Source organism: Tachyglossus aculeatus, chromosome 1 (assembly GCF_015852505.1).
Source record: "Tachyglossus aculeatus isolate mTacAcu1 chromosome 1, mTacAcu1.pri, whole genome shotgun sequence".
NCBI classification, from domain to species: domain Eukaryota; kingdom Metazoa; phylum Chordata; class Mammalia; order Monotremata; family Tachyglossidae; genus Tachyglossus; species Tachyglossus aculeatus.
The window spans coordinates 30,797,229-30,869,317 of NC_052066.1; positions in this window are offsets into that span (position 1 = coordinate 30,797,229).

The following is a 72,089-nucleotide window of genomic DNA, read 5'->3' on the forward strand; positions in this document are numbered from 1 at the left end:
TGCATCAAACAGAAACTCCTTGCCATTGGCTTTAAGGCACTTAGTGCCTTACCTCACTGATCGACTCCTCCTCCTCCTAATAATAATAATGATGGTATTTGTTAAGTGCTTACTATGTGCGAAGCACTGTTCTAAGCGCTGGAGGGATACAAGGTGATCAGGTTGCCCCGTGTGGGGCTCACAGTCTTCATCCCCATTTTGCAGATGAGGGAACTGAGGCACAGAGAAGTTAAGTGACTTCCCCGAGGTCACACAGCTGACAAGTGGTGGGGCTGGGATTCGAACCCATGACCTCTGACTCCCAAGCCCGGGCCCTTTCCACTGAGTCACACAGCTACTACAGCCCAGCTACTATGTACTGTGCTCCTGAAGCAACAGTTTTCTTACTATGCCTCATTCTCGTCTATCTCACTGCTGACCCTCTGACCAGTAACTCCCTCCTTCCATATCCATATCCATATCCATATCCATATCCATATCCATATCCAATAGAAGCAGCATGGCTTAGTGGATACAGCATGGGCCTGCAATAATAATAATGGCATTTATTAAGCGCTTACTATGTGCAAAGCATTTTTCTAAGTGCTGGGGAGGTTACAAGGTGATCAGGTTGTCCCACGGGGGCCTCACGGTCTTAATCCCTATTTTATAGATGAGGTAACTGAAGCACAGAGAAGTTAAGTGACTTGCCCAAAGTCACACAGCTGACAATTGGTGGAGCCAGGATTTGAACCCCTGACCTCTGACTCCAAAGCCTGGGCTCTTTCCACTGAGCCACGCTGCTTCTCTAAGGACCTAGGTTCTAATTCTGGCTCTGCCACTTATCTGCTGTGTGACCTTGGCGTGGCTCAGTGGAAAGAGCCTGGGCTTGGGAGTCAAAGGTCGTGGGTTCTAATCCCAGCTCCGCCGCTTGTCAGCTGTGTGACTGTGGGCAAGTCACTTAACTTCTCTCTGCCTCAGTTACCTCATCTGTCAAATGGGGATGAAGATGGTGAGCCCCACGTGGGACAACCTGATCACCTTCTATTCCCCCCAGCACTTAGAACAGTGCTTCACACATAGTAAGTGCTTAACAAATACCATTATTATTATTAGTATTATTTGTGAAAATGGGGATTTTCCATTCATTCATTCATTTATTCAATCATATTTATTGAGCACTTACTGTGTGCAGAGCACTGTACTAAGCACGTGGGAAGTACAAGTTGGCAACATAAAGAGACGGTCCCTACCCAACAACAGGCTCACAGTCTAGAAACGGGCTCACACCCGTTACCTTGTGTGACTCAGTGGAAAGAGCCCGGGCTTTTGGAGGCAGAGGTCATGGGTTCAAATCCTGGCTCCCCCAACTGTCAGCTGTGTGACTTTGGGCAAATCACTTAATTTCTCTGTGTCTCCGTTCCCTCATCTGTAAAATGGGGATTAAAGCTGTGAGCCCCCCATGGGACAACCTGATCACCTTGTAACCTCCCCAGCGCTTAGAACAGTACTTTGCACATAGTAAGCACTTAACAAAAACCATCTTTATTATTATTATTAACCCAACCCTTAGTACAATGCCCAGCACATGGCAAGCGCTTAACAAATACCACAATTATTATTAATTATTATATTTGACCAACCATGAGTCTCCCCATCTTCAAAGCCTTATTAAATTCACGTCTATAAGAGGACTTCCCTACTCCTTTTCCCTTGTGCGTCAACAATGCACTTGGATTTGTACCCCTGAAGCACTTGATATTCACTCCTCAGTTCCACAGCTCTTATGTACAAACCTATAATTGCTCATGGTATTTGTTAAGTGCTTACTATGTGCCAGGCACTGTACTAAGTGCTAGAGTAGATACAAGTTAATCGGATTGGACACATGTTCCACACTGGGCTCACAGTTTTAACGATCATTTTACAGATGAGGTAACTGAGGCCCAGAGAAGTAAAGTGACTTGCCCAGGGTCATGCAGCAGACAAGTGGCAGGGCCGGGATTAGAACCCAGGTCTTTCTGACTCCCAGGCATGTGCTCTATCCACTGGGCCATGCTGTCTGCCCGTCTGTCAGAAACACCAACTTGCCCCCACTTTTCCGGAGCCTGGTCAGGTTTGACTTTATCAATTGTCAGTGGTATTTACTGAGCGCTGGCCAGAGCACTGTATGAATCCTTTGGGAGAGGACAATATTATAAAGTTGGTAGATGGGATCCCTGCCCTCAAAGAGCTTACCGACTGGTGGGGGAAACTGACACAAAATTAGGGAAGGCGAAGCAGGCAGGTTTAAAGAATTGGATATAAAGGCATCTCCCATTCATCTTCCCATCCCTTCTGCATCCCCCTTACTTGCTCCCTTTCCTCTTCCCTCCTCCCGGCCCAACAGCACTTATGTACATATCTGTAATTTTATTTATTTGTATTGATATCTGGCTCCCCCACTCTAGACCGTAAACTTGCTGTGGGCAGGAAATGTCACTGTTCATTGTTGTGTTGTACTTTCCTAAACACTTGGTACAGTGTTCTGCGTACAGTAAGCACTCAATAAATACAATTGAATAATGAATGAAGGTAATAATAATAATTCATTCATTCAATCGTACTTATTGAGCGCTTACTGTGTGCAGAGCACTGTACTAAGCGCTTGGAAAGTCCAAGTTGGCAACATATAGAGACGGTCCCTACCCAACAGTGGGCTCACAGTCTAGAAGGGGGAGACAGACAACAAAACAAAACATATTAACGAAATAAAATAAATTGAATAATAATGATGATGGCATTTGTTAAGCACTTACTATGTGCAAAGCACTGTTCTAAGCGCTGGTGTGAGCCCACTGTTGGGTAGGGACTGTCTCTATATGTTGCCAATCTGTACTTCCCAAGCGCTTAGTACAGTGCTCTGCACACAGTAAGCGCTCAATAAATACGATTGAATGAATGAATGAATACAAGGAGATCAGGTTGTCCCACGTGGGGCTCACAGTCCTAATCTCCATTTTACAGATGAGGTAACCGAGACACATAGAAGTTAAGTGACTTGCCCAAATTCACACATCTGACAGGCGGCGGAGTCAGGATTAGAACCCATGACCTCTGACTCCCAAAGCCTGGTTCTTTCCACTGCTTCCCTAGAGAGCTTCCCTGCTTCCCTCCCCTGAGGTAGGGAGGGGGTGGAATAAGTCCGCAAACTCTTAGGGGATGTGGAAGTGCTGAAATGGCAGAAGGTGGGAAAATGAGGTGAGGAGATGAGGGATTAATCAGGGAAGGCTTCCTGGAGGAGAAGGAGATTTCAGATGGGCTTCAACATAATGGAAGGACTTTAGGCCAGTCCACTGGATCCTCCCTTCAAGGCCCTACTGAGAGCTCACCTCCTCCAGGAGGCCTTCCCAGACTGAGCCCCTTCCTCTATTCATTTATTTATTTATTTTACTTGTACATATCTATTCTATTTATTTTATTTTGTTAGTATGTTTGGTTTTGTCTCCCCCTTTTAGACTGTGAGCCCACTGTTGGGTAGGGACTGTCTCTATATGTTGCCAATTTGTATTTCCCAAGTGCTTAGTACAGTGCTCTGCACACAGTAAGCGCTCAATAAATACGATTGATTGATTGATTCCTTCCTCTCCCCCTCGCCACCCTCTCCATCTCCCCCATCTTACCTCCTTCCCTTCCCCACAGCACCTGTATATATGTATATATGTTTGTATATATTTATTACTCTATTTATCTTGTACATATCTATTCTATTTATTTTATTTTGTTAGTATGTTTGGTTTTGTTGTCTGTCTCCCCCTTCTAGACTGTGAGCCCGCTGTTGGGTAGGGACTGTCTCTATGTGTTGCCGACTTGTACTCCCCAAGTGCTTAGTACAGTGCTATGCACACAGTAAGCGCTCAATAAATACGATTGATTAATTGATTGATTGGACCCCAGTGTCTTGGGATCCGCAGGCCAGGGCCAGCGCCCAAAGGGCAGGGATTTGGGCCTGGAGGAGACGGCGTAAGAGGAAAGACACAGGCCTGGGAGACGTGAGATCATGGAAGAAAACTGAAATCCTGACTGGGCGATTCACTAAATCGGCAAATGCCTAAGGAGAACTCTGGGACCTGCCCAACTAAATGCCCACGCTTGCTGCCCATTTGCCTGGCCACCGGGCAGCAAGCCCTGCCTCCCTTCAGCAACCCAGCGTGGCTCAGTGGAAAGAGCACGGGCTTTGGAGTCAGAGGTCATGGGTTCAAATCATGACTCCGCCACTTGTCAGCTGTGTGACCTTGGGCAAGTCACTTCACTTCTCTTTTAGACTGTGAGCCCACTGTTGGGTAGGGACTGTCTCTATATGTTGCCAATTTGTACTTCCCAAGCGCTTAGTACAGTGCTCTGCACACAGTATGTGCCCAATAAATACAATTGATTGATTGATTGATTCTCTGGGCCTCAGTTACCTCATCATCATCATCATCATCATCATCATCAATCGTATTTATTGAGCACTTACTTTGTGCAGAGCACTGTACTAAGAGCTTGGGAAGTACAAATTGGCAACATATAGAGACAGTCCCTACCCAACAGCGGGCTCGCAGTCTAAAAGTTACCTCCTCTGTAAAATGGAGATGAAGACTGTGAGCCCCCCCATGGGACAACCTGATCACCTTGTAACCTCCCCAGCGCTTAGAACAGTGCTTTGCACATAGTAAGTGCTTAATAAATGTCATTATTATTATTGTTATTGTAACCTCCGAAGCGCTTAGAACAGTGCTTTGCACAAAGTAAGCGCTTAATAAATGCCATTACTATTATTATTATTGTTGTAACCTCCCCAGCGCTTAGAACAATGCTTTGCACATAGTAAACGCTTAATAAATGCCATTATTATCATTACTATTGTAACCTCCCCAGCGCTTAGAACAGTGCTTTGCACATAGTAAGCGCTTAATAAATGCCATTAAAAAAAAAACCCGACTAAATGCTCACCCTTGCTAATTGTTTGCCTGGCCACCGGACAACACTGCCACCCTGCAGAGACCCCCAACTAAACGTCCACACTCGTCTCCTGGGCCGGACAGTGCCTGGCAAAAATAACAGCGGTAACAACACCTGGATTTCTCCAGGGTTCTTCCTCAGTGGGGCTCACAGCTCGCCCACATCCCAACAGTACTTTGCACATAGTAAGTGTTTAACAAATACCGTTATTATTATTATCCCAGCCCAATGACACTATTTGTTCTGTGGACTTGACACCTGTCCACATGTTTTGTTTTATTGTCTGTCTCCCCCTTCTATTCATTCATTCATTCATTCAATTGTATTTATTGAGCGCTTACTGTGTGCAGAGCACTGTACTAAGTGCTTGGGAAGTACAAGTTGGCAACATAGACAGACGGTCCCTACCCAACAGTGGGCTCACAGTCTGGAAGGGGGAAACAGTCAACAAAACAAAACATGTGGACAGGTGTCAAGTCATCACAACAAATAAAGCTAGGTGCACATCATTAACAAAATAATAGAATAGTAAATATGTACAAGTAAAATAAGTTAATACTTCACTCTGCAGGATGTGTCCATCCTGCTTTGCTTCTAGACTGTGAGCCCGTTGTTGGGTAGGGACCGTCTCTATATGTTGCCAACTTGGACTTCCCAAGCGCTTAGTCCAGTGCTCTGCACACAGTAAGCGCTCAATAAATACGATTGAATGAATGAATGAATGACACACAGAGAGGCTTTTGGGCTTGTCCCTACCACTCTCAGAGCGAGACTCCCATTCTTTCTCTCTCTCTCTTCCCCCTTCCCATTATTTTTGTCCCTTAGGTCCCACCCTTTGGAAACCCCATCCCTTGTTCTAAGTTCCAGAAAATTAGGTGCCCTCGGCTTGAGGATTCCTGAGCTGTGACGTGCCTGCATTTCTTAGCTTTCCCAGGGCTTCTCCACCTTCCCCCACCCTTTCTAATCATTTTCAGTTTCTCAGCACCCAGGCGCTAGTCCCTCTGGGCATCTAGCCTGTAGCCACCTCAGCCCCACCTCTTGTTTGGCCCCGAGACTACCCAGGCCTGTCTGAGCTGTGAAAACAGAAGGAGAGCCTGCAATTTGCTGGGCGAGGTCAAAAGAAATGCAGGTGGCTCAGTGTCAGGCCAGATAGATGATACAGAACTTTCTGGTTTAGGATGGGTGTTCTTGGTTTAAGATGTTCCTGGTTTAAGGGCAGCCGGATGTAGAGAAGCAGTGTGGCTCAGTGGAAAGAGCCCGGGCTTGGGAGTCAGAGGTCATGGGTTCTAATCCCGGCTCCGCCGCTTGTCAGCTGTGTGACCTTGGCCAAGTCACTTAACTTCTCTGAGCCTCCGTTACCTCATCTGCAAAATGGGGATTAAGACTGTGAGCCCCACGTGGGACAACCTGATCACCCTGTGTCCCCCTCCAGCACTTAGAACAGTGCTTTGCGTATAGTAAGCGCTTAACAAATGCCATCATCATTATTATTAGAGGGAGGCGTCAGCCATGTTTTGGGGGTGAATATCATCAATCCATTTAAGGGGGGAAAGGCGTCCTGGAGGAAACGGGCAGGGAGGTAAATTCTGAAAGAAGAAAAGGCAACTTTTGGGCAACTTTATGTTGCCAACTTGTACTTCCGAAGCACTTAGTACAGTGCTCTGCACTCAGTAAGCGCTCAATAAATACGATTGATTGATTGATTGATTTTGGGCTGGGCAGAGGGGATAAAGAAAGGGAAGACATAACCAAGGAGCAGTTTGCCAAGCTCGAGAGGAAAGAGGGGCTGCGGGTAGGGGCAGGATCTCCCAAGCACTTAGTAAAGTGCCTTGCAGTGTCAATAAATACGGCTGAATGAATAAATGAATGAATGAATGAATGAGTGACGGCCAAAGAAGTGAGGAAGGGAACTTGCTAGGAATTTTCTAGTTGGGGATTCAGAGGCTTGTGAGAAGCGGGCAGGGAGGAGAGGAAGACAAGGAGGGAGGAGAGATGAGGACTTTAGATTCATTCAAGACTGTAAGCTCACTGTGATCAAGGAATGCGTCTATTATATTGTTATATTGTACTCTCTCATCATCATCATCATCATCAATCGTATTTATTGAGCGCTTACTGTGTGCAGAGCACTGTACTAAGCGCTTGGGAAGTACAAGTTGGCAACTTAGTACAGTACTCTGCCCTTAGTAAGCAGCGTGGCTCAGTGGAAAGAGCCCAGGCTCGGGAGTCAGAGGTCATGGGTTCAAATCCCAGCTCCGCCGCTTGTTAGCTGTGTGACTTTGGGCAAGTCACTTCACTTCTCTGTGCCTCAGTTCTCTCACCTGTAAAATGAGGATGAAGACTGAGCCCCATGTGGGACAACCTGATCACCTTGTATCCTCCCCAGCGCTTAGAACAGTGCTTTGCACATAGTAAACGCTCAGCAAATGCCATTATTATTATTATAGTAAACACTCAATAAATATGATTGATGGATTGATTGGAGAAAGATGGGAGGGACAAGGGGGGAGGGACAGGAGCGGTGGCGAAGGAAGAGGAAGGAAGAAGGAGGGAGGAGAGGAGAAGAGATCGTGCCTATAGAGAGGGAAGAATGCCACTGCCCCAGTCCCAGACCCAGCCTCAACTCCACACATAGATGCAAGTTGGGGCTTCTAGAATGATTGACCCAAGCACAGTGAGAGCACAATAAATGGCGGGAACCTTCCCTTACACTGGCACCTCCCACCTGCCCCTGCAAACAGGCCCTGAATGCAAAAACCTAATACAGAGGGGCAAGTGGAATGACCTAGTTGAAAGAACACAGGGCTGTGATTTGAGAGAACTGGGTTTTAATCCCTACTTTGCCATTTGCCCTCTAGGTGACCTTGGAAGATCGCTTACCTTCTCTGTGCCTCAGTTTCCTCATTTGTAAAATGGGGAATTAACTACCTAGTCTCCCTTCCCCTTAGAAGGTGAGCCCCATGTGGGACAGTGATTGTGCCCAGTTGGCTTGTCATGTATCTACAGCAGAGAGCTTGGAACATAAACTGTAAACTCATTAAAGGCAGGTAACATGTCCCCTAATTCTATTGTATTGTACTCTTCTAAATGCTTGGTATAGTGCTTTGCACATAGTAAGTGCTCAATAAATAATAATAATTATTATGTTATGTGTTAAGCACTTACTAGGTGCCAGGCACTGTACTAAACATGGGGGAGGGGGATACAAGCAAATCGGGTTGGACACAGTCCTGTTCATTCATTCATTCAATCATATTTATTGAGCACTGACTGTGTGCAGAGCACTGTACTAAGCACTTGGGAAGTACAAGTTGGCAACATATAGAGATGGTCCCTACCCAACGGTGGGCTCACAGTCTAGAAGGGAGAGATAGAGAACAAAACAAAACATGTTAACAAAATAAAATGAATAGAATAAATATGTACAAATAAAATAAATAAATAAATAGAGTAATAAATACATGCAAACATATATACATATATACAGGTACTGTGGGGAGGGGAAGGAGGTAAGATGGGGGGGATGGGGAGGGAGAGGAGGGGGAGAGGAAGGAGGGGGCTCAGTCTGGGAAGGCCTCCTGGAGGAGGTGAGCTCTCAGTAGGGCTTTGAAGGGAGGAAGAGAGCTAGATTGGCGGATGTGTGGAGGGAGGGCATTCCAGGCCAAGGGGATGACATGGGCCGGGGGTCGACGGCAGGACGGGCGAGAACGAGGCACAGTGAGGAGGTTAGCAGCAGAAGAGCAGAGGGTGTAGGCTGGGCTGTAGAAGGAGAGAAGGGAGGTGAGGTAGGAGGGGGCGAGGGGATGGACAGCCTTGAAGCCGAGGGTGAGGAGTTTTTGCCTGATGCGTAGGTTGATTGGTAGCCACTGGAGATTTTTGAGGAGGGGAGTAACATGCCCAGAGCGTTTCTGGACAAAGACGATCCGGGCAGCAGCGTGAAGCATGGATTGAAGTGGGGAGAGGCAGAAGGATGGGAGATCAGAGAGGAGGCTGATACAGTAGTCCAGACGGGATAGGATGAGAGCTTGAACGAGCTGGGTAGCAGTTTGGATGGAGAGGAAAGGGCGGATCTTGGCAATGTTGCGAAGCTGAGACCGGCAGGTTTTGGTGACAGATTGGATGTGAGGGGTGAACGAGAGAGTGGAGTCGAGGATGACACCAAGTTTGCGGGCTTGTGACGGGAAGGATGGTAGTGCCGTCAACAGAGATGGGAAAGTCAGGGAGAGGGCAAGGTTTGGGAGGGAAGACAAGGAGTTCAGTCTTCGACATGTTGAGCTTTAGGTGGCGGGCAGACATCCAGATGGAGATGTCCTGAAGGCAGGAGGAGATACGAGCCTGGAGGGAGGGAGAGAGAGCAGGGGCAGAGATGTAGATCTGGGTGTCATCAGCATAGAGATGATAGTTGAAGCCGTGGGAGCGAATGAGGTCACCAAGGGAGTGAGTGTAGATCGAGAACAGAAGGGGACCAAGAACTGAACCTTGAGGAACCCCATACAGTAAGGGGATGGGACAGGGAGAAGGAGCCCACAAAAGAGACTGAGAATGAATGGCCAGAGAGATAAGAGGAGAACCAGGAGAGGACAGAGTCTATGAAGCCAAGGTCGGATAGCGTGTTGAGGAGAAGGGGGTGGTCTGCAGTGTCGAAGGTAGCTGAGAGGTCGAGGAGGATTAGGATAGAGTATGAGCGGTTGGATTTGGCAAGCAGGAGGTCATCGGTGACCTTTGAGAGGGCAGTTTCCATGGAATGTAGGGGACGGAAGCCAGACTGGAGGGGATCGAGGAGAGAGGGTGCTCACAGTCTTAATCCCCACTTTACAGATGAGGTAACTGAGGCCCAGAGAAGTGAACTGAGTTGCCCAAAGTCACACAGCTGACAATTGGCAGAGCTGGGATTTGAACCCATGACCTTTGACTCCAAAGCCCGGGCTCTTTCCACTGAACCATGCTGCCTCCCATGTCCCTGAACAGGAAGCAGGTCTCTTCCCTGTCCCACGTGGGGTTCACAGTCTCAATCCCCATTTTATAGATGAGGTAACTGAGGCCCAGAGAAGTGAAGCGACTTACCCAAGGCCACACGGCAGGCAATAATAATAATAATAATAATAATTGTGGCATTTGTTAAGTGCTTACTGTGTGCCAAGCACTGTTCTAAGCACTGGGGGAGATACAAGGTAATCAGTTTGGACACAGTCCACACATGACATGTCAAGAAGATGACCTAGCTGGGGCTAGGGACAGGTGTGTATGATGAGATGATATGACATGAACTCTGATCCGGGGGCTGCTTGGGTGGAGAGGAAGAGCTGGCTCCGGGAAACATTCAGGAAGAACCAGCTGGATTTAGCAGTTGACCAAATGAGTGAGCTGAAAGACAAGGAGGAATGAAGGAAGACAGCAAAGTCGTGGCCTTCCGCATCAGGGAGGATGGTGATACTTTCGACAGAAATATACTATTGTCCTTTTTTTTTTCCGAAGATGCCCCTGATGGTGAAATTCACTTATGAGGATGTTTGCAGTGAATGGGAGACCCCCCCACCGCCAAATCCCACCATCCCAGACACACTAGGCATACAGAAAAGCAGCAGCATGGCTTAGTGGAAAGAGCACAGGCTTGGGGGTCAGAGGTTGTGGGTTCTAATCCCGGCTCTGCCACTTGTCAGCTGTGTGACTTTGGGCAAGTCACTTAAGTTCTCTGGGCCTCAGTTACCTCATCTGTAAAATGGGAATTAAGACTGTTAACCCCATGTGGGACAACCTGATTACCTTGTATCTCCCCCCGCCCCACCCAGCGCTTAGAACAGTGCTTGGCAAATCTTAATTGCTTAACAAATACCATCATTATTATGAAGCAGTGTGGCTCAGTGGAAATAGCACTGGCTTGGGAGTCGGAGGTCATGGGTTCTAATCCTGGCTCTGCCACTTGTCAGCTGTGTGACTTTGGGCAATTCACTTAACTTCTCTGTGCCTCAGTTCCCTCATCTGTAAAATGGGGATTAAGACTGTGAGCCCCACGTGGGACAACCTTGATTACCTTGTATCCCCTCCAGTGCTTAGAACAGTGCTTAGTACATAGTAAGTGCTTAACAAATACCATCATCATTATTATTATTCCTAGAAAAGTTGTCCCTTGGTTTTTTTTCATGGCATTTTTAAGCACTTGCTAAGTGTCAAACACTGTTCTAAACTCTGGGGAAGGTGCAGGGCAATTACGTTAGACACAGTCCCTGTCCCGCATGGGGCTCACCATCTAAGTAGGAGGGAGAACAGGTATTCGATCCCCATTTTATTGGTTGAGGAAACTGAGGCACAGGGAAGTCAAGTGATTTGCCCAAGGTCACACGGCAAGCAATTGACAGAGCTGGGATTCGAACCCAGGTCCCCTGACTCCAAGGCCCGTGCTCTTTCCACTAGTCCAGCCTGCGTGTCCTTGTTGTGTTGGTCACCTTTGTTTTCAAACCATATTTACCTTCCTCTCTGCATCAACGGGGCACTTGAGTACGTGTAATTTATTTTAAAGTCTGTCTAGACTGTAAGCTCCTTGAGGTCAGAGATCATGTCTTACGTCTTTGTTTGTCAGGCCTCATTTCCACTTTTCTTCCTCCCCTGTTTTGCCGCAGCTTTAAATTGATGGTGTTGATGCCTGTATACTTGTTTCGTTTTGTTGTATGTCTCCCTGCTTCTACATTTTGAGCCCGTTGTTGTTGGATATGGATCGTCTCTATTTGTTTCCAAATTGTACTTTCCAAGCACTTAGTACAGTGCTCTGCCCCCAGTAAGCACTCAATCAATATGATTGAATAAATGAATGTTTAATGTTGGCAGCACTTGGTGCTGTTTTCTCTGTTTCCTCGTTGTCTCTTGTTCCTCATGAACTTTTTCTCTGAGAGCCACCCCGTTCCTGATAGCAGGAACCATGCATTTCCTCTGCCCTGATTTATTTCAGTGTCCCAAATTCAGCTCTCCATTCAACAATTGTTTATGTATCTTGCTGTCACTTATTCCCTTCACATGACCCATCCAGCAGAGCTGTGGTAAAGTCAGTCTGGCTTTGATGCTAGGAAATTGACTAGGTTCCAAGGTACTTGCTCTCCTTCTTCTTAGATTGTGAGCACCATGAGAGATGGGAATTGTGTCAGATCTGACTATCCTGTATCTACCCCAGCACTTAGTGCAGTGCTTAGCTCCTAAAAATGGCTGACTAAACCAATCTATGGTATTTTTTGAGTGCTTATTAGGTGCAGAACACTGTACTAAGTGCTTGGGAGAGTTAACAGACATGTTCCCTGCCCACGATGAGCTAAATTCCATCATTATTAGATTATTAGGATCAGGGAGCCCACCACTTTGCCATTTGTCTGCTGTGTGACCTTGGGTAAGCCACTTAACTTCTCTGTGCCTCAGTTACCTCACCTGTAAAATGGGGATTAAGACTGTGAGCCCCACGTAGGACAACCTGATTACCTTGTACTCCCCCCACCCCAGCGCTTAGAACAGTGCTTGGCACAAAGTAAGCACTTAACAAATACCATAATAATAATTATTATCATTTCAGAATTTTATTGTTCTGTCAGCCAGTCAATCAGTCAGTCAATGGTATTAATGGTATTATTGGAGAAGCAGCGTGGCTTGGTGGAAAGAGCCCGGGCTTTGGAGTCAGAGGTCGTGGGTTCGAATCCCACCTCCACTACTTGTCAGCTGTGGGACCTTGGGTGAGCCACTTCACTTCTCTGTGCCTCAGTTCCCTCATCTGTAAAATGGGATTAAGACTGTGAGCCCCACGTGGGACAACCTGATCACCTTGTATCTCCCCAGCACTTAGAACAGTGCTTTGCACATATTAAGTGCTTAATAAATGCTATTATTATTATTATTATTATTATTATTGAGCGCTTAATGTGTGCAGAGCACAGTACTAAGAGCTTGGGAGAGTACAATATAACAATATAACAGAGTTGGTGGACACGTTCCCTGCCCACAACGAGTTTACAGTCTGGAGGGGAAGGTATATATTAATATCAATAAATCAAATTACAGATAAGTACATGAGTGCTGTGGGGCTGGGTATATGTTAATATCAATAAATAAAATTACAGATATGTACATGAGTGCTGTGGGGCTGGGTATATATTAATAACAATAAATAAAATTACAGATATGTACATGAGTGCTGTGGGGCTGGGAGGGGGGGATGACTAAAGGGAGAGAGTCAAGAGATGCAGAAGGGAGTGGGAGAAGAGGAAAAATGGGGCTCAGTCAGGGAAGGCCTCTTGGAAGAGATGTGACTTCATTAAGGCTTGGAAGGTGGAGAGGATAATTGTCAGTGGGAATGAAGAAGGAGGGTGCTCCAGACCAGAGGCAGGACACGGGCGAGAGATGGGTGCTGAGGTAGATGAGATAGAGCTGCAGTGAGAGGGCTGGCATTAGATCTCATTTTGCCATTTGATACTGAAAATGTCACCCACAAGGAATTGGATGGGGCACCAATGTGAGATTCAGGTCTCACAGACTTAGAGACGATCGGACAACTCGACAGCTCTGTCTACCTTTAGTTTGGTTTGGAATCTGTTTGACAGTCTCTGTTTGACGGTCTCCCAAAGGGTGTGCTGATCTGCTCGATTTGGCTTTCCACCTTTTTTGTGTCTCTTGTCTCTTTATTGTTTGGAAGAAGGAGTGAATTTAGGGGGAAAGATGAGAAGTTCAATTTTAGACAGGTTGAGTTTGAGGGGTTGGCCGTGGCTCAGTGGAAAGAGCACGGACTTTGGAGTCAGAGGTCATGGGTTCAACTCCGACTCGGCCAACTGTCAGCTGTGTGACTTTGGGCAAGTCACTTCACTTCTCTGGGCCTCAGTTACCTCATCTGTAAAATAGTGGTTAAAACTGTGAGCCCCCCGTGGGACAACCTGATAATTTTGTAACCTCCCCAGCACTTAGAACAGTGCTTTGCACATAGTAAGTGCTTAACAAATGCCATTATCATTATTATTATTATATCAAGTGGAGCTGTCCTGGAGGCAAGACAATAGAGCTGCCGTCTGTGAGTCAGAAGGACCTGGGTTCTAATCCTGACTTTGCCACTTGCCTGCTGTGTGACCTTGGGCAAATCATTTCACTTCTACTAGAGAAGCAGCATGGCTCAGCGGAAAGAGCGTGGGCTTGGGAGTCAGAGGTCATGGGTTCTAATCCTAGCTCCGCCACTTGTCAGCTGTGTGACTTTGGGCAAGTCACTTCACTTCTCTGGGCCTCAGTTACCTCATCTGTAAAATGGGGGTTAAGACTGTGGGCCTCATGTGGGACAATCTGATTACCTTGTAACCCCCCCAGTGCTTAGAGCAGTGCTTGGCACATAGTAAGCGCTTAACAAATGCTGTTATTGTATTATTATTATTATTGTTGTTATTATTATTATTATTATTATTATTATTATTATGTGCCTCCGTAACCTCATCTGTAAAATGGGGATTAAGAATGTGAGCCCTGTGTGGGACATGGACTATGTTCAAACTTGTATCTACCCTAATGCTTAGTGCAGTGCCTGGCACACAGTAAGCACTTAACAAATACCATTAAAAAAAATAAAGATAGAGTATGGGTTGGGGAATCAAAGGACCTGGGTTCTAATCCTGGTTCCACCACTTGTCTGCTATATGTCCTTGTGCCATCTCTGGGCTTCAGTTACCTCACCTGTAAAATGCTGATTAAAACTGTGAGCCCCATGTGAGACAGGGACTGTGTTCATCCTGATTGGATGGTATTTATCCCAGTGCTTAGTACAGTGCTTGGCACATAGTAAGTGCTTAACGAATACCACAGTTATTATTATTGTTATTATTGTTAAGAGGAGATGTGGGATTGTAGATGAGGCTGGAGCTGGAGAAGTACATTTTGGAGTTGCCAGTCTCTTCGAGGTGCTTTTCAGTCTCTCTGGAAGGATAAGGAGGCTTTATTTTTTTTCATATAGTAAGAACTGGAAGAAAGACCTGAGATATTACTATTCATAACAAGAACGTGGCAAACGAATAAACAACTACAGACATGGAGTACATACATCACTTTATATTGAGAAGTGGCATAGCCTAGTGGATAGAGCGGGGCCCTGGGAGTCGGAAGAACCTGGGTTCTAATACCAGCTCTGCTATTTGTCTGCTGTGTGACCTTGGGCAAGTCACTTAACTTCTCTGGGGCTCAGTTCCCTCATCTTTAAGATGGGGATTAAAACTGTGAGCCCATTGTGGGACATGGAGTATATCCAACACAATTTTCTTGCATCTACCCCAGCACTTATTAATAATAATAAAAATAATGGCATTTGCTAAGCACTTACTATGGGCCAAACACTGTTCTAAGGCTGGAGTAGTTACAAGGTAATCAGGTCGTCCCACGTGGGCTCTCAGTCTTAATCCCCATTTTACAGAGGAGACAACTGAGGCACAGAGAAGCTAAGCGGCTTGCTCAAGGTCTCACGCAGACAAATGGCGGAGCCAGGATTAGAACCCAGGTCCTTCTGACTCCCAGGGCCCTGCTCTATCCACTAGGCCATGCTACTTCTCAATATCATCCTCATCATCATCATCAATCGTATTTATTGAGCGCTTACTATGTGCAGAGCACTGTACTAAGCGCTTGGGAAGTACAAATTGGCAACATATAGAGACAGTCCCTACCCAACAGTGGGCTCACAGTCTAAAACGGGGAGACAGAGAACAAAACCAAACATACTAACAAAATAAAATAAATAGAATAGATATGTACAAATAAAATAAATAAATAAATAAATAGAGTAAAAAATATGTACAAACATATATACATATATACAGGTGCTGTGGGGAAGGGAAGGAGGTAAGATGGCGGGATGGAGAGGGGGATGAGGGGGAGAGGAAGGAAGGGGCTCAGTCTGGGAAGGCCTCCTGGAGGCGGTGAGCTCTCAGCAGGGCCTTGAAGGGAGGAAGAGAGCTAGCTTGGCGGATGGGCAGAGGGAGGGCATTCCAGGCCCGGGGGAGGACGTGGGCCGGGGGTCGATGGCGGGACAGGCGAGAGCGAGGTACATATATACAGGATATATATATAGTGATGTATATACTCCCAAGGCTCCCAAGCCCATGCTCTTCCCAATAAGCCACTCTGCCTGGTATATAGTAAGCGCTTAGCAGATACCATAAAAAGATCTGGGTCTCTGGATTCCCAGCCCGGTGATAATAATAATATTAATAATGACGGCATCCCACTAGGTTGTGTAAGCTCCCTGAATGAACTATGTTGCCACAGCCACTGCAACTGAGAGCGGTACTTGGCAAACCCACCGGCCAGTTTGACTGGGGCAAGTCAGAGGGCCAAATTTCGAGACCATGCCGTCTACTGGAGTTCTCCCGATTGTGTGACTCTGGTGGCGAGCGGTGGAGGGGACATGGAGGTGGGGAGCTGGCTTCCCCCGCGGTGGTACTGTCTCTCTATGTTGCCAACTTGTACTTCCCAAGCGCTTAGTACAGTGCTCTGCACACTGTAAGCGCTCAATAAATACAATTGAATGAATGAATGAATGAATGAATGGTAGGTGCTAGACTGTGAGCCCGTTGTTGGATAGGGACCGTCTCTATATGTTGCCGACTTGTACTTCCCAAGCACTTAGTACAGTGCTCTGCGCACAGTAAGCGCTCAATAAATACGATTGAATTGAATGAATGAATGGCCCTGGGTCCCAAGAACCCTGCTGCTAGCTAGGGCCACCCTCTCTGCCTCTGCCCAAGACTTGCCCTCCCCTCCGTCGCCTGGTATTCTTCCTTCTCTCCTCTATCTCAGAGACCCAGTAATCAATCAATCAATCAATCAATCAATCATATTTATTGAGCGCTTACTGTGTGCAGAGCACTGTACTAAGCGCTTGGGAAGTACAAGCTGCAACATATCATCATCATCAATCGTATTTATTGAGCGCTTACTATGTGCAGAGCACTGTACTAAGCGCTTGGGAAGTACAAATTGGCAACATATAGAGACAGTCCCTACCCAACAGTGGGCTCACAGTCTAGAAGGGGGAGACAGAGAACAAAAGCAAACATACTAACAAAATAAAATCGAATAGATAGGTACAGTAACGCCCTAGGATTACCTCAGCCCATCAGCGTCCTCTGCTTGGCTGCCTCTGCAAATACCATTTTAAACTGCAGTGTGAGAAGGGGCAGGGCCCCAGGGATTTGGTTACCTGGCATCTGGAGGGTTTTGGCGGTTGCTTTCCCGCACATCAACACCCTGACCCTCAGCCAACGCCGCCACCCTAACTCACACACCCAGAACCCTTCCTTCCTCCTCCGGGACAATGGCCTGTTTGCCTCCTTCCTGTTGGACTGAACCGACTCCAGGGAAATCCTCAAAGTGGCATGAACCGATTTCATCCCCCCCTGCAACCCATCCGCTCACACACACACACACACACACTCACATCTGAATGGCCCTGGTGCCCTTTGGCAAAGGCTGCACACCAACACACCTGGACCACTGAGTGTCTTGGACTTCAGAGCCAACAAGGCCAACAGAGAGGCCCTTTCGACTGCACGCTCACTGTGGGCAGGGATTGTTTCTACCAACTCTGTTATCGTTGTTACATGGCATTCTCCCAAGCGCTTAGTAGCAAGTGAGAAGCACTGCTTTTCCCGAGTGAGAAGCAGCGTGGCATAGTAATAATAATAATAATAATGGCATTTATTAAGCACTTAGTATGTGCAAAGCACTGTTCTAATAATAATAATAATAATAATGATGGCATTTATTAAGCGCTTACTATGTGCAAAGCACTGTTCTAATAATAATAATAATAATAATAATAATGATGGCATTTATTAAGCGCTTACTATGTGCAAAGCACTGTTCTAAGTGCTGGGGAGGTTACAAGGTGATCAGGTTGTCCCACGGGGGGCTCACAGTCTTAATCCCCATTTTCCAGATGAGGGAACTGAGGCCCAGAGAAGTTAAGTGACTTGCCCAAAGTCACACAGCTGACAAGTGGTGGAGCCAGGATTTGAACCCATGACCTCTGACTCCAAAGCCCATGCTCTTTTTTTTTTTGTTGGGGAGGTTACAAGGTGATCAGGTTGATCCACGGGGGGGCTCACAGTCTTCATCCCAATTTTACAGATGAGGGAACTGAGGCCCAGAGAAGTGAAATGACTTGCCCGAGGTCACACAGCCGACAAGTGGTGGAGTCAGGATTAGAACCCATGACCTCTGACTCCCAAGCCTGGGCTTTTCCCACTGAGCCACACTGCTTGTTGTTGTTGTTATTATAATAAGAATAATGATGGCATTTATTTTTTTTTTTGATGGCATTTGTTAAGCGCTTACTATGTGCAGAGCACTGTTCTAAGTGCTGGGGGGGTACATGGTGATCAAATTGTCCCACGTGGGGCTCACAGTCTTAATCCCCATTTTACAGATGAGGTAACTGAGGCTCGGGGAAGTTAAGTGACTTGCCCAAGGTCACCCAGCAGACATGTGGCAGAGCGGGATTCGAACCCATGACCTCTGATTCCAAAGCTTGTGCTCTTTCCACTGAGCCACGCTGTCCCCGCTTTATTAAGCACTTACTATGTGCAAAGCACAGTTCTAAGCGCTGGGGAGGTTACAAGGTGATCAGGTTGTCCCACGGGGGGCTCACGGACTTAATCCCCATTTTACAGATGAGGTAGCTGAGGCACAGAGTAGTTAAGTGACTTGACCAAAGTCACACAGCTGACAATTGGTGGAGCAGGGGTTTGAACCCACGACCTCTGACTCCAAAGCCTGTGCTCTTTCCACTGAGCCACGCTGCTTCTCTACTAGTAGATAGATCAAGGGCCTTGGAGTCAAAAGGTCATGGATTTTAATCCTGGCTCTGCCACTTGTCCGCTATGTCACCTTGGGCAAGTCACTTAACTTCTCTGGGCCTCAGTTACCTCATCTGTAAAATGGGGAGTGAGACTGTGAGCCCCACGTGGGACAGGGACAATGTCCAACCCAATTTGCTTGTGTCCACCCCAGCGCTTAGTAGAGTGCCTGGCACATGGTAAGTGCTTAACAAATACCATTATTGTTATTATCAGTAGAGGTACAGTGCGGTGCCTACAGTAAGCACACAACAATAAATATTGATTGACAGAAGGCCAGAAGGTATTGGCCATGTCTAGACCACCTCTAATGATTTCTGATTGTTTCTTTTTCACTAAGTCCCTAAAATGCAAAACAGGCACAAACACAGAGTCTGCTCTGCTTTCAAGGGATGTGTCTTAAGCCAAACACATGATAATAATAATAATGATGGCATTTATTAAGTGCTTACTATGTGCAAAGCACTATTCTAAGCACTAGGGAGGTTACGAGGTGATTAGATAGTCCCATAGGGGGCTCACAGTCTTTATCCCCATTTTACAGATGAGGTAACTGAGGCCCAGAGAAGTGAAGTGACTTGCCCAAAGTCACACAGCTGATAATTGGCGGAGCAGGGATTTGAACCCATGACCTCTGACTCCAAAGCCCATGCTCTTTCCACCAAGCCACACTACATGATAATGTCCCCAGTGGACCAGACTTAGCCCAGGTGGCCACGGACAGGGAAGATGGGACGTCACGACCCTCAAGAAGCAGCGTGGTCTAGTGGATAGAGCACAGGGCTGGGAGTCAGAAGGTCATGGGTTCTAATGCTGGCTCCACCACTTGTCTGCCGTGTGACCTTGGGCAAGTCGCTTCACTTCTCTGGGCCTCCATTCCCTCATCTGTAAAATGAGGATTGAGATTGTTAACCCTCTGCGGGTCAGGGACTATGTCCAACCCGACTATCTTGTATCTACCCCAGCACTTAGGGCCTGGCACATTGAAAGCACTTAACAAATACCATTATAATAGTTATTCTTATCATCAAATCTGTTCCCAGCTCAGTCGGTGCGGAAAATGTCACCCATGACTTATTCACGATCCCATCCTTTCTGCCATCCAAGCGTTGACTTAAGAACACTGACTAATGCTGAAAAACATTTTCATTTCAGGAAGAACGGAGATGGGGGGTGGAAGGAAGTATAGGTGGACATTCGGCCTGGAACCCAAAGGAGGTGGTATAGTTTGTGGCCAATCAGTCAACAGAACTGACAGCGGGCCCTCTGGGTGCAGAACAATGTGCTAATCCCTGTGCAGAGTTACAGGTCATGAATCCTGCCCTTGAAGGATTTACAGTCTAAAGGAGGAAGCAGTGTTGCCTAGTGGATAGAGCATGGGCCTGGAAATCAGAAAGGCCTAGGTTCTGGTCTCAGCTCCACTTGTCTGCTGTGTGACCTCGGGTTGGTCACTTCACTTCTCTGTGCCTCAATTACCTCACCTTTAAAAAAGCTGGAAATTGAGACTGTGAGCTCTATGTGGGACAAGGACTGGATCCAACATGATTAGCTTGTATAATAATAATGATGGCATTTGTTAAGCGCTTACTATGTGCCAAGCACTGTTCTAAGCGCTGGGGAGGATACCAGGTGATCAGGTTGTCCCACATGGAGCTCACAGTCTTAATCCCCATTTTACAGATGAGGTAACTGAGGCCCAGATAAGTTAAGTGACTTGCCCAAAGTCACACAGCTGACAATTGGCGGAGCCGGGATTTGAACCCATGACCTCTGACTCCCAAGCCCGTAGAGTGCCAGTAAGGGCTTAACAAATACTACACAAAGGAGGAGAAACAGGACCTATGCACAAAGGCATTCACTCCTCTTTCTGTGTCACCTAGGCATTTGGATCTATGTCATTTGAGAACTTGATATTCACTCTTCCCCCAGCCCCTGAACACTTATCTACACCATGGCTCAGTGGAAAAAGCACGGACTTGGGAGTCAGAGGTCATGGGTTCTAATCCCTGCTCCCCCACGTCTGCTGAGTGACCTTGGGCAAGTCACTTAACTTCTCTGAGCCTCAGTTACCTCATCTGTAAAATGGCGATGAAGACTGTGAGCCCCACGTGGGATGACGTGGGATCACCTTATATAATAATAATAGCATTTATTAAGCACTTACTATGTGCAAAGCACTGTTCTAAGTGCTGGGGAGGTTACAAGGTGATCAGGTTGTCCCACGGGGGGCTCACAGTCTTCATCCTCATTTTACAGATGAGGTAACTGAGGCCCAGAGAAGTGAAGTGACTTGCCCAAAGTCACACAGCTGGAAATTGGCAGAGCGGGGATTTGAACCCATGACCTCTGACTTCAAAGCCCGGGCTCTTTCTACTGAGCCACGCTGCTTCTCTTATATCCTTCCCAGCACTTAGAACAGTGCTTCGCACATAGTAAGCGCTTAACAAATTCCATTATTATTATTATTATTATTACTTGTCCTTATACTCTTTCCTTTCCCCAGTCTGTAATATGTTTTAAAGTCTGTCTCTCCCTCTAGAGTGGGAGCTCCTTTTGGGCCAGAAACAGGTCTACCAACTCTATGGTATTTTTGTTTGTTTGTTTGTGGTATTTATTAAGTTTTTACTAAATGCCAGACACTATACTGAGCCCTGGGGTAGATACAAGACAATCAGGTTGGACACAGTCCATGGTGCTCAGTCTTAATCCCCATTTTACAGATTAAGTAACTGTAGCACAAAGAGGTTAAGTGACTTGCCCAAGGTCACATAGCAGACGAGTGGTGATGAGTGGTGGAACTGGGATTAGAAGAACCCATGTCCTTATTCCTCAGCTGGTGCGTTATCCACTAGACCATGCTGCTTCTCAGTTTATTCTCTTCCTAGTGCTTAGTTCAGTGCTTGGCACACAGTAAGTGCTCAATAAAAACCACTGATTAACTGCTTGATTGGCTGATACAAAATAAAGATGATTCTACCTAAATGGCAGGAGTATACATATATATACATATATATGTATATATACGTATATAGTGCATATATGTATATGCACTAGGGACACAAGAAAATACAAATGACAGATATATAGAAATGGTAATAGAGGATTGCATAAGGACTGCAGTTTGTAGAAGAGCAGCATGGCATGTTGGTAGAGCACAGGCCTGAGAGTCAGAAGGTCATGGGTTCTAATCCCGGCTCTGCCACTTGACTGCTGTGTGGCCTTGGGCAAGTCACTTCACATCTCCGTGCCTCAGTTCCCTCATCCGTAAAATGGAGATTAAGACTGTGAGCCCCGCATGGGACAGGGACTGTGTCCAACCCGATTTGCTCGTATCCACCCCAGAGTTTAGTACAGTGCCTGGCATATAGTCAGTGCTTAACGAAAACTATTATTATTATTATCTAATAATAATAGTATTCGTTAAGCACTGATTATATGCCAGGCACTGATCTAAGCTCTGGGGTAGATAGAAGATCATCAGGTCCTACATGGGGCTCGCAGTCTAAGGAAGAGGGAGAACAAGTCTGCCCCTGGCATGATCCTGAAGATAGGATTTGGTCTGCGTGGCCAGGTGGGTCTAGTGCCCATCTAGTGATTCTGCCTGGGTGGGGAAAACCGAGTGTGAGACAGAGGGTGTGTGCCTCCTGTAGGAATCGGGCACAGAGGCGTGGTGGGCAAAGCTAAGCCTGGGCTCTTCAGTCCCGGGCATGAGTCTATTCCACATCTCCCCTTCCAGCTTTTCAAAAACCATCACTACCCATGGGATGCTGGAGAAGACAGCGCCCAGTGTGTGCGTGTTGGGGGCAGGGGAGCAGTGGGGGGAGGGGAAGTAGGGGAAGAAGAGGCCTGAAGAAAAATAACTTCTGCACCTGTCACTCCTGCCTCTGCCATGATAATAACAATAATTATGGTATTTAATAATAATGGCATTTATTAAGCACTTACTATGTGAAGAACACATAGTGCTGGGAGGGATACAAGGTGATCAGGTTGTCCCACATGGGGCTCACAGTCTTAATCCCTATTTTACAGATGAGGTAACTGAGGCACAGAGAAGTTAAGTGACTTGCCCAAAGTCACACAGCTGACAATTGGCGGAGCAGGGGTTTGAACCCATGACCTCTGACTCCAAAGCCCGGGCTCTTGCCACTGAGCCACGCTGCTTCTCAATTTGAAAAGTGCTTGAAAAGTATTTGAAAAGCGCTTGAAAAGTATCTGAAAAGTGCTTACAACATACGAGGGACTGTACTAAGCATTGGGGTGGATACAAGTAAATCGGGTTGGACACAGTCCCTGTCCCACATGGGGTTCACAGTCTCAATCATAACCGGCTGGCTGTAGGCTGGGGTGTTGGGGAGAGAGTCTGTAAATGATTTGGGGTCTTCATTTAGGACAATGCTCTGCATACAGTAAGTGGAAATGTTAGCACATCCAGTAGGTTTTTTAAATGAATGGTATTTGTAAAAAGCTTACTATGTGCCAGGCACTGTACTAAGCACTGGGGTAGATACAAACTGATCAGGTTGGACACATGAGACTTACAGTCTTAATCCCCATTTCTCAGATGAGGGAATTGAGGCCCAGAGAAGTGAAGTGACTTGTCTGAGGTCACACAGCCGACAAGTGGCGGAGCCATGATTAGAACCCAGATCCACGAGAAGCAGCGTGGCTCAGTGGAAAGAGCATGGGCTTTGGAGTCAGAGGTCATGGGTTCAAATCCTGGCTTTGCCAATTGTCAGCTGTGTGACTTTGGGCAAGTCACTTAACTTCTCTGTGCCTCAGTTACCTCACCTGTAAAATGGGGATTAAGACTGTGAGCCTCCCGTGGGACAACCGGATCTTCTTGTAATCTCCCCAGCGCTTAGAACAGTGCTTTGCACATAGTAAGCGCTTAATAAATGCCATTATTATTATTATTATTATTATTATCCTTCTGCCTCTGAGGCCCGGGCTCTATCCATTAGGCCACACTGCTTGGTGCTTAATAAATATCGCTGACAGCTCGGCTAATTGTTCGACTCTGGTGGGAGAGTGGAGGGAGTTCTAAGAAATTAAATCGTGAGGTATTGCTGTGACACCTCTCTCCTGAGAGACAAGCACGGAGTTGAAGCTGGGGGAGTGGTTAGAGTAATGATGAATAAATGAAGGAATGAATGAAGGAATGAATGAATGAGGTAATGGAAGAAATCAGCCCAGCTCTGAGCCATCTCCACTGGATCAAATGTGTCCATCTTCTGCTCCCACCCACCGACCCAAAGAATCAATCAATCCTATTTATTGATAGCTTACTATGTGCAGAGCACTGTACTAAGCACTTTCAAAGTACAACTCGGCAACAGATAAAGACAATCCCTACCCAACAAGGGGCTTACAGTCTAGAAGCGGGGAGACCGACAACAAAACAAAACTAAGAGCTTGGGAGAGTACATTATAACAATAAAACAGAGTTGGTAGACATTTTCCCTGCCCACAACGAGCTTAACAGTCTGGGGGGTGGGGGGGAAGGTTATTAATATCCATAAATAAATTATGGATTATACATAAGTAATAAGTTTTATTACTCTATTTATTTATTTATTTATTTTATTACTCTATTTATGTATTTATTTATTTTACTTGTACATATCTATTCTATTTATTTTATTTTGTTAGTATGTTTGGTTTTGTTCTCTGTCTCCCCCTTTTAGATTGTGAGGCAACTGTTGGGTAGGGACTGTCTCTATATGTTGCCAATTTGTACTTCCCAAGCTCTTAGTACAGTGCTCTGCACATAGTAAGCGCTCAATAAATGCGATTGATGATGATGATGATGATGATGATAAGTGCGGTGGGCAGAGGGAGGGGTAAATAAAGAGAGCAAATTCAAGTGCAAGGGTGACACAGAAGGGCGTGGGAGAAAAGGAAATGAGGGCTTAGTCAGGGAATGTCTCTTGGAGATGTGCCTTCGACAAGGTTTCTAAGGTGGAGAGAGTCATTGTCAGATACGTAGAGGGTAGAAATTCCAAGCCTCTTTTGGGTCTCCTCTTACCTCTCTGGTCATTCATTCTAGTCTTCTTCGTGGGCTCCTCCTCTGCCTCCCACACCCTAAATATGGGGGTCCCTTAGGTTCAGTTCTGGGTCCCCTTCTGTTCTCCATCTACACCCACTCCCTTGGAGAACTCATCCGCTTCCATGACTGCAACTACCACCTGTCCAAAACAGAGCTCCTTATCTTCCCACTCAAACCCTGTTCTCCCTGTGACTTTCCCCTCACTATAGATGACATCACCATCCATATTTGTTAAGCACTTACTATGTGCAAAGCACTGTTCTAAGTGCTGGGGAGGTGACAAGGTGATCAGGTTGTCCCATGGGGGGCTCACAGTTTTAATCCCCATTTTACAGGTGAGGTAACTGAGGCATAGAGAAGTTAAGTGAGTTGCCCAAAGTCACACAGCTGACAGTTGGCGGAGCCAGGATTTGAACCCATGACCTCTGACTCCAAAGCCCCTGTTCTTTCCACTGAGACATGTCACTCTGCTCCTCAAAAAACTCAAGTGGTTGCCTATCCGTCTCTGCATCAAACAAAAACTCCTCTCCACTGGCTTTGAAGCACTCCATCACTTGCCCCCTCCTAATCAATCAATCAATCAATCGTATTTATTGAGTGCTTACTATGTGCAGAGCACTGTACTAAGTGCTTGGGAAGTACAAATACCTCACCTCACCTTACTTCTCGCCCCTACAACCCAGCCCGCACACTCCGCTCCTCTGGTGCTAACTTTCTCACTGTGCCTCGATTTCACCTGTTTCGCTGTCAAATCCTAGCCCACATCCTGCCTCTTGCCTGGAATGCTCTCCCTCCTCAAATCTGACAGACCATTACGCTCCCCCACTTCAAAGCCTTATTGAAGGCACATCTCCAAGAGGCCTTCCCAGATGAAGCCCCATTTTTCCTCTTCTCCCACTCCCTTCTGCATAACTCTGACTTGCTCCTTTTGCTCATCTCCCCTCTCAGCCCCATAGCACATATGTACATATCTGTAATTTCATTTATTCATATTGATGTCTGTCTCCCCGGCTCTAGACTGTAAGCTCGTTGGCAGGGAATGTGACTGTTTATTGTTGTGTTGTACTCTCCCAAAAGCTTAATACAGAACTCTGCACACAGTAAACACTTAATAAGTTTGATTGACTGACTGACTGAATGAATGAGGTGGGCAAGAAGTTGGCAGCGAGACAGACAAGATCCCGGTGGAGTGAGTAGGTTATCATTAGAGATGTGAAGTGTGTGGGCTGGGTTGGAATAGGAAATCAGGGTGATGAGGTAGAAGAGGGGAAGGTGATTGAGTGATTTAAAGCCAAGGAGATTTCTATTTGATGCAGAGGTAGATGGGCAACCATTGAAAGTTCCTGAGGAGAGGGGAAACATGGACTGTTTTGTAAGAATGATGATAACAGCAACTACAATGATAATAATAATAATAATTTGTTAAGCTCTTACTATGTCCCATTCTCCCTCCCCCTTAGACAGTGAGTCCCATATGGGACAGGGACTGTATCCAAACTCTTTATATTGTATTCATTCATTCATTCAATCGTATTTATTGAGAGTTTACTGTGTTCAGAGCACTGTACTAAGCGCTTGGAAAGTACAATACAGCAATAAAGAGAGATAATCCCTGCGCACAATGGATTTACACTCTCGGGGTGGGGAGACAGACCCAGACCCAGATACAACAGACCTCAATATAAATAAATAGAATTATAGATATGTACATATATGCATAAGGGCTGTGGGGCGGGGAGGGGGGATGAACAAGGGTAGCGAGTAATGGTGGTATGGAAGGGAGTGGGAGCTGAGGAAAAGTGGGGCTTAGTTTGGGGAGACCTCTTGGAGGAGGTGTGCCTTCAGTAGGGTTTTGAAGTAGGGAAGGGTGATTGGAGGATTTGAGGAAAGAGGGCATTACAGGCCGGAGGTAGGATGTGGGCCAGAGGTTGGCGCCGAAACAGGCGAGATGGAGGCACAGTGAGAAGGTTAGCACCAGAGGAGCGGAGTGTGTGGGCTGGGAGTAGAAGGAGAGAAGGGAGGTGAGGTTGGAGGGGGCAAGGTAATGGAGAGTTTTAAAGCCAATAGTGAGGAATTTTTGTTTGATATGGAGGTGGATAGGCAAGCACTGGAGATTTTTGGGGAGGATGGTGACACAGTAAAGTTCTTAGCACATGACAAGTGGTGAAGAACTACCATAATTAATATGAATATTAGCACTTTTTCAGCATGGCCTAATGGAAAGATCATGGACCTTAGAATAAGAAGACCTAGGTTCTTATCATGGCTCTTCCAATTACTTGCTATGTGACCTCGGACAAATCACAACTTCTCTGTACCTCATTTTCCTTAACTGTAAAATGGGGATTAAATCCTACTCCTCCTTGGCTCCTCTCTCATTCAACCTACATATTCAATCCATCATAAATGTTGTCTGTCCCACATTCACAACATTGTTAAAATCCACCCTTTCCTCTCCATACAAACCGCTACCACGTTACTACAATCACTGATTCTATCCCACCTGGATTACTGCATCAGCCTCCTTGTTGACCTCCCAGCCTCCTTTCTCTCCCCACTCCACTCTATACTTCTCTCTGCCACCCGGATCATTTTCCTACAAAAATATTAAGGACAAGTCACCCTGCTCCTCAAAAAACTCCAGTGGTTGCCCATCCACCTCTGCATTGAATAAAAACTCCTCACCATTGGCTTTAAAGCACTCCACCATTTTGCCCCCGCTACTTCACCTCACTACTCTCCTTCTACAAGCCAGCCTGCACACTTGGCATCTCTAGTGCTAACCTTCTCACTGTACCTCGATCTCACCTATCTTGCCACCAACCCCTAGCCCACGTCCTGCCGCTGGCCTGGAATGACCTACCTCCTCAAATCAATCAGACAAAAACTCCCTCCACACAATCCCCAAATTCAAAGCCTTATTGAAGGCACATCTCCTCCAAGAGGCCTTCCCAGACTAAGCTCCCCTTTCCTTCCCCTCTCCCAGCCCCATAGCACTTATGTACATAGCTGTAATTTATTTATTTCAACTGATGTCTGTCTCCCCCCACTAGACTATAATCTTGCTGTGAGTAGGGAATATGTCTGTTTATTGTTGCATTGTAATCTCCCAACCACTTAATACAGTGCTCTGTAAACGGTAAGAGCAAAATAAATATGATTGAATTGAATGAATGAATACTCCCTCCTACTTTGATTGTGAGCCCCATAATAATAATGATGGCATTTATTAAGCGCTTACTATGTGCAAAGCACTGTTCTAAGTGCCGGGGAGGTTACAAGGTGATCAGGTTGTCCCACGGGGGGCTCACAGTCTTAATCCCCATTTTACAGATGAAGTAACTGAGGCCCAGAGAAGTGAAGTGACTTGCCCAAAGTCACACAGCTGACAATTGGCGGAGCCGGGATTTGAACCCATGACCTCTGACTCCAAAGCCCACGCTCATTCCATTGAGCCACGCTGCTTCTCCATGCTTAGCTCCATGTCTAACCTGATGAACTTGAATCTACCCCAGTGCTTATAGCACTGCTTGACACACAGTAAACACTAAATTAATAATGTATGTATATATACAATAATGGACATACATACATATATAAAGAACTCAGTTCCTAGACTGTGATCAAAGTTAAATCAGACAGGGCCAGAAATTAATCTTCCCATTTTTTAGATGAGAAAAAGAAGCCCAGAGAAGTGAAGTGGCATGTCCTAGGTTGCAGAGCAGGTTTTGGGCAGAGCAAGGAGGAGAACCCAAATCTTCTGACTGCTGCCTGCCTGAGGCTCTTTCAGAGGCACAGTATTAGAGAGTCAGGGCCCCAGAGAGACTGTGGTTGGGAAAGACTCATGGTTCAGAGGTTTCTGCCCAGGGCCAGAACCTGAGACAAAATATTCTAAGAGCTCCAGCCTCGCCTAAGCAATTCCCCACAGGGCTGCCACCCACAACCCTGGGGCTGGAGATGAGTCAGAAGCTGCTCTGGTGTTGGAAGGCTGTGAGGATGGGAAATGATCCAGGGGGACCCCGTTTTTGTCCCAAGACCGGGGAAGGGGCTTGTGGTGGAGTGGAGAGGAGGGGGAGAGGGAGAGCCCTGAGGTACTGGGGGAGTGGCACCCAGAAAGGAACACCACTCTCTACCACTTGAGACCAACTGCCCTCCTTCCTTTGGGTGGCTTCCAATTTCACCGAAAGTGGGAGTGTTTGGCAAATATTGACCTCAGTGGAGGGGAAGCCAGTGGCTGTTGGTTGAGGAGGTAAATATTGTCCAGTGACTGACAGCCTCATAACTTTTCCTAATGGAAATAGGACCAAATAGTCCCCAAGGAAGACCCCCAGCTACACACATCCTTGTTCCCTTCCACTACCGGAGGTTTCTGCAGTTCTCCGGCTCTTCAGTCATGGACAGTCCTCCAAAAGCCATCTCAACTAGCCCGTTGCCTCCATTCCCTTCTGGGTTGCCATGACTTGTTCCCTTTCCTCTCTCCCTGCCGCCCCCCACCCCAGCCCTGCGGCACTTATGTACATATCTGTAATTTATTTATTTATATTGATGTCTGTCTTCCCCTCTAGACTGTAAGCTCACTGTGGGCAGGGAATGTGTCTGTTTATTGTTGTATTGTACTTCCCCATGAGTGCTCTGCACACTGTAAGTGCTCAATAAATATGAATGAATGAATGAATGAATGAATGAATGAATGAATGAAAGTCAGAGCATACCTCCCCTAGGCAGACACTGGTCTCTCCCTACTCTCTAGGGAGGGAGATTCCTCGGCCGTTCCCAGGGTCCCAGTTTTCAGGGTCAGGATGGAAATTCCTCTTTCCGAGGAGCTCATCTCAAATTAGAATGGTGCTTTGCCTCATCTCATCTCTCTCCCTGTGGATCCCTTTGACAGAACAGTGTCCTCCTCATCTCTGAGGTCCTACCAAAATGACATCTTCTCCAGGAAGCCTTCCCTGACTTACCTCTCAGTTCCCCATTCTATTTCCCCTCTCTCTCCATCACCTATGCACTTGGGTCTGTCCCCCCCAGGCATTTTATTAGCCACCTTACCCCTAATCCCATAGCACTTGTGTACATATCCTTATACTCTGACATTTCCCCCACTTGTCTTTTATTTTTATGTCTGTCATCCCGACTAGATTGCAAGCTTCCGGTGGCTTACTGGAAGTCATAGGCTTGGAACTCAGGGGACTTGGGTTCTAATTCTGGCCCTGCCTCTTGTCTGCTCAGTGACTTTTGGCAAATCACTTTCATTCATTCATTCAATCGTATTTATTGAGTGCTTACTATGTGCAGAGCACTGTACTAAGCACGTGGGAAGTACAAGTTGACAATGTGTAGAGACGGTCCCTACCCAACAGGCTCACAGTCTAGAGGGAACTTAACTCCTCTAGACTGTAAGCTCGTTTTGGACAAGGAACATGCCTGCTAATTCTGTTGTATTGTAGTCTCCCAAGCGCTTTGTACAGTGCTGTGCACATAGTAAGTGCTCAATAAATACCACTGATTGATTGATTGATTCTCTGTGCCTCAGTTAGCTCATGTTTAAAATGGGGATTAAGACTGTGAGCCCCATATGGGATATAGACTGTGTCCAACCTGAATAGCATTTATCTATCTCAGTACTTAGTACATGCCTGCACCTAGTAAGTGCCCAATAAATACCTCTGATTGATTGATTGACTTTCTGTGCCTCAGTTACCTCATGTTTAAAATGGGGATTACGACTGTGAGCCCTATGTGGGATATAGACTGTGTCCAACCTGAATATCATGTATCTTTCTCAGCACTTAGTACATGCCTGACATATAGAAAACACTTAGCAAATACCATAAAAAATAATACCTGTTCTCCCACCTACTTAGATCATGAACCTCATATGGGACAGGGACTGTGTCTGACCTGATTAATGTGTATCTACCCCAGGGGTTAGAACTGTGATTGACACATAGTAAGCGCTTCCAAATACCATAATTATCAATCATTATTAAATTATTATTAAGGGCTCTCCCAAGCCCTTAATACAGAAACCCTCTAGTGAGGAAATGGTGGAAGGGGAGGGAAGAGAGTTTTCCAGATGGGGGTCTCACAGGATTCTCACAGGATTCCTTCAGTTGCAGCAGGTTAGATTGAGGTTAAGCATCAGAAAGAACTTCCCAACTGTCAACTTTGTGAGACACTGGGCCTGTTGACCAAAGAATGTGGTGGAACTCCTTTCCTGGAGGTCATTCAGAGTAGGAGAATCACTCACCTGGATCTCCTGGAGGCAGGTTGGCCTGGAGGCAGGAGGATGACTTGATGAGCTCTGAAGACCCCTCCAAGTCCACAGTGTTGAGAACCTTCCGAGCCGCTTCCTCAGTGGCATAGGAAACATCCTGGTGACCGGCCCCCAAGGCCGTCCAAATCAGTGGTCTGTTCCTCTCCGGTTCCTTCTCCCCACTCTCCTTCTCCTCATGGGAACTGAGTGCCAGGAGGAGGGCAGGGCGGGCATCAACCGGACCGACAGGAGCTCTAATCCCGGCGGCAGCCTTTCTCCTCTAATCAGCTTCTGTGGAAGCCACTGAAAGGGGCCCTTGGCGCTCAGAGAGCTGTTCCCAATCTCGGCCTCGTCCCTCCTCGGGACCTAGCATCACCATGGTGCCTTGGGGACACTGGCATGAAGTTTGAGCAAGAGGCCCCGAGGGCTCCTAGGGTGGGAGGTGTTCCCTGTCCCCTCTTAGTGATAATGATAATAATAATGATGGTATTTGTTAAGAACTTACTATGGGTCAAGCACTGTAGTCTAGTCTTATGCCGTTGAGTCGTGTCCAACTCGTAGCGACACTACCGACACATCTCTCCCAGAACGCCCCGCTCTCCATTTGCAATTGTTCTGGTAGTGTATCCAGAGAGTTTTCTTGGTAAAAATACAGAAGAGGTTTACCATTTTCGCCTTTCGTGCAGTAAGCTCGAGTCTTCGCCCTTGACTCTCTCCCAGGCCGCTGCCATCCAGCACAGGTGAGTTTTGACTTGTAGCAATCAATCAATCAATCGTATTTATTGAGCGCTTACTGTGTGCAGAGCACTGTACTAAGCACATGGGAAGTACAAGTTGGCAACATATAGAGACAGTCCCTAGCCAACAGTGGGCTCACAGTCTAAAAGGGGGAGACAGAGAACAAAACCAAACATACTAACAAAATAAAATAAATGGAATAGATATGAACAAGTAAAATAAATAGAGTAATAAATATGTACAAACATATATACATATATACAGGTGCTGTGGGGAAGGGAAGGAGGTAAGATGGGGGGATGGAGAGGGGGACGAGGGGGAGAGGAAGGAAGGGGCTCAGTCTGGGAAGGCCTCCTGGAGGAGGTGAGCTCTCAGTAGGGCCTTGAAGGGAGGAAGAGAGCTAGCTTGGCAGATGGGCAGAGGGAGGGCATTCCAGGCCCGGGGGAGGATGTGGGCCGGGGGTCGATGGTGGGACAGGCGAGAATGAGGTACAGTGAGGAGATTAGCGGCAGAGGAGCGGAGGGTGCGGGCTGGGCTGGAGAAGGAGAGAAGGGAGGTGAGGTAGGAGGGGGCGAGGGGATGGACAGCCTTGAAGCCCAGGGTGAGGAGTTTCTGCCTGATGCGCAGATTGAATGGTAGCCACTGGAGATTTTTGAGGAGGGGAGTAACATGTCCAGAGCGTTTCTGGACAAAGACAATCTGGGGTTGTTAACCACTGCCCAAGCTAGGAATGGAATGGATAGGCCTCTGCTTGACTCTCCCTCCCATTGCCGAGGCTGGTAGAGGACTGGAAACTCCCCAGGTGCGACCCTGAGAGGGAAAGCACTGGGGTAGATACAAGCTATTCAGGTTGGACACAGTACCTGTCCTGTCCATGGGCTCATGGTCTTCATCCCCATTTTACAGATGAGGGAACTGAGACACAGAGAAGTGAAGTGACTTGTCCAAGATCACACAGCAGAGTCAGGATTAGAATCCAGGTCCTTCTGCGTTCATAATTGTGGTATTTTTTAAGCACTTACTATGTGTCAAACACTAAAAGCTGGGGAAGATAAAGATAATCAGGTGAGACGTGGTCCTTGTTCCACATAAGCTTCACCCTCTGTCCTGTTATCCTCTCTGGCGATTGGGGGTTGTTTTTGATCTCCCTTCCTTATCAGGGAGCTTGTTAATTAGTTGTTGATTTTTGATTGTACACCTGCTGTGGGTTGGGCACATAGAGGATCTGCTCAGGGTTGGGTAGCACAAGTGGATTCTTGGGAGATTGTTTTTTGTGTTTTTTTTTCAAGCACTTACAATGTGTCAAGCACTGTTCTAAGCACTGGGTTAAATACAAGTTAATCAGGTTAAACACAGTCCCTGCTCCACATGGGGCTCATAATCTAAGTAGGAGGGAGAAAAGGTATTTCATGCCCATTTTGCAGTTGAGGAAACTGAAGTACAGAGAAATCGGAGAAATTAAGAGACTTGCCCAAAGTCACACAGCAAAGTGGAAGAGCTGGGGTTAGAACCCAAGTCCTCTGGTTCCCAGGAGAGTGCTCTTCCATTAAGCTATGGTGTTTCTCACTTTTCATTTTCATTTCATGCTGCTTCTCATTTGAAGAATGCACCTTTGAGTTAAATCTGCAAAGGGGAAATAATAATAATAATAATAATAATGGCATTTATTAAGCCTGTACTATGTGCTAAGCACTTTTTTTAAGCACTGGGGAGGTTACAAGGTGATCAGGTTGTCCCACGGGGGGCTCACAGTCTTAAGCCCCATTTTACAGATGAGGTAACTGAGGCACAGAGAAGTTAAGTGACTTGCCCAAAGTCACACAGCTGACAATTGGCGGAGCCGGGGTTTGAACCCATGACCTCTGACTCCAAAGCCCGGGATCTTTTCCACTGAGCCATGCTGCTAATACTGAGCTTCAAACCAACAGGTGGGGAGAGAACATCTGTCAGGCAGGGAATATAATGATAATAATAATTGTATTTTTTAAGCGCTTACTATGTACCAAGCACTGTTCTAAGCACTGGGGTAGATATGAGGTAATCAGGTGATCCCACATGGGGCTCACAGTCTTAATCCCCATTTTACAGATGAGGTAACTGAGGCATAGAGAAGTTAAGTGGCTTGCCCAAGGTCACACAGCAGACAACTGGAGGAGCAGGGATTAGAACCCATGACCTCTGACTCCCAAACCTGGGTTCTTACCATGATATAGCTCTGTTTCTTTGTTTCTTATGGTATTTATTAAGAGCTTACTGTGTGCCACGCATTGTACTAAGCGCTGGGATAGATACAAGCTAATCAATTTGGACATAGTTCATGTCTCACATGGAGCTCACAGTCTTAATCCCCATTTTGCAGATGAGGTAACTGAGGCATAGAGAAGTGAAGGGACTTGCCCAAGGTTAAGAAGGAGAAGTACTGTGGCCTAGTGGAAAGAGCCCAGGCCCAGGAGTAAGAAGGACCTGGGTTCCAATCCTGATCTGCCACTTGTCTGCTGTGTGACCTTGGGCAAGTTACTTCACATTTCTGTGCCTCAGTTTCCTTATCTGTAAAATGGGGATTAAGAATGTGAGCCCTTTGTGGGACAGTTTTATTAGTTTTTATCTTCCCCAGAGCTTAGTACAGTGCCCAACACATGGTAAGTACTTAAAAAATACGATTAAAAATAATAATAATAATAATTGTGGTATTTATTAAGTGCTCACTATGTACCAGGCACTGTACTAAACACTGGGGTGGATACGAGTGAATCAAGTAGGACACTGTCTTTGTCCCACGTGGGACTCACAGGCTCAATCCCCATTTTTCAGAGGAGAGAACTGAGGCACAGGGAAGTGATGTATCCAAGGTCACACAGCAGACAGGTGGCAGAACGGGGATTTGAACCCATAACCTTCTGCCTCGTATCCACTATGCCAACAGAAGACAAGCAGGGAAGCTGGGATTAGTACCAGGTCCTTCTCACTCATCTTTCTTGGACACTGTAGAGCCTGATAGACGGCATTCCTGCCCCTGCCCCTGTTGCTCCACCTAAGAGCCATCCTGGGGCAAACTTCACGACCAGCTTCAGGGCCCAGAGAGACTTTGCCGGGGGGATGGAAGCAGCAACTTCAGCCAACGGGCGCACTCCTGGGCCACCCGAGGGTGTGCAGTGCACAATTACACAATCACACAATTGCACAGCTCAAATCCATATCGGTGTGGCCTCCTTCAAATGCCCTCATTCAGCTCATTGCAACAAATTAGGACAAAAAGAATCTATTGCAAATTCCTTCCCCCGCAAGAACAGAATAATAATAATAATGGCATTTGTTAAGCGCTTAATATGTGCAAAGCATTGTTCTAATCAATCAATCAATCAATCATATTTATTGAGTGCTTACTGTGTGCAGAGCGCTGTACTAAGTGCTTGGGAAGTACAAGTTGGCAACATATAGAGACAGTCCCTACCCAACAGTGGGCTCACAGTCTAAAAGGGGGTGACAGAGAACAAAACCAAACATACTAACAAAACAAAATAAATAGAATAGATAGGTACAAGTAAAATAAATGAATAAATGAATAGAGTAATAAATATGCACAAACACTGGGGAGGATACAGAGTGATCAGGTGGTCCCATGTGGGTCTCACAGTCTTAATCCCCATTTTCCAGATGAGGTGACTGAGGCCCAGAGAAGTGAAGTGACTTGCCCGAAGTCACACAGCTGACAAGCGGTGGAGCCGGGATTTGAACCCATGACCTCTGACTCCCAAGCCCGGGCTCTTTCCATTGAGCCACGCTGCTTCCCCCACCTGGATGCAGGCAAGAGCACGTAGGAACAGGGAGTTGGGGGGAGTGGAGGGAGAAAGAGCCAGGAACCATCTCCACCAAACGTACAGCATCCCCTGGACCCATGCCCGCGTTGGCTCATTCTCTGAGTTCCGGAACCGAAAGCCAACTTTTCCAGGGTCTTCTCGGCTCGGTGACCGGCCCCAGCTGGTGACAGTGTCCCCGCTACCGTAGGAGGGGAAACAAAGGTGTAGGAGCAGCAGAAAAGCAGAGAAGCAGCGTGGCTCGGTGGAAAGAGCCCGGGCTTTGGAGTCAGAGGTCATGGGTTAAAACCCCGGCTCTGCCAGCTGTCCGCTGTGTGACTTTGGGCAAGTCACTTAATAATAATAATAACATTTATTTAGCGCTTACTATGTGCAAAGCACTGTTCTAAGCGCTGGGGAGGTTACAAGGCAATCAGGTTGTCCCACTGGGAGCTCACAGTGTTAATCCTCATTTTACAGATGAGGTAACTGAGGCACAGAGAAGTTAAGTGACTTGCCCAAAGTCACACAACTGACAATTGGCAGAGCCGGGATTTGAACCCATGACCTCCGACTCCAAAGCCCGTGCTCTTTCCACTGAGCCACACTGCTTCTCACTTCACTTCTCTGGGCCTCAGTTGCCTCATCTGTAAAACGGGAATTAAGACTGTCAGCCCCCATGGGACAACCTGATTACCTTGTATCTACTCCGGTGCTTAGAACAGTGCTTGGCAATAGGGAACACTTAACAAATACCATCATCATTATTATTATATTAACTACCCCAGCACTTAGCACAGTGCCTGGCACAAAATAAGTGATTAACAAATACCACAATCCTTTAAGCCTGCAAGCTCATTGTGGGCAGGGAATGTGTCTGCTTATTGTTTCATTGTACTCTCCCAAGCACTTAGTACAGTGCTCTGCACCCAGTAAGCGCTCAGTAAATATAATTGAATGAATGAATGAACTGAAGTAGACAATAAATATCATGTCTTTTAGACGGTGAGCCCACTGTTGGGTAGGGACTGTCTCTATATGTTGCCAACTTGTACTTCCCAAGCGCTTAATACAGTGCTCTGCACACAGTAAGCACTCAATAAATATGATTGATTGATTGATTGATTGATGTCTATCAGTCAGCAGGTTCTGAATCTTATCTTAAAATTATACATATAATGTATACATATTTTGAATTCCTTATATAATATTTGTCTCCCCCTCAAAACCTTTAGCTCGTTGTAGGCAGGGAACAGGATGCTAACTCTGTTGCGCTGTACTCTCCCAAGAACTTTAGAGAAGCAGTATGGCTTAGGTGGCTAGAGAACAGGCCCGGGAGTCAGAAGGTCTTGGGTTCTCATCCCAGCTCCTCCACTTGTCTGCTGTGTGACCTCGGGCAAGTCATTCACTTCTCTGAGCCTCAGTTCCCTCATCTGTAAAATGGGCATTGAGACTGTGAGCCCTACATGGCACAGAGACTGTATCCAATTCAATAGGCTTCTATCCACCTCAGTGCTTAATACAATACTTGGCACACAGTAAGCACTTAACAAATAACATAATTATCATTATTACAGTGCTTTGTAGATAGTATGTAATAATAATAGAATTTATTAAGCACTTACTATTGCAAAGCACTGTTCTAAGCACTGGGGAGGTTACAAGGTGATCAGGTTGTTCCATGGGGGGCTCACGGTCTTAATCCCCATTTTACAGAAGAGGTAACTGAGGCCCAGAGAAGTTAAGTGACTTGCCCAAAGTCACACAGCTGACAATTGGCAGAGCCGGGATTTGAACCCATGACCTCTGACTCCAAAGCCCGGGCTCTTTCCACTGAGCCACACTGCTTCTCATGTGCTCAATAAATACCACTGATTGATTGATTGAATAAATGCCATTGATTAGGCACTTAGTACTGCGCTCTGCATATAGGAAGCACTCAATAAGTAACTTCGATTGATTGACTGAAAGGCCGTTGATGCTGCTGAGCACCCCGAGAAGTAGGGGGTGGCACCCACAGAGAGGTGACTTAGTAGGTATTGCAGGGGGCTCGCTTTGGTGAGGCCCCAGAGGAGCCTGGGACCTGGCTTAATGTCGCTTCTTCATCCAGTGCTTAGAAAACCAGCGCTTAGAACAGTGCTTTGCACATAGTAAGCGCTTAACAAATACCAACATTATTATTATTATTATACTCTAAGGGCCAAATGCTGGGACCCCACAGTGGCAATGGAAAAACTAGCATGTAATGCAGTGTTCTGCACACAGTAAGCACTCAACAAATACCACGGATTAACTGATGATTGATCGATTGATTTTTTCTGGCCTGCAGATTTGAGAGTTGTGAGTTTCCGGAACCGTGAGCTGTGAACGGAGAAGAAGTGTGGCCTAGTGGATACAGCGTGGGCTTGGGAGTCTGAAGGATCTGGATTCTAGTCCTGGCTCCACCACTTGTCAACTGTGTGACCTTGGGCTTCACTTCTCTGTGTCTCAGTTACCTCATCTGTAAAATGGGGATGAAGATTGTGAGCCCCAGTTGGAACAGTCTAACCTGATTACCCTGTGTCTACCACAGTGCTTAGAACAGTGCCTGACACCTAGTACGTGCTTAACAAAAACAAACAACCCACTCCACCCCCACCCCCCAACCAAATCTCACGTATCCCCCTTGGTCTATCCCCACAAGCTCAGTCCAATCTTAGTTTTCCTGGTTTGACTGGCCCCAGTCAATTAATAAATCAATGGTATTTCTTGACTGTGCAGAGTATTGTACTAAGCTCTTGGGAAAGTACAATAAAACAGAGTTGGTAACAATGATAATTATAATTGTGGTATTTATTGAGTGCTTACTCTGTGTCAAGCACTGCATTAAGTGCTAGAGCAGATACAAGATAATCGGGTCCCACATGGGGTTCACAGTCTAAGTAGGAGGGAGAACCAGAACAGTGCCTTATTATTATTAGTAGTAGTAGTGGTAGTTTTGAACAGTGCTTCGCACATAGTAAGCACTTAACAAATGCCATCATTATTATTATTGTTATTATTTTGAATCTCCATTTTGCAGATGAGGGAGCTGGGGCACAGAGACGTTAAGTCTTCTGCTCAAAGTCACACAGCAGACAAGTGGTGGAGCCAGGATTAGAACCTAGGTTCTCTGAATTCCAGGCCTGTGCTCTTTCCAGTAGTCCACATTGCTTCTTGGGGGCCACACTGCTTGTCTGTGTGGTAGACATATCCCCTGTCCCCAAGGAACTTACAGTCTAGAGGCTCAGCTAGGTCATGGGTTCTAATCCCGGCTCCGCCACTTGTCAGCTGGTGACTTTGGGCAAGTCACTTAACTTCTCTGGGCCTCAGTTACCTCATCTGTATAATGGGGATTAAGACTGTGAGCCCAGTATGGGACAACCTGATTACCTTGTATCCCCCCCAGCGCTTTGAACAGTGCTTGGCACATAGTAAACGCTTAACAAATGCCATCAATATTATTATTATTATATTGCCCACCCAGAGTCTCCAAGCTCCAAGCAAGAATGAAAACCACAATTCCATGGAATTCCAGTCCCTGGGCCCTAATAATAATAATTGTGATATTTGTTAAGTGCTTACTACGGGCCAGGCACTGAACTAAGCGCTGGGGTAGATGCAAGTTAATCAGGTTGGACACAGTCCCTGTCCCATATGGGATTCGCAGTCCCAATGCCCATTTTACAGCTGAGGTAATTGAGGCCCGGAGAAGGGATTTGCTCAAGGTCTCACAGCAGGCATGCAGAAGAGCTGGGATTAGAACTCAAAACCTTCTGATTCCCAGTCCCATGCTCTTTTGGGACAGAGTAGAGGGGGCTAACGCCATTCAGGTCCTGACGGGGAACTTGTGACCCACTATGGAGATGCTGGTAGCCAAGATCCCGACCCGCCTAGACCTTGTCCGCTGCCTCAGCCGAGCCCTCCCTCAGTGACGCGGCCAGTGGTGGGGCTGGTCACACGGATGCCACCATGCCTGGTGGAATCGGGTTCCCCACCCAGAGCCCGGGACTGAAACTGAATTAAAATTACCCCAGCTTCCTCCTTCCTGCTTGACAGCAGAGTGGCTGACCTCTCAGGTCGGGGTATCGGCAGTCACTTCCTGAGATTAGAGGATCAGTCCCCTCCCAGGGCCCTAGAGCCCGAGGAAGCATATGGTAGAGCCCATCTCCTCCCTCCCCACTCCTGACCTGGCTTCACGGAGACAGTGGATCTCCCCTCCACCTGGGTCTTCCCTTCATAGAAGGAGCCGCTGACTCTCTTGCCTCCTCCTCCTCCTCCTCTCGCCACCCCTCGCTCTGGGCTTCCTCCCCACATCTCCCTCCCTAGACTGGATTCTGAGGCAGGGTGACCAGTCATTTGGTTTTAGACCGGACATTCTGGTTTTCAGCTAGCCTCTTTGTGTTGGGTACAAACACAGCGCCGGACGTCATTTTCCCTGACATTTCTATTTTTTTTTAAATGGCATTTGTTAAGCGCTTACTACGTGCCATCACTGTACTAAGCGCTGGGGTAGATACAAGCTAATTAGGTTGGACACGGTCCGTATCCCACATGGGGCTATCAATCCCTATTTTACAGATGAGTTAACTGAGGCACAAGAAAACTGAAACGACTTGCAGACAATTGGCGGAGTTGGAATTAGAACTCAGATCTTTTTGACCCCCAGCCTGTGTTCTATCCACTAGGCCAAGCTGCTTCTCTTTTCAGGGTCCAGGCTTAATCAGTCAGTCAGTCAATGGTAACTTTTGAGTGTTTGCTGTGTGTACAGCCCTGTACTAAGTGCCTGGGAAACTACGATACAATAGAGTTGGTAGATGCGATCTAGAGGGGGAGACAGATGTTAAAATATATTACAGATAGGGAAATAATAGAGTTTAAGGATATGAACATACGTTCAGTCAGCCTGAGGTGAGAATCCAAATACTTCAGGAAAACACAACTAAGTGGATAGGTAGGGCAGGGTGGGTAGAGGAAATGAGGGTTCATTGCTCCTTCCCCCTTGGCTCCTGCCATGGAGTTCTGGAACCTCAAGCCATGCCTGTCACCAGAGAGACGCCAATCTTAATCTTAATCAATCTTAATCTTGCCCTGGCTCCTTCTCCTTCCCCCTCCAAACTCTCCTCCAACACTTTGCTCCCTCTGTCCCTTTGTATCAGCTCAGAAGCAGCAGCAGCTTCTGGATGAGAGAAGAGTCCCCAGGTGACATTGCCTGGGGAGGTTGCATGGGGTCAGAGTATCCCAGAGAAACAGTCTAGGTTTCAGGGGATTCAGGCAGGCATCCACAAAAAAGACATTTGCATGACATCATCATCATAATAATAATGATGGCATTTGTTAAGCACTTACTTTCTGCAAAGCACTGTTCTAAGCACTGGGGGGATACAAGGTGATCAGGTGGTCCCACGTGGGTCTCACAGTCTTAATCCCCATTTTCCAGATGAGGTAACTGAGGCTCAGAGAAGTTAAGTGACTTGCCTGAGGTCACACAGCAGACATGTTCATTCACTCATTCATTCAATTGCATTTATTGAGCACTTACTGTGTGTAGAGCACTGTACTAAGCGGTTGGGAAGTACAAGTTGGCAACATATAGAGATGGTCCCTACCCAACAGTGGGCTCCCAGTCTAGAAGGGGGAGACAGAGAACAAAACAAAACATATTAACCAAATAAAATGAATAGAATAAATATGTACAAATAAAATAAATAAATAAATAGAGTAATAAATACATACAAACATATATACATACATACAGGTGCTGTGGGGAGGGGAAGGAGGTAAGGCGGGGGGATGGAGAGGGGGAGGAGGGGGACAGGAAGGAGGGGTCTCAGTCTGGGAAGGCATCCTGGAGGAGGTGAGCTCTCAGTAGGGCCTTGAAGGGAGGAAGAGAGCTAGCTTGGCGGATGTATGGAGGGAGGGCATTCCAGGCCAAGGGGATGACGTGAGCTGAGGGTCGACGGCGGGACAGGCGAGAACGAGGCACGGTGAGGAGATTAGCGGCAGAGGAGTGGAGGGTGCGGGCTGGGCTGGAGAAGGAGAGAAGGGAGGTGAGGTAGGAGGGAACAAGGGGATGGACAGCCTTGAAGCCATGGGTGAGGAGTTTCTGCCTAATGCGTAGGTTGATTGGTAGCCACTGGAGATTTTTGAGGAGGGGAGTAACATGCTCAGAGCGTTTCTGGACAAAGACAATCCAGGCAGCAGCGTGAAGTAAGGATTGAAGAGGGGAGAGACAGGAGGATGGGAGATCAGAGAGGAGGCTGATACAGTAATCCAGACGGGATAGGATGAGAGCTTGAATGAGCAGGGTAGCGGTTTGGATGGAGAGGAAAAGGGGGATCTTGGCGATGTTGCGGGGTGAGACTGGCAGGTTTTGGTGATGGATTGGATGTGAGGGGTGAACGAGAGAGCGGAGTCGAGGATGACACCAAGGTTGCAGGCTTGTGAGATGGGAAGAATGGTAGTGCCCTCAACAGTGATGGGAAAGTCAGGGAGAGGGCAGGGTTTGGGAGGGAAGACAAGGAGTTCAGTCTTGGACATGTTGAGTTTTAGGTGGTGGGCAGACATCCAGATGGAGATGTCCTGAAGGCAGAAGGAGATGCGAGCCTGGAGGGAAGGAGAGAGAGCAGGGGCAGAGATGTAGATTTGGGAGTCATCAGTGTAGAGATGATAGTTGAAGCCATGGGAGTGAATGAGGTCACCAAGGGAGTGAGTGTAGATCGAGAACAGAAGGGGGCCAAGAACTGAACTTTGAGGAACCCCTACAGTGAGGGGATGGGAGGGGAAGGAGGAGCCTGCAAAAGAGACTGAGAATGAACGACCGGAGAGATAAGAGGAGAACCAGGAGAGGACGGAGTCTGTGAAGCCAAGGTTGGATAGCGTGTTGAGGAGAAGGGGGTGGTCCATAGCGTCAAAGGCAGCTGAGAGGTCAAGGGGGATTAGGATAGAGTATGAGCCGCTGGATCTGGCAAGCAGGAGGTCACTGGTGACCTTTGAGAGGGCAGTTTCCGTGGAATGTAGGGGACGGAAGCCAGACCTGAGGGGGTCGAGGGGAGAGTTGGCATTGAGGAATTCGAGGCAGTGCATGTAGACGACTCATTCAAGGAGTTTGGAAAGGAATGGTAGGAGGGAGATAGGGCGATAACTAGAAGGTGAGGTGGGGTCAAGAGAGGGTTTTTTTAGGATGGGAGAGACATGGGCATGTTTGAAGGCAGAGGGGAAGGAACCAGTGGAGAGTGAGCAGTTGAAGATGGAAGTTAAGGAGGGGAGAAGGGACGGAGTGAGAGATTTCATGAGATGAGAGGGAATGGGGTCAAAAGCACAGGTGGCCAGAGTAGCACTTGAGAGGAGGGAGGAAAGCTTCTCTGAGGATACTGCTGGGAAGGATGGGAGAGTAGCGGAGAGCATTGAGAGCTGGGGGGTTGCAGAAGTGGGGGAGTGACTTTGGGGAGCTGGGATTAGAAGCCATGACCTCTGACTCCCAAGCCCAGGCTCTTTCCACTGAGCCACACTGACATCATCAAGTTACTCTGTATGCCAGTGTAGCTCATGTGGTGTCACGTGCCTTTCGGCCACCGGGGATTCTGGGGGTTGTTGATAGAGGTGCCATATGGACCATACGTGGAATGCTAAGCTCTTAGTACTATGCTTTGCATTCATTCATTCATTTATTCAATCATATTTACTGAGCACTTACTGTATGCAGAGCACTGGACTAAGCGCTTGGGAAGTACAAGTTGGCAACATATAGAGACGGTCCCTACCCAACAACTGGCTCACAGTCTAGAAGGGGGAGACAGAACAAAACAAAACATGTGGACAGGTGTCAAGACATCAGAACAAATAGAATTAAAGCTAAATGCACACCATTAACAAAATAAATACCATAGTAAATATGTACAAGTAAAATAAATAGATTAATAGACCTGTACAGACATATATACAGGTTCTGTGGGGAGGGGAAGGAGGTAGGGTGGGGGGGATGGGGAGGAGGAGAGGAAAAAGGAGGCTCAGTCTGGGAAGGCATCTTGGAGGAGGTGAGCTCTCAGTAGGGCTTTGAAGGGAAGACAAGAGCTAGCAGATGTGGGGAGGGAGGGCATTCCAGGTCAGGGGGCCACTTAGTAAGAACTCAACAAATATGATCGAATGAATGAATCGCTGCTAATCTCCTTGGCAGAGAGCTGGGAAGTCACATTCCTGCAATGGCTCTGGGACAAAGCCAGCAGGGTCCTGACTGGCAGACGGGAGGAACGGGCAGAGACTGAGCAGAGATCCGAGGCTGGATCAGGAGCTTGGATCAATCAACCAATCAATCAGTGGTATTTATCGAGCACTCACTGTGGGAAGAGCACTGTACTAAGCACTAGGAAGAACACAATCAATCAATCAATCAATCAATCGTATTTATTGAGCGCTTACTATGTGCAGAGCACTGTACTAAGCGCTTGGGAAGTACAAATTGGCATCACATAGAGACAGTCCCTACCCGATAGTGGGCTCACAGTCTAAAAGGGGGAGACAGAGAACAGAACCAAACATACCAACAAAATAAAATAAGTAGGATAGAAATGTACAAGTAAAATAAATAAATAAATAAATAAACAGAGTAATAAATATGTACAACCATATATACATATATACAGGTGCTGTGGGGAGGGGAAGGCGGTAAGGCGGGGGGGATGGAGAGGGGGACGAGGGGGAGAGGAAAGAAGGGGCTCAGTCTGGGAAGGCCTCCTGGAGGAGGTGAGCTCTCAGCAGGGCCTTGAAGGAAGGAAGAGAGCTAGCTTGGCGGATGGGCAGAGGGAGGGCATTCCAGGCCCGGGGGATGACGTGGGCCGGGGGTCGATGGCGGGACAGGCGAGAGCGAGGTACAGTGAGGAGATTAGTGGTGGAGGAGCGGAGGGTGCGGGCTGGGCAGTAGAAGGAGAGAAGGGAGGTGAGGTAGGAGGGGGCGAGGTGATGGAGAGCCTTGAAGCCCAGGGTGAGGAGTTTCTGCCTGATGCGCAGATTGATTGGTAGCCATTGGAGGTTTTTGAGGAGGGGAGTGATATGTCCAGAGCGTTTCTGGACAAAGATAATCCGGGCAGCAGCATGAAGTATGGATTGAAGTGGAGAGAGACACGAGGATGGGAGATCAGAGAGAAGGCTGGTGCAGTAGTCCAGACGGGATAGGATGAGAGCTTGAATTAGCAGGGTAGCGGTTTGGATGGAGAGGAAAGGGCGGATCTTGGCAATGTTGCGGAGCTGAGACCGGCAGGTTTTGGTGACGGCTTGGATGTGAGGGGTGAATGAGAGAGCGGAGTCGAGGATGACACCAAGGTTGCGGGCTTGTGAGACGGGAAGGATGGTAGTGCCGTCAACAGAGATGGGAAAGTCAGGGAGAGGACAAGGTTTGGGAGGGAAGACAAGGAGCTCAGTCTTCGACATGTTGAGCTTTAGGTGGCGGGCGGACATCCAGATGGAGATGTCCTGAAGGCAGGAGGAGATGCGAGCCTGGAGGGAGGGGGAGAGAGCAGGGGCAGAGATGTAGATCTGGGTGTCATCAGCGTAGAGGTGATAGTTGAAGCCGTGGGAGCGAATGAGGTCACCAAGGGAGTGAGTGTAGATTGAGAACAGAAGGGGACCAAGCACTGAACCTTGGGGAACTCCCACAGTAAGAGGATGGGAGGGGGAGGAGGAGCCTGCAAAAGAGACTGAGAAAGAACGACCGGAGAGATAAGAGGAGAACCAGGAGAGGACGGAGTCTGTGAAGCCAAGGTCAGATAACGTGTTGAGGAGAAGGGGGTGGTCCACAGTGTCAAAGGCAGCTGAGAGGTCGAGGAGGATTAGGACAGAGTATGAGCCGTTGGATTTGGCAAGCAGGAGGTCATTGGTGACCTTTGAGAGCGCAGTTTCCGTGGAATGAAGGGGACGGAAGCCAGACTGGAGGGGGTCGAGGAGAGAGTTGTTGTTGAGGAATTCTAGGCAGCGCGTGTAGACAATATAACAGAGATGGTAGAAATGTTCCCTCCCCACAATAATTATGACAATTGTTAAGTGCTTACTATATGCCAAGCACTGTTCTAGGGGTTGGGGCAGATACAAGTTAATCAAGTTGGACACAGTCCCTGTCCCACATGAGGGTCACACTCTTAATCCCCATTTTACAGATGAGGTACCTGAAGCCCAGAGACATGAAGTGACTTGTCCAAGGTTGCACAGCAGAAACGTGGTGGAACCGGAATTAGAACCCAGGTCCTCTTGACTTCCAGGCCTGTGCTCTATCCACTAAGCCATAAGGAGCTTACAGTCTAGAAGTGGAAGCTGTGTGGCTCAGTGGAAAGAGCCAGGGCTTGGGAGTCAGAGGTCATGGGTTCTAATCCCAGCTCCGCCATGTGTCTGCTGTGTGACCTTGGGCAAGTCACTTAACTTCTCTGAGCCTCAGTTACCTCATCTGTAAAATGGGGATTAAGACTGTGAGCCCCATGTGGGACAACCTGATCACCTTGTATCCCCCTAGAGCTTAGAACAGTGTTTCACACATAGTAAGCATTTAAGAAATGCTATCATTATTATTATTAAGGGAAGACAGAAATTAAATTACAGGCCTCCATAATGTCCATCCTGCATTCCAGCCCACTGTTGGGTAGGGACTGTCTCTATATATTGCCAACTTGTACTTCCCAAGCGCTTAGTACAGTGCTCTGCACACAGTAAGCGCTCAATAAATACGATTGATTGATTCAAAAGCAGCTCAACGTTGGTTTCCCTCAGGTGGAAGCCAAATGATGGAAATCGGTTGGGTTTTGCAGCTGAGGAACGCCCACCATCCCATGACCATCAAATGGCTTTGTATTCAGGATGTCACATGGGGACTCTTGTCTCTTCCAGAAGCTGCTGCTGCTTCTGAGCTGATGCAAAGTGACTGAGGGAGCAAAGTATTGGAGCAGAGTTTGGAGGGGGAAGGAGGAGTCAGGGCAAGATTAATGGACAGCGGATGAGGGAGGGAGAGATTCTCTGATCGACAGGGCTGCTGGAAGGAAGAGGACCCCAAGGGATGTGGAAAGGTTGAAGGGGTGGGGAGGTCCCTGAAATGAGCCTCAGTTTGTACCTACCATCATGGAATACAGATTTCACCATCCGCCCTACCACTACTACTACTAATAATAGTGATGGCTTTTGTTAAGCACTTACTATGCACCAAGCACTGTTCTAAACGCTGGTGGGGGGAGATACAAGGCAATCAGGTTGTCCCACATGGGGCTCACAGTCTTAATCCTCATTTTACGGATGAGGTAACTGAGGCCCAGAGAAGTGAAGTGACTTGCCCAAAGTCACACAGAAGACAAGCGGCATTCCCAGTGGAATGGGGCCCCACTAGGACACTCACTTCCAAATTTGGCTTCCCATTTTGTCAGTTTTCAGATTAAAACTGGACTTTTCTAGAAAATACATTTTTTTCCGTCAGTCAATCGTATTTATTCATTCATTCATTCAGTTATATTGAGCGCTTACTATGTGTAAAGTACTATACTAAGCACTTGGGAGAGTACAACAACAGAAACATTTCCTGCCCACAACAAGTTCATAGTCTAGAGGGGAAGACAGATATTAATATACATAATAATTATAATAATGGCATTTGTTAAGTGTTTACTATGTGCCAAGCACTGTTCTAAGCACTGGGGGGGAATACAAAGTAATCAGGTTGTCCCACATGAGGTTCACAGTCTTAATCCCCATTTTACAGATGAGGTAACTGAGGCACAGAGAAGTGAAATGGCTTGCCCAAAGTCACACAGCTGACCTATGGCAGAGCAGGGATTAGAACCCATGACCTCTGACTCCCAAGCCCATGCTCTTTCCACTGAGCCACGCTGCTTCTCATATAAATGAATAAATAAATTACAGTGCTATACATACATGCTTTGGGGATGGGAGGGAAGATGATTGAAGGGAGCACTATACTAAGCACTTGGGAGAGTACAATATAAAAATAAACAGACATATTCCCTGTCCATAACAACCTTACAGTCTAGAGGGGGAGACAAACATTAATATAAATAAATAAATTACAGGTATGTACCTAAGTGCTGTGGAGCTCATCAGACTGTTTGTTTGGAAACTCCTTTGGGGGAAACGTCCCCACTCTACTTTTTAAGAATACACATGATGCAAATGACATTTGAACCAAGAGACAGGTACTCTTTCTTGATCCTCGTGGCTGTGTGACCTTACCCTAGACACTGCCCTGCTCTGTCACTGTGAGCCCACTGTTAGGGACTGTCTCTATATGTTGCCGACTTGTACTTCCCAACCGCTTAGTACAGTGCTCTGCACACAGTAAGCACTCAATAAATACAATTAATTGATTGATTGTGCCTCTACAACTCTGTAAGAGGAAGAAGAATGCTTCCTGATCCACCCCTGTCTTGTAGGTGTACTGGGAGGGTGAAGAAGTGACATGTGAAGCAGGGATTTGCGCTTCTTGGAAGCAGAGCCTGAGAATATGAAAGAAAAAGTACATGTGGAATTTGTTAAACACTTCGTCTGGGCCAACCAAGTACTTGCTAAGCACTGGAGTAGATAAAAGATAATCAGATAATTAGAGAAGCAGCGTGGCTCAGTGGAAAGAGCACTGGTTTGGGAGTCAGAGGTCATGGGTTCTGATCCCAGCTCCGCCACTTGTCAGCTGTGTGACTTTGGGCAAGTCGCTTAACTTCTCTGTGTCTCAGTTACCTCGTCTGCAAAATGGAAATTACAACTGTGAGCCCCACGTGGGACAACCTGATTACCTTGTATCCCCCCAGCGCTTAGAACAGTGCTTGGCACATAGTAGGCACTTAACAAATGCCATTATTATTATTATTATCCGACATGGGCCCTGCCCAACATGGGGCTTGCAGTCTAAGGGGGAGGGAGAACAGGCATTTAGTCTCCATTTTACTGATGAGGGAACTGGAGCACAGAGAAGTGAAGAGACTTGCCCAAGGTAATGCAGTAAACAGCAGTGGAACGGATAACAGTGTGACCTAGTGAGTAGAGTACGGGCCTAGGCGTCAGAAGGACCTGTGTTCTAATCCTGGGTTCTCCACTTGTCCTCTGTGTGACCTTGAGCAAGTCACTTCACTTCTCTGTGCCTCAGTTACTTCATCTGTAAAATGGGGATTAAGACTGTGAGCCCTTTGTGGGCCATGAACTGTGTCCTACTTGATTACCTCGTATCTACCCCAGCACTTAAAACAGTGACTGGCACAAAGTAAGCGCTTAATGAATGCCATTTTAAAAAAATGCAGTTAGAACCCAGGTCTTTTCACCAGACCCCGAAATGCTTAATGATTTTGTTTGAATTTACCCAAAGGAGGGATTGGTGTTTCTCTGGCACAGGGCCCCGGAAAGCTCGGATATGAGCCGGGATGGCAGGCCCTCCAGGAAGTAAGCAGGGATCTGGCCAACCCCCCTGTTTTGCTTGCGGCTGAACAGATTGTCACAAGCTTCTGGCAGCCGCTCCTGCCCAGAGGGGACTGAATTTGAGTGGAAAGGTCCCAAATAGCACCAAGCATCAGTGATCCGACAAACGCAGGAAGCGCTCAGTAAATAGGATCGATTCATTGATTGACTGATTTGGTTTCGTGGGACCCGGTGGGAGGACAGATCATCAAGAGCCTCATTGCAGCCGCCCCCAGGCTAAGACTCGGAACAAGGACAACGGGCCAGGCTGGGTCGGAGGTGGTTTCATCCCCTTCCACCTCCCTTGCCCACCTCCCGCTCTGGTGAATGATGTGCTGTTGGGAGAAGAAAGGGCCAAGAGGTGGGCTGCCTGAGGAGGAAGGAGGAGATACAAGTGGGCTGGATAATCTTCAAACTGGATAGTCAGCCCCTGAATAATTGAGAGTCGGCTAGAATAACAATCGTAATTATAACATCTCAAGGTCGTGAGGATTCATTATATTCCAGCGTTGATTTAGAAGGCGGTACAGTTGGATACCTACCACATTACAAGGATATTTCTATCTCAACAACAGGCAATTATAAAGAACATATCCTTGGCCGGGGCCCATACGGCTATAGTGTATGACCGGATAAATCAGATAAACACAAATACAATAATAGCAATAATTGCGTTGGTTGTCTTCAGTTTGTCTCCGTCCTGTCTTCCAAGAAGCTCAAAGCCCTTCTTCACATGTCTTCTCCTTCACCCTCCCAGTACACCCACAAAGCAGGGATGGCACAGGGAGGATTCTTCTTCCTGGTACAGAGCTGAGTTACTCAGGCACAGAGGGCCAGGGGTTGGGGCAAGGTCAGACAGCCAAGGGGAACCTCTGAGAACCTAAAGCCTTTCCCCTCCTAGCCTTGCCTCCCTCCTCTAGCCTTTGCAGCTTTTGTTTTTTTTCTAACCCTTCTGTGCCCCACCCCAGATGGTAATCTTTATTTTGTTTCTCCCCCCAACCCAGGGCCCTCAAGGAAGCCAAGCCCTCTCCTCCAATCCCTGCCCCTTTCCCATCAAAGGTGGTTAGCTCTTAAAGCAGAGCCCTATCCCAACCCTCTCCTCCAGAAAGGAGAGCTGCTTATCTTTGCCTTAAAGTAAGGAAAACTGACCACCATTCAGTGTCACCTCTAGCCTGCAGTGCTGGGGTCAAGGGTTTCCAGTATGCCAAGGGAGAAAAAGGAAAGTCAGGAGGAAATCGAAAGGTGGGGAGAGGACGAGAGGGGAGGAGTCCCTGCAAGGGAGGAGTGGAATGGCAGCTCCTGGGATGCCAGAGGGAGAGGGGAAGTTCCAGTTGCTTTGGATAGGGCCCAGCGTGGCCCTAGGAGAGCATCAGACAGTGGGGTGGAGCCAGGGGGAGAAGGGGAGATAATAAAGAAGTAGGGAGGTGCTGGGTGCTTCAATCAACCTAGCCTGTAAACTCATTGTGGGCAGGGCATGTATCTATTTATTGTTATATTGTACTCTCCCAAGAGCTTAGTACATAAATAGAACTGACTTATTCATTCATTCATTCATTCATTCATTCATTCATTCATTCTTACTTTTTGAGCGCTTACTGTGTGCAAAGCACTGTACTGAGCTCTTAGGAGAGTACATTATAACAGCAAACAGGCACATTCCCTTCCCCCAAGAGCTCACGGTCTAGAGGGGGAGACATTATTGTAAATAAATAAATAACAGATATTCATTCATTCATTCAATCGTGTTTATTGAGCGCTTACTGTGTGCAGAACACTGTACTAAACGCTTGGGAAGTACAAGTTGGCAACATTTAGAGACGGTCCCTACCCAACAATGGGCTCACAGTCTAGAAGGGGGAGACAGACAACACAACATGTGGACATATGTGCTATGGGGAGACTATCAGTGGTCTTTGTTGAGTGCTTTCTGTGTGCAAAGCACTGTACTAAGTGCTTGGGAGACTACAACACAACTGAGTAGGTAGACACATTCCTTGCTCATAACAGGTTTAGAGGCTAGGGGGACTTACCGGCTTCCAGACTGGGAGCCCACGGTTGGGTAGGGACCGTCTCTATATGTTGCCAACTTGTACTTCCCAAGCACTAAGTACAGTGCTCTGCACACAGTAAGCGCTCAATAAATACAATTGAATGAATGAATGAAAAGGTTCTGTGGAAAGCAAACTTGCTCTCTCTCTCTCTCTCTCTCTCTCTCTCTCTCATACTCAGAGACCTGAGGGTACTGAGGTGCTCTTGGGCAAAAATAATGATGGTGTTTGTTAAGTGCTTACTATGTGCCATGCAGTGTTCTAAGCTCTGGTGCCTGTGTAATAGGTACTTGTTGCTTATCATTTGCACAGTGTTTGCATGATTGTCTATGTCCACAATGCCCCAAATCACAGAGGCTGGTTAATGACTCTCCCTCATACATTATTTCTTTATATTAATGTCTGTCTCCCCATCTAGACTGTCAACTCCTTCTGGGCAGGGAATATGTCTACCAATTCTGTTTGTATTGTACTCTTCCAAGCACTTAGGACAGTGCTCTGCACAGAATAAGTGCTCAATAAATTCCATAGGTGATAATGATGATAATGATGTTGATGTTCCTTTTCCCCCACTGATTCTTAGCTCTGCTCCTTCTCATCCCTGCACCTTTCCCAGAGCTCCTTAATCTTCTGGCTGTCTTCTCTGTCCTGGTTTCCCCACTTCTCTTCCTCCCATCAGTATAAAATTCAATTCCCCAAATTACTTTCTATCCCATTTAGCTGGGCTCCTAGCCCTCTCAGCTCCTTTCCGAGCTGCCCTCCTTCACTTCTGCGTTAGGGCTAAGCTACTTTCAATCAATGGTATTTATTAAACACCTTCAGTGAGCAAAGTCCTGCAAGAAACATTCGAGACAGTAGACTAGAGCAAGTAGAAACTATCCCTGCCTTTATTTCCTGCCTACAATCCCGTACAATCTAGCAGATTCCCTTAGTTTCAGTTTCCTCATCTGCCCCTTCATCCACCTTTCCTTTCATTTGGTCTAGCTCTCTGCCTTGATTTTGTCTGTCTTCTCTTTTAGACTGTAAGCTCCTTGTGGGCAGGGAATGTGTCTAACAATCCTGTAATAGTATACTCTCCCAAGCGCTAAGTACAGTACTGCCCATATAATAAGTGCTCAATAAATGCATTTGATTAACTGATCAATTGATTGGCTTTCAGGATGGATACAATGTCCTCTCCTTCGACCTTCATGACATCTCCTCCAAACTCTCTCCTTCCTCAATTCCAAATTTGATTGCTCTTAAAAGCCTTCTCAATGCCTTTCCCAGAGGGGAGGGTTGAGGCTCTTGTAAACCCAGACACTTCAAACAAACCCTGTTAAGTTCTTCCTCCCTCTCATAAAAAAACGGTCATAATTTTTTTTAGGTTTTCAGCAACTCTTGGTCAGGACCTTGTCATTTAATTAAGAGTAACAGATTTACTGCCCACATCTGAGGTTCTGGAGGAAACAACTGTGCTGAACACCATGTGAGTGATTTTCTTCCCCTCTAGACTATAAGCTCATCATGGGCAGGGAACATGTCTACCAACAATGTTGTATTGTGCTTTCCCTAGAGCTTAGTACAGTGCACTTAGTACACAGTAAGCACTCAATAAATACCACTGATTGATCAAATCATTACAATAAATACGGAAGCGGCGTGGCCTAGGGCATAGGCTTGGGAGTCAGAGGATCTGGGTTCTAATCCCAGCCCCACCATATACCTGCTGGGTGACCTTGGGGAAGTCATTTAACTTCTCTGGGCCTCGGTTCTCTCATTTGCAAAATGAAGATTCAATCTCCGTTCTCCTTCCCACTGAGAGTGAATCCCACGTAGGACCTGATTACATTGTATCTACCCCAGTGCTGAGTACAGTGTTTGGCATAGAATAAGCGCTTAACATATTATTAATATTAGCAATGATAATAATGATAATAATAATAATTATAGATCTTTAATTGTGCCGATTGAGGTCACATGAACTTAATCCATAACTATCACCTGCGGTTCCTAGATTTTGTGGGAAGAAAAAAAATCAATCTTGGGGCTATTAGAATCATATTTAATACTAAATAATCCTATTTACCCTTTCCCATCCTCCCTCCCCTTCTGTAGATTCATGAGTCACCAGGTGCTAGTGGCATAAACATCACGCTGTGGAAAACACTTCCAACTGAAAGCAACCAGAGGGAGGAGGAGGAGGAGGAGGCAGAGAGGATCCGGAGAGGGAAAGGGAAAGCGGGGAGCTTTCCGTTTTTCTTGGAGGAACAGTTCAGGATTTGGAAGCTCATGCGAAAACATGATTCAGGGACTTCGAAACTGGTTCAGACAGAGGAGGGGGCAGGAGGATAGAAGGAGAGTGGTCAGTTTTTTGGAGGACAGACGGTGGGGCGGGGGTGGCATGGGAGAGGAGGGGAGGTGTGGGAAGAAGGAGCTACCTAAGACGGTTGGTAAAATGCACACACACAATGGATGGTGGCAGCCCCCTCTGAGCCCGGGGCGGGGGGTGTTGGGTTTCAGGGCTGAGGTGAGAGGGGACCAAAACTCCTGAAGGTGCAGCTATGGAATGCAGATTTGTAGCTGGGTGGGGTTTATTTATTTTTTTCAGATTTTTCTTCCCCTCCATTCGTATTGTCCTTAGATAAAAAGTAAAACCAGGAAATGCTCTCTTTTGCTTGTCTTTTGCAGGTCAACCTTTCAAAAGAGATGAAGTCACCTAGGAAGCCAGGCGCTGTGGGTTCCTCTGCTCAGCTCTGAGGCAGCTGCTTCTCAGAAACCCTGCTCCTTCCCAATTATTTCCAGACTTGGTTTCCTTGGACCCCAGGAGGAGAAGGCCTGGTGGGGGTGGGAGGGAAATGAAGTGCCCTGGGAGGAGTCTCAAGGGGAGGTAGGGATTACCCCTTCCTTGCTTCAACTCCCTGGGCGTCCCTCTGCTGTCCCAAGAGAGGGAGGTATTTAGTGAGTTCCTTTCTAGATTTAGCAGAGTGGCATGATCTTGTGGCTCAGCATGGTGGCAAGGAGCACCCCCAATGGCTATTCTTTATCATTGTTATTATTAATAATAATAATAATAATAATAATAATAATTGTTGTATTTGTTAAGCGCTTACTATGTGCCAGGAACTGTACTAAGTGCTGGGGTAGATAAAAGGTAATTGGGTTGGACACAGTCCCTGTCCCACATAGGGTTCACAGTCTTAATCCCCATTTTACAAATTTTACAGATGAGGGAACTGTGGCACAGAGAAGTGAAGTGACTCACCCAAGGTCACACAGCAGACAAGTTACAGAGCTGAGATTAGAAGCCAGGTCCTTCTGATTCATAGACCTGTGCTCTATCCACTAGCCCACATTGCTTTTCTAGAGCCCTGCCCACTCCCTGGCATTTGGAGAAGCTCCTTGGCTGGCCAGGAATGCCCCCTCCTCCCCGAGCTACTCTACCCTCCTACCTAGAGAAACAGCATCATTCACTGGAAAGAGCACGGGCTTGGGAGTCAGAGGTTATGGGTTCAAATCCCAGCTCTGCCAATTGTCAGCTGTGTGACCTTGGGCAAATAACTTTTCTATGCCTCAATTACCTCATCTTAAAATGGGGATTAAGACTGTGAGCCCCACGTGGAACAACCTGCTCACCTTGTATCCTCCCCAGTGCTTAGAACAGTGCTTTACACATAGTAAGCGCTTAACAAATGCTATTATTATTATTATCTACCCGACTGGGACTCCTGTAGTGAGCTGGTTTTTTTTTTTAAGTGCTGTGTAGGGTAGATAAAAGATACTCAGCTTGGACACAGTCCCTGTCCCACTTGGGCCTCACAGTCTAAGTAGGAGTGAGAGCAGGTTTTGAATCCCTGTTTTACAGCTGAGATAACTGAGGCACAGAGAAGTGAAGTGACTTGCCTAAGGTCACACAGCAGACTCATGGCAGAGCTGGGATTAAAACCCAGGTCCTCTGATTCCCAGACCTGTGCTCTTTCCACTAAGCCTCGCTGCTGGTTGTGTTCCAAAGAGCTGGTAGTGGAGAGCCACATGACATGTAGCCTGATGGAGTGAGCGGAGTGAGTCCCTCCCCTCTGGGCTTTCTGCCACCCCAGGAAGGGCAGGCTTTGCCCAACCCATTTGGTTTGGGCTGGAGCTATTTCTTCCCAGAGCTATTTTTAGGAGCTGGATAAATTCCAAATTCCCCCTGATACTGGTTGGTTCCCAGTCCCCTCTCCTCGTTCCATAGGGCAGCACCCTAAACCCACGAAGACCCAGATCCAGAACTAGTCCCCCAACCCCTAAGATCCTTGGGGTGGAAGTCTCCTGGGCTTGCCCCCATTGGCTCTGCACGGCCAGAAGAACCCAGAGCTGGAGGGACCTGCCCCAATCCCAGGTGGAATCCAACTGGCCTTGGATCAGCGGGAAGTCATAGTTGAATGGGAGGCTGTCCGGAACCCTGTGGTCAGCTCCCATTAGGCACTGCAAATGAGGGGGGGAAGGTCCCGTGAACTGGGACCTCCAGGACCCTAAGACCGCTAAACATCCTTCATCTTTGCAGGTCCACTTCCAGAAGGGATGGGTTTGAAAGATGAGCAATGCCATCAGTCTCCTCTTCCCACTGAGCCTCCCCCATCTCAGTTTCTCTCACCTCGGGCTCTCCTCCTAAAGCAGGGAGCTGCTGCTCAGAACACAGATTGAAGCACGATGAAGCTTCTTTATGATAAACGTTTTCATCACAAAACCTCCACCTAACCAAGTTCACAGCCAGGTAGCCAAGGACAGGTAGAATTACTCAGTGTAGCGATGCCCTTCGGCAGAATTTGGTTATTGGATTCATAAGTCCGGGGAGTTTCTTGAAGCCCGATGAAGAGGCAAATTGAAATTCCCTTTCCCCAGGGGGAGGGTGACTGATCTGTCATAACCTTGTTTTCTCCTCCTTCAGTTTGCCCCAGTCACCCCCCTGGCTCCCCCAGCCTTTCATAGAGATTTCATCCCCATTCCTGCTTTCCCCAATCCTACTTCCTTGTTCCCCTTAGCTCCTACAGTGCTCTGGCTGAACTGTAAGCTCCTTGAGGGCAAGAACCAACTGAATTGTACTCTCTCAAGTGCTTAGTACAGTGCTGTGCACCCAGTTAGTGCTCAATAAAGACTGCTGACTTTTTGACCGGTTCAAATTCCCCTCTGCACAGCTCCCACCACCAAGCCCATTTATCCTAGAGTTCTCTCTCCAGCCAGTCAGTCAGTCATACTTATTGATGGCTTACTACGGGACACAGTATGGCGTAGTGGATAGAGCACGGACTTGGGAGGCAGAAGGTCATGGGTTCTAATCCCGGCTCTTCCACTTATCTGCTGTGTGACCTTGAGCAAGTCACTTCACTTCTCTGGGCCTCAGTTCCCTCATCTGTAAAATGGGGATTGAGACTGTGAGCCCCATGTGGGACAGGGACTGTGTCTAACCCGATTTGCTTGTATCTACCCCAGTGCTTAGTACAGTGCCTGGCATATAGTAAGCACTTGACAAATGCCATAATTATTATTATTATTATTACCGTGTGTAGAGCACCATACTAAGTGCTTGGGAGAGTACAATATAACGATATAAGAGACACATTCCCTGACCACGACGAGCTAGCCTGCCCACTCCTTCCTCTAAAATCTGTCCCAAACCCACTGTCCTGCTCCCTTTCTCCCTTCATCTCTCCTCATTCCCCCTCCCCAAGGACAAAGGGCTACAAATGTCAGAGCTTGTAAAAGTTCCCACTGCCTCACCCTCTCTCCTCTGTTCCCTCCTCCCCTCCACCTTTTCCATGTTGCTTCAGGAGCCCTCAACTTCCAAATGTCTGCGTCCAGCTGGTCAGCGGTCAGGCAGACCGATTCCCCGATGGGACACTGAGCAGCCCAGCCCAGGACCCACTTTTGGGGACTCCCCTCCAACACCTCAGCCCCCCCAGCCCCCCAACGCACCCACCATCCCTCCACCCCTTCCTGCCCCTGAACAACCTGGCACTGAGCTGGGGCTGAAAGCAGGCGAGGGGGAGGTGATGTGGGTAGCTGGGTGTATCAGTACATTTTTCTGGGTGTGGTGTGTTGGGGGGGAGAGGGGAGGGAAACGGAGGGAAGAAAAGAAGGTGTAAAAGATGAGTGACATTTGGCCCGCCTTCTTTTGTCCTGTACTTGAGGCACCCGGGACTCAGGAGGGAAACGCACCTGTTTCATTGCGGGAACCACAGGGGACGGGTTCATCCACTCGCCATACACTTCCTCTGATTTCCTGAGCTGCTGCAGAGCCCCCTGCTCTGCGGGGCAGAGCGACAGTCCCTACAGCCCCTGGGTGCCCCTTGCCCGGAGAAATGGCGGGGGCTCCCTGGCAGAGGAGGACATGGGAACTCTTCCTGATCTGCTGCTACTGCTTCTCCTGCTTTCTGCCAACCATTCGGGGTAGGTGATGTTCCTGGCACTGGGCTCCCTGGGGGGGATGTGGGGAGGATCCAAGGGCCCCATGACCCATGACCCATGGTCATCCTCTTGAAAGGCAGGGTTGGAGGCAGAGGGATAAATGGAGGCAGAAAATCAGATGGGTCAACACAGTAGGTACAGAGAGAAAGAATCAAAAGGCGAAATTGAACTTAGGCAGAGAGGTAGAGGAAGGCGGGGGGTCAGTGAGTTGAACAGGGGCAGAGGGACAGCTTTAGACAAGAGTCTAACCTCTAACTGCTAACTGCTCTGCCACTAACCACCTCACTGTACCTCGTTCTTACCTGTCCCGCCGTCGACCCCCCGGCCCACGTCCTTCCCCTGGCCCGGAATGCCCTCCCTCCACACATCCACCAAACAAGCTTTCTTCCTCCCTTCAAAGCCCTACTGAGAGCTCACCTCCTCCAGGAGGCCTTCCCAGACTGAGCCCCCTTTTTCCTCTCCTCCTCCCCATCCCCCTGCTCTTCCCTACCTCCTTCCCCTCCCCACAGTATTTGTATATATTTGTACAGATGTATTTATTTATTTTACTTGTACATATCTACTACTCTATTTTGTTAATGATGTGCATACAGCTATAACTCTATTTATTCTGATGATTTTGACACCTGTCCACATGTTTTGTTTAGTTGTCAGTCTTCCCCTTCTAGACTGCGAGCCCATTGTTGGGTAGGGACCGTCTCTATATGTTGCCGACTTGTACTTCCCAAGTGCTTAGTACAGTGCTCTGCACACAGTAAGCACTCAATAAATACAGCTGAATGAACGAATGAAGAGTGAGGCTGTTGGATAAATGAGGGCCAACTGATAAGAGAGACCAACAGATGGACAGAGGGACAGAGACGGACGACGGATAGAGAAACTGGCGAGTCAGAGGGAGCCAGAGTCCGAGAGACTGAAATGGCAAAGACATTCATTCATTCATTCATTCATTCATTCATTCATTCATTCATTCAACCGTATTTATTGAGCACTTACTGTGTGCAGAGCACTGTACTAAGTGCTTGGAAAGTGCAAGTTGGCAGCATATAGAGACGGTCCCTTCCCAACAATGGGCTCATAGTCTAGAAGGGGGAGACAGACAACAAAACAAAGTATGTGGACAGGTGTCAAGTTATAAGAACAAATAGAATTAAAGCTAAATGCACATCATTAACAAAATAAATAGAATAGTAAATATGTACAAGTAAAATAATAGAGTAATAAATCTGTACAAATATATATACAGGTGCTGTGGGGAGGGGAAGGAGGTAGGGTGGGGGGGGATGGGGAGGAAGAGAGGAAAAAGGAGGCTCAGTCTGAGAAGGCCTCTTGGAGGAGGTGAGCTCTTGGTAGGGCTTTGAAGGGAGGAAGAGAGCTAACTTGGCAGATGTGTGGAGGAAGGGCATTCCAGGCCAGGGGGAGGACGTGTGCCGGGGGTCGATGGTGGGACAGGCGAGAACGAGGTATGGTGAGGAGGTTAGAGGTGGCAGAGGAGCGGATGGTGCGGGCTGGGCTGGAGAAGGAGAGAAGGGAGGTGAGGTAGGAGGGGTGAGGAGATGGACAGCCTCAGGTGAGAAAGCAAGAGAGAGAGACAGGGCCCACGTACACACCCGTCTGAATGGAAAAGGGAGATTGTTTGTTGGCCTGGGTGTTGATGAAGAGGTTAATTCTCTTTGGACCGAGTCCAGGTTTTGCCTAGTTGTTAAAGTGAGAGCACACTGTAGGATGGCATAGAGTGTGAACAGAGGAGGGTGACTCACACTTCTCTGTAAAGTTGTCAGGGAGAGGGGGAGTTGGTATTCAAGGAAAGCTTACAACAGAAACAACGGTACTCCAGGAAGTAAGGCAAGAACTCACTGGAACAGTTGGCGTCACTTGGCTTTTCCTCAAAAGCTGGTTGAATTAGCCTTTGATCCCCATCTCTCTGGGGCTTCGGGGATGTCGATCCGCATGTCGGCCTAGCCACTCTTGCTCTTTCAGCCTCTCAGAGAAGCCAATGCCTTTCGAGGCTCTAGGGCATTTTAAGGAATTGTCTGTCCTGGAGCTGGGGATCCAGGGTGAGCAGGGGAAGCAGAGGGGACTTCCTAAGCTCATTTTGGGCAGGGAACATGTCCGTCTACCAGTTCTGTTGTATTGTAAGCCCTCAAGCCCTTAGTATAGTAAACAATAAATACATTTATTCATTCATTCATTCAATCATATTTATTGAGCACTTACTGTGTGCAGAGCACTGGACTTGGCACTTGGGAGGTAAAAGTCGGCAACATATAGAGACGGTCCCTACCCAACAACCGGCTCACAGTCTAGAGGGGGGAGGCAGACAACAAAACAAAATATGTGGACAGGTTTCAAGTCGTCAAGAACAAAAAGAATTAAAGTTAGATGAACATCATTAAGAAAATAAATAGAATAGTAAATATGTACAAGTAAAATAAATAGAGTAATAAATCTGCACAAACATATATACAGGTGCTGTGGGGAGGGGAAGGAGGTAGGGCGGGGGGATGGGGAGGAGGAGAGGAAAAAGGGGGCTCAGGCTGGGAAGGCCTCTTGGAGGAGGTGAGCTCTCAGTAGGGCTTTGAAGGGAGGAAGAGAGCTAGCTTGGTGGATGTGTGGAGGGAGGGCATTCCAGCCAGGGGGAGGACATGGGCCAGGGGTTGACGGCGGGACGGGCGAGAATGAGGCACAGTGAGGAGATTCGCGGCAGAGGGGCAGAGGGTGCGGGCTGGGCTGTAAGAAGGAGAGAAGGGAGGTGAGGTAGGAGGGGGCGAGGTGATGTAGAGCCTTGAAGCTGAGAGTGAGGAGTTTTTGCTTGATGCTTAGGTTGACAGGGAGCCACTGGAGATTTTTGAGGAGGGGAGTAACATGCCCAGAGCGTTTCTGCACAGAGATGATCCGGGCAGCAGTGTGAAGTATAGACTGAAGTTGGAAGAGACAAGAGGATGGGAGAACAGAGAGGAGGCTGATGCAATAAATATGATTGAATGAATGAATACAGGGCTCTGCATGCAGTCAACATTAAATAAATATGTTTGATAGATTGATTGAACATTCTAGAATGTTGGAATGAATCAGTGCCTAAATTGTAAAGGGAAGGGAAGGGAGGGAGCAAGCCGTGTCCTCTGTCCCCTCTTAGATAGTCATCCCAGAAAGGAATTCCAGTTCCTCTGTCCTGGTAGAAGAAAAGGACAGGGTTGAAATGGCACCGTTTCCAGAAGGGAACAACAGGGAGAGTCAATCCCCAATGCAAGGTATCAGGACAGTGGGTTGGAGATCTTTGAGTCCTTCCATGGTTCACGAGGGATCCTTGGGGCACAGCAAACCCCAGGTGAAAGTCTCAGCCCAGGTCATGATTGTTCTTCAGTCAGTCAGTCAATCGTATTTATTGAGCGCTTACTGAGTGCAGAGCTCTGTACTAAGTGCTTGGGAGAGTACAATATAACAGGCACACGGAACTCTCCACCCTCGGTTTCTTTGTGCTGGGAGAGGAGGGGAATGTGGGTTGGGAGGGGTAGTGAAGGGTGGGGAGGGAAATGCAGCAGAGAGGGCAGGGTAGTGAGGGGTGGGAAGAGGAATGAGTGTGAGATAGAGGGAAGTGGTGGAAGTTGAGGGTGTCTTTGGCCCTCAGTACATTCCCCTTGCTCTCCTGCCACTCATGGAGAGCCCGGGTGGTATTGGCAAGGAGGGAGAAGGGGTGGGTAGACGGAACGGGGGACGAAAGTCATTTTCTCACGTGCACGATTTCTCCCTTTCCCCGGCATGGCCCTACCACCACTGGGATGAAAGAAGCAGAGGCAGCTGAGGTGCTGGAGTAGGGAGAGAGAGAGGGGCATGCTACCGCTGTTAGCTAAAAAACAGTTTGGCCTAGTAGATAGAACATGGGCCTGGGGGGTCAGAAGGACCTGGGTTCTAATCCCAGCTCTGCCACTTGTCTGCTGTGTGACCTTGGGCAAGTCACTTCACTTTTATGAGCTGCGGCTACCTCATCTGTTAAATGGGGATTAAGACTGTGAGCCCTCTGTGGGGCAGGGACCGTGGTCAATCTAACTATCTTTGATCTACCCCAGTGCTTGGTACAGTGCCTGACACATAGAAAGAGCTTAACAAATACCATAAAAAAATCAGGACAAGGCACAGCCCCGCTTCAAAGTCAGGAGACAGGACCTGGGGGAGGGATATGGGATAGGATTGGAGTGGGAGGTGAAGCAAGAACTAAAGCAGATTACCTGGCCAGTTGCTGGGGGACAGAGGGTGGGTAGGGAGGGACAGGAGAGAGCAGAGGCCTGGAGTAAGTGGGGGAGAGAGAGAGGGGTAGGGAGAGAGAGAGAGAGAGTGAGTGATGGGGAAAAGGGAGAGAATCTTTGGCTTTGGGGAGAATGGAAGAGGATCCAGCCAGGGAAACACGAAACTTGAGGGCATTTCACACAGACCATGACTAGGTCCAAAGGATCTGGGCTGGAAGAGTTTAGATGCTGCTAGCCAACACTGCTGCTCTGGGAATTTCCCAAAGTATTGCATCCAGTCCACTGCATAGTAAATCCCTGCTCAACAAAAACAAAAAATTCACCCACCCCGAACCACCTGAAAACATCCAGTGTTCCTTAAACTTGGCTTGAACTTTAAGGTTGCAGGGCGGAAAAGAATGCGATCCCTGAGGATGGAAGGAGGGAAAAGGGTGTGTGCCTGTCTCTGGTCATGGAGAAAACCCAAACTATGCTACTCCAGGCTGAAATGAATCACAGAGGGAGACTGGGCAGTCTGGTTCCTCTGGCCAAGTTGGGAAATTGGGGGACAGTAGACAGTTGTCTCCAGGGCAGTCACTGGGGAAGGGCAGTGGGAGCCACTTCTCCAAATTCCTGGACTATGACAGGACCCAAGCTCCAAGCAACGGGACACACAGGGATGGGGTGAGTCTCATGTCTGCCAGGGCAGGTGCAGTCCAAGTGCTCATGCATAGTAAGCACTCAAAAATATGATTAAATGGAGGTGAGGCAGTCAGTTTTCACTCTCTTAGAGCCTCCAAGCGGAGAACTCACCCTTCAGACCTTTCCTGCCCCACCACTATGAAAGGGGCAGGGACAGGTCTGGATGGGTTTTGTTTTTTTTTTACTCTTTTGCTAAGGGTGGAGAAGTTGGGATCAATCAATCAATTAATCATATTTATTGAGCACTTACTGGGTGCAGAGCACTGTACTAAGCATTTGGGAGGAAAGTACAACATCATATAGTACAATAGTACAATATTATTGCGAGAGGCAGCATGGCGTAGTGAATAGAGCACGAGCCTGGCAGTCAGAAGGTCATGGGTTCTAATTCTGGCTCCACCACTTGTCTGCTGTGGGACCATGGGCAAGTCACTTCACTTCTCTGGGCCTCACTTCCCTCATCTGTAAAATGGGGACTGAGACTCTGAGTACCACATGGGACAGCGACTGTGTCCAACTAGATATGTTTGTATCTACCTCAGTGCTTAGTACAGTGCCTGGCATGTAGTAAGTGCTTAACAAATGCCATCATCATCAATAGTACAGTATAGACTGTAAGTTCCCTCTAGACTATAAGCCCATTGTGGGCATATAAATTGTCCATTTATTGTTGTATTGGACTCCTCCAAGCACTTAGTACAGTGTTCTTCACACAGTAAGTGCTCAGTAAATTCGATTGAATGAATGAATGAACAATATAACAGACGTATTCCCAGGCAAACTTGGTTTCAAGCAGAAATTCCATACCTTTGGCTTTAAGGCACTCAATCAACTCTCTCCCTACTATTGTTACTACTACCGGGAAGCATCCTAGCTTAGTGGAAAGAGCACAGGCTTGAGAGTCAGAGGACATGGGTTCTAATCCTGCTCCACCACTTGTCTGCTGTATGACCTTGGGCAAGTCACTTAAATTTTCTGTACCTGTTACCTCATCTGTAAAATGGGGATTAAGACAGTAAGCCCCAAGTGGGACAACCTGATTATCTTGTACCTACCCCAGCACTTAGAACAGCACTTGGCACATAGTAACGGCTTAACAAATACCATTATTATTATTATTATTATTATTCCTTATCTACTCTCTTCTCCCATGGCAGCCCAGCTCTTATGCTTTGTTCCTCTGAAGCTAACCTACTCACTGTGCCTTGTCCTCATCTCTAACCACTGACCTCTTGTTCCTCCCCTAAGCGCTTAGTACAGTGCTCTGCACACAGTAAGCGCTCAATAAATACGATTGATGATCCCTCCTCCCCAGAACTCCCTCCCCTTCATGCCCAGCAGACGGCTGCCCTCCTCCATCTTCAAGGTCCTTCTGAAATCACATCTCTTCCAGGTCGGGGGGACCTTTCCTGATTAATCTGCTCCACACAATATTCCCCCAGACAGCAATTTGAGCGCTTCTGCATTACATGGCTCAGTGGAAAGAGCATGGGCTCTGGAGTCAGAGGTCATGGGTTCAAATCCTGGCTCTGCCAATTGTCAGCTGTGTGACTTCGGGCAAGTCACTTAACTTCTCTGGGCCTCAGTTCCCTCATCTGTAAAATGGGGATTAAGACTGTGAGCCCCCTGTGGGACAACCTGATCACCTTGTAACCTCCCCAGTGCTTAGAACAGTGCTTTGCACATAGTAAGCACTTAATAAATGCCATTAGTATTATTACCTAAATACTTGGATACTCAAACCCCACCATTGCACTTATGTGCATATCTTTATACTCTATTACTTCCTCCTATTTGTAATTTATTTTAGTGCTGGTCTTCTCTTTCTATAATTTAAACTGTCTAATATAATAATAATAATATATTTATTAAGTGCTTACTATGTGCCAGGTGCTGTACTAAGCGCTGGGGTGGATGCAAGCAAATCAGGTTGGACATAGTCCCTGTCCCTGTCCCACGTGGGGCTCACAGTCTTCATCCCCATTTTACAGATGAGGGAACTGAGGCACAGAAAAGTGAAGTAACTTACCCAAGGTCACGCAGCAGACAAGTGGCAGAGCTGGGATTAGAACCCATGACCTTCTGACTCCGAGACCCGAGTTCTATCCAGTTACACCATGCTGCTTCTACTCCACCATAATTATCTTGCACTACTCCAGTGCTTAGTACAGCGCCAGGCACATAGTAAGCACTTAACAAATACTAACAAAAAAGAGTCCATTTCCCAGTTTTAGCAGCATCCACTGGTAAAATCAGAGCAGTGGTGGCCTGTTAATAATAATAATAATAATAATAATAATAATAATAATAATAATAATGATGGTATTTGTTAAGCTTTTACTGTGTGCAAAGCACTGTTCTAAGCACTGGGGGGGATACAAGGTGATCAGGTTGCCCCATGTGGGGCTCACAGTCTTAATCTGATCACCTTGTAACCTCCCCAGTGCTTAGAAAAGTGCTTTGCATGTAGTAAGAACTTAACAAATACCATCATTATTATTATTATTATTAATCCCTATTTCACAGATGAGGGAATTGAGGCACAGAGAAGTTAAGTGACTTGCTCAGAGTCACACGGCTGACAGTTGGTGGAGCCATGATTTGAACCCATGACCTCTGGCTCCCAAGCCCGTGCTCTTTCCACTGAGCCACGCTGCTTCTCATAATAGCCACAGTCTGTGGTAGAGTTATGGTTTCCCTCTTTCTACTTCTGGGTGCGCATCAGAGATGGCTGGGGACAGAGGTTCCTGAAAATTCTGCACCCTCACATCCCTGCTACTGCTGCTCACTTGGGAGCTGGGGGTGCATTGTGGGGTGAGCTGCCCTCCAGTTGTACAGCAGTGGCAGATTCTATTTATTCTGTTAATGATGTGCATTTAGCTTTAATTCTATTTGTTCTGACGACTTGACACCTGTCCACATGTTTTGTTTTGTTGTCTGTCTCCCCCTTCTAGACTGTGAGCCCGTTGTTGGGTAGGGACCGTCTCTATATGTTGCCGACTTGTACTTCCCAAGTGCTTAGTACTAAGTGCTCAATAAATACGACTGAATGAATGAAGGGAGGAATCGTGGAGGCAAAGTTGCTCCACAGAGCCAAAAGTGTGAAGTCCTAGCTCTGGCGCGCACACATTTTATGGACTGCTTAGGTATTTATGAAGAATGAGTCAGGGTTGACTTAGAGTAGGAATTTATCACTCTAAACTTCACTGCCTCTCTTTGTCCCCGAGGGGATCCACCCTCACTGCCACCTCCGTCCGCCTCTCGCCCCGGCCGGAGCCTCACAGAGAGAGGCCGGCTGTTTGCATGGTGACGGAGGCCGACTCCGTCGTCAAGAGTGGTGGTGGTAGGGTGCCATGGCCGCCAGTGCTGTTTGTTGACCGCGTCTCCATGTCCAAAGCTCTGGGTCAGAGCAGGAGGAGCAACAGTGAGTCAGGGCCCCGGAGACAATGGTCTCCTAGAGGCTGAGATCTCTCCCAGTCCCACAGACGGGAACCATGCCGACAATGTGGGTCCACCCTTGAAAATGAGCGTGGACGAAATGCCTGGGGATCGGGAGGGATCACAAATCAAGTGAATGAGAACCACAAATAAATTCAGGACTAATTGATGGGGACAAATAAATTCAGGACTAATTGATGGCGGGGATGATGATGGATAGGAATGATCTCATTTAATTGAAAACAATTTCTGCTGAAAGAGCAAATCGATGGTATTTATTGAGTGCTGACTGTGTGGAGCACTGTAATAATAATGATGGCATTTATTAAGCGTTTACTATGTGCAAAGCACTGTTCTAAGTGCTGGGGAGGTTACGAGGTGATCAGGCTGTCCCACGGGGGCTCACAGTCTTAATCCCCATTTTACAGATGAGGTAACTGAGGCCCAGAGAAGTTAAGTGACTTGCCCTGAGTCATAGAGCTGACAATTGGCAGAGCCAGGATTTGAACCCCTGAGCTCTGACTCCAAAGCCGGTGCTCTTTCCACTGAGCCACGCTGCTTCACGCTGTACTAAAAACTTGGGAGAGTACAATAGACTTAGGAGACATGATCCTCGACCTCAAAGATGGGGAGACAGATACTGAAATAATTTACAGATGGGAGGAAGAAGGAAAAGGAGAAATGCACATGAGTCAGTATTTTAAGTAATAGGTACATACATAAATGTCATAGAGTAGTTTTTGGGGTTTTTTAATGGCATTTGTTAAGCACTTTCTATGTGGCAAGCACTGTTCTAAACACTGGGATATATTCAAGTTAATCAGTTAATGATAACATTTATTAAGCACTTACTATGCGCAAAACACTGTTCTAAGTACTGGGGGGATACAAAGTGATCAGGTTGTCCCACGTGGGGCTCACAGTCTTAATCCCCATTTTCCAGATGAAGTAACTGAGGCCCAGAGAAGTTAAGTGACTTGCCCAAAGTCACACAGCTGACAGGTGGCAGAGCCAGGATTTGAACCCATGATCTCTGACTCTAAACCCCGGGCTCTTTTCACTGAGCCACGCTGCTTCCCTCATGGGGCTCATAGTCTTAAGTATCGAATCCCCATTTTACAGTTGAGAAAACTGAGGCTCAGAGAAGTTAAGTGACTTGTACAAGCTCACACAGCAGGTGAGTGGCAAATGCCCAATATAACTATATAGAGCTATTAACTCTATTTATTCTGATGATTTTGACACCTGTCTACATGTTTTGTTTTGTTGTCTGTCTCCCCCTTCTAGACTGTGAGCCCGTTGTTGGGTAGGGTCCGTCTCTATGTGTTGCCGACTTGTACTACCCAAGCGCTTAGTACAGTGCTCTGCACACAGTAAGCGCTCAATAAATACGATTGAATGAATGAATGAAGGAATGAATGAATCTCCTGTTGGCTTCCCATATGATTTTCTTCATATGCTTTTCCCCCTCTCCTCCCCTAGTATGCCCAAGTCTATGACCCGGGATCAAGACAAGGGAAAATAATCAAAGCGCTGCCAGATTACCTAGGCTGCAGTTGCCAAGGTACTATCACATCCCAGCCCCATAGCGCTTATGTACGTATCTGTAATTTATTTATTTATATTCATGTCTGTCTCCCCCTCTAGACTGTGGGCTCATTGTGGGCAGGGAATGTGTTTACCAACTCTGCTATTTTGCGCACTCCCCCGTCTAGAGTGCAAGCTCACTGTAAGCTGGGAATGTGTCTGTTTACTGTTGTACTCTCCCCAGCGCTCAGTCTAGTGCTCTGCACACAATAAGTGCTCAATGAATATGACTGACTAACTGACTGACTTTACTACTCTCGGGGAGGTGGCAGAAGGGACCCAACCCCCAGTTATTCACAGCCAAAGTGCTTAGTCCACCATCCCCCAGCAGCAGATGGTCTTATTTATTGAATGCTTACTGTGTGCAGAGCACTGTACTAAGCACTTGGGAGAATAGAATTCATTCATTCACTCATTCCATCGTATTTATTGAGCACTTACTGTGTGCAGAGCACTGTTTTAAGCACTTGGGAAGTACAAATTGGCAACATATAGAGACAGTCCCTACCCAACAACAGGCTCACAGTCTAGAAGGGGGGAGACAGACAACAAAACAAAACATGTGGACAGGTGTCAAGTCATCAGAACAAATAGAATTAAAGCTAAATGCACATCATTAACAAAATAAATAGAATAGTAAATATGTACAAGTAAGAATAGTAAATCTGTACAAACCAACTTTGTACTTTCCAAGTGCTTAGTACAGTGCTCTGCACACAGTAAGTGCTCAATAAATACGGTTGAATAAATGAATGAATGAACAATATAACAGACACATTCCCTGTCCATAATGAGCTTATCACCTAGCCAGGGAAACAGACATGAATATAAAGAAATAAATTACAGATATGCACATATGTGCTCTGGGGCTGGGAGGGACAGTTTTGTTTTGTTGTCTGTCTCCCCCTTCTAGACTGTGAGCCCATTGTTGGGTAGGGACCGTCTCTATATGTTGCCAACTTGTACTTCCCAAGCACTTAGTACAGTGCTCTGCACAATCAATCAATCAATCAATCGTATTTATTGAGCGCTTACTATGTGCAGAGCACTGTACTAAGTGCTTGGGAAGTACAAATTGGCATCACATAGAGACAGTCCCTACCCAACAGTGGGCTCACAGTCTAAAAGGGGGAGACAGAGAACAGAACCAGACATACCAACAAAATAAAATAAGTAGGATAGAAATGTACAAGTAAAATAAATAAATAAATAGATAAATAGAGTAATAAATATGTACAACCATATATACATATATACAGGTGCTGTGGGGAAGGGAAGGAGGTAAGACGGGAGGATGGAGAGGGGGACAAGGGGGAGAGGAAAGAAGGGGCTCAGTCTGGGAAGGCCTCCTGGAGGAGGTGAGCTCTCAGCAGGGCCTTGAAGGGAGGAAGAGAGCTAGCTTGGCGGATGGGCAGAGGGAGGGCATTCCAGGCCCGGGGGATGACGTGGGCCGGGGGTCGATGGCGGGACAGGCGAGAGCGAGGTACAGTGAGGAGATTAGTGGTGGAGGAGCGGAGGGTGCAGGCTGGGCAGTAGAAGGAGAGAAGGGAGGTGAGGTAGGAGGGGGCGAGGTGATGGAGAGCCTTGAAGCCCAGGGTGAGGAGTTTCTGCTTGATGCGCAGATTGATCGGTAGCCATTGGAGGTTTTTGAGGAGGGGAGTAATATGTCCAGAGCGTTTCTGGACAAAGATAATCCGGGCAGCAGCATGAAGTATGGATTGAAGTGGAGAGAGACACGAGGATGGGAGATCACACACAGTAAGCACTCAATAAATACGATTGAATGAATGAATGAATGACAATTAATCAATCATCAGTATTTATTGAGTGCTGAACTGTGTGCAGAGCACAGTTCTAAGCACTTGGGAGAGTGTAGTATAAAAGAACCCAGCCAAGATGGAGAAGACAATAGGCCACCAAAGAACTGCCACCCAAATTCATTCATTTAATCGTATTTATTGAGAACTTATTGTGTACAAAGCACTGTACAAAGTGCTTGGGAGAGTACAATACAAGAATAAACAGACATGTTCTTTGCCCAAAGTGAGTTTACAGTCTAATAATAATAATAATAATGATATTTGTTAAGCGCTTACTATGTGCAAAGCACTGTTTTAAGCACAAGATTGTCCCACGGGGGGCTCACAGTTTTAATCCCCATTTTATAGATGAGTTAACTGAGGCCCAGAGAAGTTAAGTGACTTGCCTAAAGTCGCACAGCTGACAAGTGGAGGAGCCGGGATTAGAACCCAGGACCTCTGGCTCCCAAGCCCGTGCTCTTTTACTGAGCCATGCTGCTTCTAGATGGGGGGAGAAAGACAAGACTATAAATAAATAAATTACAGATATGTACATAAGTGCCGTGGGCCTGGGAGGGGGGAATGAACAAAGGGAGCAAGTCAGGGCGATGCAGAAAAGAGTGGGAGAAGAGGAGAGGGGGGCTTAGTCAGGAAAGGCCTCTTGGAGGAGATGGGCCTTCAATAACGCTTTGAAGTCAGGGGGGAGTAATTGTCTATTGGATTTGAGGAAGGAGGGCGTTCCAGGCCAGAGGCAAGATGTGGGTGTGGGATCAGCAGCAAGATAAATGAGATTGAGGCACAGTGAGAAGTTTAGCATTAGAGGAGTGAAGTGTGCGGGCTGAGTTGGAGTAGGAGAGTGGTGAGGTGAGGTAGGAGGGGGCAAGGTGATGGAGTGCTTTAAAGTCAATGATGAGGAGTTTTAGTTTGATGCAGAGGTGGATGGGCAACCACTGGGGTTTCTTGAGGAGTGTAGAAAAATGTAGAAAAATGATCTAGGCAGCAGAGTGAAGTATGGACTGAAGTGGGGAGAGACAGGAGGCTGGGAGGTCAGCAAGGAGGCTGATGCAGTAATCCAGGTGGGATAGGATGAGGGATTGGATTAATGTGGTAGCAGTTTGGCTGGAGAGGAAAGGGTGGCTTTTAGTGATGTTCTGAATGTGGGACCGAACAGTATTTATTGAGCACTTATTGTGTGCACAGCACTGTACTTGGGAGAGCACAATACAATAGAGCTGGTAGCCACATTCCCACCCACAGTGAACACTGTTGGCCTAATCAATCAGTTAATCAATCAATCATGCTTATTGGGCGCTTACTGTGTGCTGAGCACTGTACTAAGCATTCAGGAGAGCACAATTTAACAATATAAGAGAGGCAGACATTCCCTCCCTACAACGAGCTTGAAGAATGTCTTTAAAATAATGATGGTATTTGTTAAGCGCTTACTATGTGCCAAGTACCATCTTACCCCATCTTACCCCATCTTACCTCCTTCCCTTCCCCACAGCACCTGTATATATGTATTTATGTTTGTACATATTTATTACTCTATTTATTTATTTATTTTACTTGTACATACCTATTCTATTTATTTTATTTTGTTAGTATGTTTGGTTTTGTTCTCTGTCTCCCCCTTTTAGACTGTGAGCCCACTATTGGGTAGGAACTGTCTCTATATGTTGCCAACTTGTACTTCCCAAGCGCTTAGTACAGTGCTCTGCACACAGTAAGCGCTCAATAAATACAATTGATGATGATGATGATGAAGCACTGTTCTAAGCACTGGACACCTCCAGTCCCAGTCCCAAGCAGGGCTTCTGGATTTGGTTCCATTGCAGATAAAAAGATGGTGAAAACTACCTCTCCCTAACTTGGATCTCCCTATCTTTGTCTCTGGGACTTGGAGTCCCTGACAGCTGAGCTTCAACTCTCCTCAGTTCACTGACCAATAGCAGCAGCATTGGCCATCTCCAGGAAAGCTCTGGTTAGGAGAGCAAAAAATTCCAAATCTGAGGAAGATCAGGAAGGTTTAGCAACACCGGTACCACCACATCAGATCTTTCTCTCCCCATGTCACTAGTGATGCCAAGCTCTTTCTAGAGAAGTCTGGGAGTATCCTCTTCAAGCACAAGCATGGCAAAATGTGATTCTCCAGCTTCCTCTGCCAGTGTCAATCAAAAAATGATGAGGTTGACAAACACATCATCTCCTCTTGTCTAGTGGGATGACAATGAGAGTTCCCTCTCTGTTCCCTGTTCCCAGCTTCACCTCATCCAGTTTCATCATAAAAATGTTTTTCCTGCCACAGAAGCAGTGTGGCTCAGTGGAAAGAGCACGGGCTTTGGAGTCAGAGGTCATGGGTTCAAATCCCGGCTCCGCCACTTGTCAACTGTGTGACTTTGGGCAAGTCACTTAACTTCTCTGAGCCTCAGTTCCCTCATCTGTAAAATGGGGATTAAGACTGTGAGCCCCCCATGGGACAACCTGATCACCTTGTAACCTCCCCAGTGCTTAGAACAAAGCTTTGCACATAGTAAGCGTTTAATAAATGCCATCATTATTATTACTTATTATTATAATAATAAATTAATTATGGTATTTCTTTAGCACTAAGTGCCAGGCTCTATACTAAATGCTGGGGTGGATTCAAGCAAATCAGGTTTTTTTTTTCATGGTACTTGTTAGGCAATTACTATGTGCCAAGCACTGTTCTAAGCATTGGGGTAGATAAAAGGTAATCAGGTTGTCCCATGTGGGACTCACGGTCTTAATCT